Source organism: Carcharodon carcharias, chromosome 19, assembly GCF_017639515.1.
Source record: "Carcharodon carcharias isolate sCarCar2 chromosome 19, sCarCar2.pri, whole genome shotgun sequence".
Taxonomy (NCBI): domain Eukaryota; kingdom Metazoa; phylum Chordata; class Chondrichthyes; order Lamniformes; family Lamnidae; genus Carcharodon; species Carcharodon carcharias.
In genome coordinates, this window is record NC_054485.1 from 72,104,833 (window position 1) to 72,176,921 (window position 72,089).

General features: G+C 45.5%; 2 protein-coding genes and 1 pseudogene across 2 annotated transcripts in view; 2 read left to right on the forward strand and 1 right to left on the reverse strand.

Moving 5' to 3' along the window:
• Positions 1-5,933, forward strand: part of LOC121291645 (zinc finger protein 239-like) — a 15,466-nt gene extending 9,533 nt beyond the window's left edge. Inside the window, exon 2 of the transcript XR_005946044.1 lies at positions 4,037-5,933. The gene's annotated coding sequence lies outside the window, so the exon portion shown is untranslated. The remainder of the gene's footprint in view (positions 1-4,036) is intronic.
• Positions 5,934-15,073: 9,140 nt separating this feature from the next.
• LOC121291225 lies at positions 15,074-58,110 on the reverse strand (annotated as a pseudogene).
• Positions 58,111-64,732: 6,622 nt separating this feature from the next.
• Positions 64,733-66,061, forward strand: LOC121291226 (glutamine-rich protein 2-like). The gene has a single exon (XM_041212306.1). The coding sequence runs from the start codon at positions 64,733-64,735 to the stop codon at positions 66,059-66,061; it is 1,329 nt and encodes a 442-aa protein (XP_041068240.1).
• Positions 66,062-72,089: the final 6,028 nt, after the last annotated feature.

Sequence of the window (72,089 nt, forward strand, 5' to 3'; positions counted from 1 at the left end):
AAGAACATTTTATAAAAAAAAGAGTTGGGAAATCATATACACATAAATAAAATAAACTGAAGTGTGAAAGTGAGAAATGTCTGTTTTCCACAGCATCTCTCTCTCTTTTACCCAGAGCGCCTCCTCCTCCCGCCAATCCCCCTCTCCTTCCTCAGTGTCTCTCTCCTCTCTCTCTCCCCTTCCCTCTCACATTCCTTCATACTCACTCACTCACACTCCTCCCTCTCTCTCCCCCTCCCCCCTCTCACACACTCTCTCTCCTGGTCACATTCCCTCTCTTTCAAGGGAGGTGCTGGCACTGGACCAGCATTCCAGAGACTCAGGTTAATGCTCTGGGGACCTGGATTCAAATCCCACCATGCAAATGATAGAATCTGAATTCAATAAAAACCTGGAATTAATCTGATGATGACCATGAAACCCATTGCCTATTGCTGTAAAAACCCATCTGATTCACTAATGTTCATTCAGGAAATCTGCTGTCCTTACCAGGTCTGGCCTACATGTGACTCCAGACCCACAGCAATGTGGTTGACTCTTAAAATGCTGGGGACTCATAAAATGCTGGCCTAGCCAGCAATGCCCACATCCCATGAATGAATAAAAGAAAAATCACAGTCTTAGCTGGAGCTGCATTGGATCCTCCACCATCTTGTCCTCCTCCAGATGTGCCGATGATGGTATCTCGGTCCCAATTCTATTTTCTATTGAAATAGGAGGGTTGTTGTAACTGGGAGAGGGGTTAGGATGGGAAAGGGAGTGTTTATTTATAAATAATTTTAAAAAGACCCACCTCAGTGCATCCTCGCTGGCTGCTGCCAGAAACAGCCCCCTCCCTCCATCAATAAAAATCACACAACTCAAAAAGGATTTTAAAAAATAAATAATTCCAAAGGGAGGGAAAGAAGTGTCAACTATCCATTGACTCCTGAATATGAAGTTCTGCTCCAAAGAAAATTGTTTACATCTCTTTCTCTTTTCAACCCACGTTTTTTTTTTGTTTAATTCTTACCCCAAACATAAATTCTGTTTCTCCCGTGCTCCAGCTCCTCCAATCACAGATTCTGTCTCTCCTGTGCTCCAGCTCCTCCAATCACAGATTCTTTCTCTCCTGTGCTCCAGCTCCTCCAATCACAGATTCTGTCTCTCCCGTGCTCCAACTCCTCTAATCACAGATTCCATCTCTCCCATGCTCCAGCTCCTCCAATCATAGATTCTCTCTCTCCCGTGCTCCAGCTCCTCCAATCTCAGATTCTGTCTCTCCCATGCTCCAGCTCCTCCAATCTCAGATTCTGTCTCTCCCATGTGCTCCAGCTCCTCCACTCACAGATTCTGTCTCTCCTGTGCTCCAGATCCTCCAATCAAAGATTCCATCTCTCCCGTGCTCCAGCTCCTCCAATCTCAGATTCTGTCTCTCTCGTGCTCCAGCTCCTCCAATCACAGATTCCATCTCTCCCATGCTCCAGCTCCTCCAATCACAGATTCCACCTCTCCCATGCTCCAGCTCCTCCAATCACAGATTCCATTTATCCCGTGCTCCAGCTCCTCCAATCACTGATTCTGTCTTTTCCATGCTTCAGCTCCTCCAATCACAGATATTGCACCCTAACCCTTTACTAAATTCTTTGTTACTGCCTTTGATTCTTTGAAGTTGTGATATTTCAAGGGCAAAAGCACTGCTGCAGTCTTGTGTTTTCAACCCTACTTCCCACTTTAAGCAAAAACCCAAACATCCTCAATCCCACTGATTTAAGTACAACCATCTGAAAATCGCCAGTATTGAGGGAAGGTTGCATTGTCAGAGGAATGGCACTGAGGAAGCGCTGCACTGTCAGAGGGATGGCACTGAGGGAGGGTTGCATTGTCAGAGGGATGTCACTGAGGAAGCGCTGCACTGTCAGATGGGTGGCACTGAGGGAGGGTTGCACTGTCAGAGGAATGGCTACACCATCAGAGGGATGGCACTGAGGAAGCGCTGCACTGTCAGATGGGTGGCACTGAGGGAGGGTTGCACTGTCAGAGGAATGGCTACACCCTCAGAGGGATGGCACTGAGGGAGGGCTGCACTGTCAGAGGGATGGCACTGGAGGAGGAGCTAGAGTGCAGGACACCACCATCTATATCAAATACATTAGATAGTGAGTGATGGAGCAGAATTTTGACAAACTGTGTCCCATAATGACTACACTAATGCTCTGGACTAAATATCCAGTGAGTGAATTGCTGAGTTTATAGAGATTGTATCCCATAATATCAAATTTAATATCTAGTGTGAAGGAATATTCTTGTGATGTAATGTTGCTGGATAATGTACTTTTTATTCTTTCATGTGATGTGGGCGTCATTGGCAAGGCCAGCATTTGTTACACATCCCTAATTGCCCTTGAACTGAGTGCTCTGCTGGGCCATTTCAGAGGGCAATTAAGAATCAACCACATTGCTGTGGGTCTGGAGTCACATATAGGCCAACCCAGGAACGGCAACAGATTTCCTTCCCGAAGGGGAAAGGCATTTGTGAATCCGATTAGTTTTGACAACAATCGATGGCAGTTTCATGGTCACCATTACTGAGACTAGCTTTAACTTAGATTATTAATTGAATTGCAATTCCACCAGCTGCCATAGTGAGATTTGAGCTCATGTCCCCAGAGCATTAGCCTGGACCTCTGGATTACTAGTCCAGTGACAATACACTATTCTACCTTCTCCCACTGGTGGTGGAGGGAGTGAGTTTTGAGTCCAATGGTAGCAGCTCTGATTAGGTGACCGGCTGTGTTCCTGATCCTGTCAGGAGTCTTCAGTGTTGTAGATGCTCCCATCCGTGTGAGTGGTGGATATTCCATCACTCTCCTGACTTGAGCTTTCTCGATAGTGGGGAGGATTTGAGGGGTATGGAGGGGAGTTCTCCCAGCATCTCAGGAGGAGTCCAGGTTTGATCATCCACTCGCTATTTTTAGCTGAAGACTCTTTAACATTGTGTCTTACACTCGTGTGCTGGGCTCCAACGTGGTTGAGAATGGAGGTGTTCATGGAGCCACCATCTCCTGTTACTTGACAGCTTGTCCACAATTCTCGACAAAATGTGGTAGGACTAGAGAGCTTTCCTCTGATCTATTTGTTCTGGGGCTGTTTAGCTGTTTCTTTTCTGCTACTCAGTGTTTAGCCTGCATGTCAGCCTTCTGTAGTACCTTCACTAGGTTTAAACCTGGACTGTAAAAGTATACCCAGTGCTGCTTCTGACACACACTGTAATTCTATGTATGGAACTTTCCATGGTTCGATTTGAGCTCTCAATCACTGGGTTGTTCATCCAGCACCATAACAATTTGGCTGTCATAGCTGGAGGCACATTTATTGAAATGTCTTTTAATGTCTTCTTTAAAGATTTTACCTGAAGGCCTCGGCCTTTCCCAAAAGCCTGGGCTTGGATTTGATGGTTTTGCCCAGTGCTGTGGCTGATAGCTGAATTTGGGATGTGCAGTCTGAGTGAGGGTAGTATATCTAATTTCCCAGGATAAACCAGAATTCTTCAATCAGCTACACTGAAGCTATATTTTCCTTAGCTCCTAGCACTTGCTGCCCAGTGTGTTTGCTTCAAATAAACAAGGGGAGAAATTTTAAAATCTCCATTGAATTAATATTTCTCCCGAGTGTTTTTTAGATTAACCACATACTCTAAGGATAAAACTGGTCATTGCCATCACGACTCAAGCTCATAGTGAATTGATAGCCCATTTCACACTCTGCCCGAATGTCTTTTCGATTGCCCTCACGGTGCCTGGGACGATGGGGGGGCCTGGGCGGAGGAAAGAAAGTAGCCACATTGTCTGCTCCTGGTCACTATCCAGTGTCCCTGCTGGAAACAGAGGGTGTGTGACAGTCAAGTGAAGGAAAAAGGAGTTGCATTAGATTCCCCTCCCAGGGGAACAGCAGACTGGCACTCACAGTGGAACAGTCTCTAACTGAGGAGTCAACCCCTGCAGCAAAGGATGAAAGGGAGTCGAAGAAAACCATGTTTCCTTTTCCTGTTTTACAGAAGGATTGCACCGTACTACACCAGAGAATACAGAGAGGATAGACACCACAGATAGATCCTGACCATCATCCAAAGAACAACTGCACAACCGCGGGAAGATGTCCAGTCCCATCACAGCATTGCTCAACACAGAGAAGGTTGGGCAGTGAAACCATCACCTGGAAATCAATAGGGTCAGGGGAGCTTTGACATATCATCAGACCTGAAACTGGTCAGTGGTGTGGAGCCTTCCATCAGAACCGACATTTCCGAAGGTTCGGCTGTGGGCAATCAGACAGGGTGAGGCTGGGAAGTGGGCTCCATGTGTGGTGAGAACTTCAATCCTTTATCGAGCCTCATGAACCGCTGACTGTACAAGTGAGGCTGTTCAAGTGTGAGGAGGGCTCCACAGGCACGTAAGACCTAACACAGAAGGTGCATCTGTTACAAGCGCTGTTAACACAAGAGCAGCTACATGGATGAGAACCAATTCAAGTGTGAGGTGTGCGACAAATCATTCTCATGTTTATCTCAATTCTGTGTGCACCAACACATTCACACATGGGAGAAACCATTCAAGTGCGACATTTGTGATAAAGCTTACTTGACATCTTCAAGCCTCCTTAGACACCAGAAGAACCACACAGGGGAGAAACCAATCAAGTGTATGGTGGGTGACAGAACCTTCACACGAATTTCAGACAATCCACACAGGACAGAAAGCTTTCAAATGCGATGTTCGTAATAAAGCTTTTGTGGCATCTTCGAATCTCCTTAGACACCGGAGGAATCACACAGGGGAAAAACCCTTCAGTTGTGCAGTTTGTGAGATAGTTTTCACCCAGTTCTCTGACCTCTGATGCACCAGAGGATTCACAAAGAAGAGAAACATTCGCATGCAAGGTGTGCAATAAATCATTCTCATGGTCATCAGCCCTCCTCAGACACCAACTCATTCATACTGGGGAGAAACTGTTCGCTTGCGAGGTATGTGACAAATCATTCTCAGACTCATTGACCCACCACAAACACCAAAGGATTCACACAGGGGAGAAACCGAGGTGTGTGAGTTGTGTGACCGAGAGTTCACACGGTCAGCAAGCCTCCGCATAGACCAGCCTATTGACATTAGGGAATAACCCAATTGTGAGGTTTGTGGTAAAGCTTTCCTGATACCTTTGACCCTCCAGGACACAAGAGGGAACGCTTCAGGTCTGATGATTGTGACGAAGCTTTCACCCAATCCTCCCATCTACTGAAGGACTAGAGGATCCATATTGGTGAGAAACCATTCAGCTGTGAGGTGTTTGACAAGGCTTTCACACAATCAGCATATCTCCTGGTCCACCGACACACTCACACAGGGGAGAAACCCTATCAGTGTGAGTTCTGTAATAAAGTCTTCACACAGTTGTCAAACCTCCAGGAACATTAGTGAACATACACAGGAGACAAACCTTCCAGTGTGACGTGTGCCAGGATTGTTTCACCTACTCCTCCTCTCTCAGCATACATCGACGTCTCCAATGGACTTGGAGCCGGGTCATCTGCTTCCGTTGCACAGAGAGTTGTCTGTGTTGTTTACCCTCCAGTGCTCACACAGGGGAGCTGTCATTCCAAAGCACTGTCTGTCTCAGCAGTGTCTGTCTCGAACCTCTCCAACCATCAGCCCAATTGTTTCAAGAAGGTCAGTTTAACCTTTGACTAGGTCACCAAACATCACTAAAAGACATCAATATGCATAGAAGCTTCTACTTATGCACAGATGCCACTGTGTCTCTGGGAAGATTTCTTCCATCCTAGGAAGTAGGCAATTCAGGACAATGAGAGTCAGGATTGTCCCTGGTCTGGACAAGAGGGAAATACCTCGATAGTTTCCACAGTGTGATTTATCTCCCTTCTGGAAGATAGTTACGATTGTCACATTCCTGAAGTCGGGGAGAGTTCTTTTTCCTCCCAAATCCATAGGATAAGTTAATGGAGTCTTGATGTGAGCAGAAGTCCACCAGCTTTGAAGACCTCAGCTGGAATACCATTGGGGCCACAGGCTTTGTTGTTTTTCATCTGTTTGATTGTTTGTTGCAGCTCTCCCATCGATGGTCACTCACCCATGGATTCTACCATGGGCACTGGGGGATAGACTGGAGGGCATCAACTGTCACTGTGCATTAATAGCTGAGGAGTTGTTCAAAATGTTCTTTCCAGCACTAACAGATGGTATTGTCTTCCTTAAGAAGTGAAACCCCATTCTGTGAATGAAAAGGAATTTTGTCCATTTGACCTCAGTTTGGCTCTGGGGAGTTCAGAAAAGATTCACACATCATGTTGATAGGATCTCTCAGGCTTTCTCTTCCCATCACATCCTTTATCTTCTGGATTTGTCTTTGAGTGTCTGTCTTGAGTGGCTGAAATGCTGCCTTCTTGATGTGACCTTGGGTTGTTCTGCCAAGCAGTGATGGCTGATTGTTTTTGTTCCAGAAGGTCATATATTTGAATGTCATGCTCGTTGAGCCAGTCCTGGTGATGATGATCTTGACCCCAGTCGTTTGGGGCACAGGAGTTTAGTACAGCTGACTTTGTTTGATCCTGCTGAACGAGAACTAACTTTGATGTATTAAAATGTTCAGGATTGATTGTGGAACTCCTCTCTTTGGTCGGACTGTTTTAGGGCTGAGACATTGATCTTCTTCCTCTTGGACTTTTGGACCTTGTGATATCTTGGTGCTGGCTGGATGTTCGTCACTAATCGAACAAGTCAATGATCTGTCCAGCAGATATCAGTCCCCCACATGGATCGAGTGATACAGACATCACTTAGAACTTGGACTTGGCTTTAGACTTTCCAGAGGAACCTCCGACATGGCCTTTGTTACCAGACAAATCTATTTACAATTTACCTGACAGTGACTATTCACCTCATCAAAGATCAACTGCCCTCTGGTGTCAGTATTAAATACCATCTCGATGGGAAACTCATTTACCTCGGTCACCTCTGTGCCAAAACTAAACTGACCACCATAGATACACATGATCTACAGTTTGCAGATGACTGCAGTGTCATTGTCCACTCTGTAACAGATTTGCAAACCACTCTTGATCTCTTCAATTGAATGATGGAAATGAGCTCCATCCTGTGCCACCAAAGTTTGGTGCCATTTCTGACGATTGGAACTGGGAGCCATTCTAAAGCACAGGACTTTTAAAGAAACTTCTGTCTGTGGTATTCTGACTTTTTCCTGATGTGAGCGTGTGTATGTTAGTAAAGTGAGCCAGCTCTCAGGAGTGGGTATGGGGTAGAATCAGACTCTGCTTTAGTTGGTGATGTGAATTATAGACAGATCCTCTTCAGGTGATGGGTGTTTGACTAGTACCATGGGGAATGTTTGTACTCTCCTGTCTGGGAGGACTACTATCCGGAGTATGGTGAGCGAGTGAGGGTGAGTCTCTACAGACCTGAGTTCCCTCAGCCCATCATACCTTGATGTAATAATGCTGTGATATGTTCACCTTATACTCTTCCAAGATCCATTTCATGTTCAAGGAAAGTTCGTGTCATTTTGAAATGATTGTGTCATTTCGGTTGATTCAATGTTTACTATTGGCTGAATATTGTGTTTTTATTTGTCTGATGTTTTACCAATCTTCTGTATTGATTGATAACACAATAAATTCTGTTTTTTAGCTTAACGCAAACTACCTGATTTGTCAGCAAGGTGTGTTCCTATTCACTGAAACACTCAGGAGCCTACAGTAAGAGTCCTGTACACAATATATTGGTCAATATCACTGTGGATTGGTATACTTTCTCCATCAATGGGTTTATATTTTCCGATTCACAGGAAGCATAACATTTCCCAAAGAAAGACCATAAGATGTGGGAACAGGAGTAGGTCATTTGGCCCATCGAGTCTGCTCCACCGTTCAATGAGATTATGACTGATCTGATCATCCTCAACTCCACTTTCCTGCCTTTTTCCCATAACCCTTGATCCCCTTACTGATTAAAACCTGTCCATCTCAGCCTTGAGTATTCTTAACCACCCAGCCTCTACAGCCCTCTGCAATAAAGAATTCCATAGATTCACTATCCTTTTGAGAGAAGAAATTCGTCCTTATCTCTCTAATAAATAGGTGACCCTTTACTCTGAGATTATGCCCTCTGTTCCGAGACTCCCCTACAAGGGGAAACAACCTCTCAGCATCTACCCTCTCAAGCCCGCTAAGAACCTTATATATTTTAATAAAGTCGCCTCTCATTCTTTTAAACGCCAGTGAGTACAGGCCCAACCCACTCAACCTCCCCTCATTAGAAAATCCCTCCATACTTGGGGATCAACCTAGTGAACCTTCTCCGGACTGCTTCCAATGCCAGTATATCTTTCCTTAGATAAGGGGACCAAAATTGTTCATAGTATTCTCGGTGTGGTCTAACCAGTGCCTTAAATAGCTTTAGCAAGACTTCCCTATTTTTATACTCCATTCCCTTTGAAATAAAGGCCAACATTCCATTTGCCTTCCCTATTACCTGCTGAACTTGTATGTTAGCTTTTTGGGCTTCATGCATGAGGACCCCCAAATCCCTCTGTGATGCAGCTTTCTGCAGTATTTCTCCATTTAAATAACATTCAGCTCCTCTATCTTCCTGACAAAATACATGACCTCACATTGTCCCACATCATATTCCATCTGGGGAGGCGGCGGTGTCGTGGTATTGTCACTGGACTAGTATTCCAGAGACCCAGGGTAGTGCTCTGGGGACCTGAGTTCGAAACCCACCACAGCAGATGGTGGAATTTAAGCTCCATAAATATCTGGAATTAAAAGTCTGATGGTTGTTGATTGTCATAAAAACCCATCTGGTTCCTTTAATCTGCAATCCTCACCTGGTCTGGCCTACATGTGACTCCAGACCCACAGCAATTTGGTTGACTCTTAAAAATGCCCTCTGAACAAGGCAATAAATGCTAGCCATCCTTACCACTTGCCTTTCCACCTGTTTGTGTCATCCGCAAACTTAGCAATAGTATATTCACTTAGCTTATCCAAGCCATCATTTTATATATAAATAATTGTGACCCCCAGCACTGATCCCTGTGTCACTGCACTAGTTACAGGTTGCCCCCCTTATCCCAACTCTCTGTCTTCTATTAGTTAGCCGATCTTCTATCCATGCTAATATATTACCCCCAACACCATGGGCTCTTATCTTACTAAGTAGCCTTATGTGCGGTACCTTATCGAATGCTTTTTGGAAATCCAAATATATTACATCTACTGGTTCCCTTTTATCTATCCTGCTTGTTACCTCCTCAAAAATTTCTAATCAATTTGTCAGACATGATTTTCCCTTCCTAAAGCCATGCTGACTCTGCTTGATTATACTATGCATTTCTGAATGCTCTGCTATTACATCCTTTATAATAGATCCCAACATTTTCCCAATGACAGATGTTAAGCTAACTGGCTCATAGTTACCTGTTTTTTGTCTCCCTTTTTGAATAAGGGTGTTACATTGGCAGTTTTCCAATCTTCTGGTACTTTTCCAGAATCTAAAGATTCTTGGAGGATTACTATTAGTGCATCCATTATTTGTATAGCTACTTCCTTTATTATCCTAGGATGCAACCCATCAGGCCTGAGGACTTACTGGCCTTTAGGCCCATTAGTTTCCCTAGTGATAGTTATTGTATTTATTTCCTCCATCCCTTTTTTCCCTTTGATTATTTAGTACTTTTGGAATGCTATTAGTGTCTTCTACCATGAAGACTGAAGCAAAGTATTTATTCAACTCCTCTGCCATTTCCTGGTTCCCCATTATTATTTCCCCAGCCTCATTCTCCAAGGGGCCGAAGTTCACTTTTTATATATTTAAATAAGCTCTTACTATCCGTTTTTATATTACTTGCTAGTTTACCCTCAAAGTTTATTTTCTCCCTCTTTACTTTTTTTGGTCATTTTTGTTGGTGTTTAAAACTTTCCCAATCCTCTGGTTTACCACTAATCTCTGCCACATAGTAGGTTTTTTCTTTCAATTTGATACTATACTTAATTTCCTTGGTTAACCATGGCTAGTTTATCCCCTTCCTAGGATCCTTCTTTCTCACTGAGATATATCTTTGTCGTGAGTGATGAACTATTAAACGTCTGCCATTGTTCATCAGCTGTCTTTTCTGTTAAACTCTTTTCCCTGTCCACTCCAGCCAACTCTGCTCTCATTCCTTTGTAATAACCCTTATTTAAGTTAAGCACAATTGTTTCCGACCCAAGTTTCTCACTGTCAAACTGAATGCTAAATTCTACCATGTTATGGTCATTGTTTCCTATAGGATCTTTTACTCCAAGATCATTTATTAAACCCACCTCATTACACATTTTCAGATCCAAAATAGCCTGATCCCTGGTTGGATGCACAACATATTGTTCTAGGAAAATGTCCCGAATACATTCGTGGTTACAAGGAAATCAAAGCTGGGAACTAATTATTCAGGGGTATTTGAATTTTCGAAAGGACAGGCAGGAAGCAAAGTGTGGTGGGGTAGCCTGGTTAGTCTTGAGATGGCATAAGTACGATAGCAAGAAATTATCTTGGATCGGAAGATGTAGAATCCATATGTGCTGAGGTAAGAAATAACAAGGGGAAGAAGACACTGGTGGGAGTAGTCTATCAGCCCCGTAACAGTAGCTATGCTGTAGGGTAGAGAATAAATCGGGAGAAAATGAAGGCATGTAAAAAAGGCAGTACATTAATCATGAGTTATTTTAATCTTCATGTAGATTGGGAAAATCAAATTGACAGAGGTAGACACAAGCAAGAATTCATAGGAAACTGATCATAACGCGATGCTGTCAACAGTTTACTTATCCTGTCCCTGATCACAGACCAAATTTGAATTACCTAATCTGAGGGGTGTGACCGCCTCCTGGAGCAAAGTGTCCAAGTAACTTTTCCCCTCCCTATGTGGTGCAATGTCTGCAGCTCAGGCTCCAGCTCCTTAACTCGGACCTGAAGTTCCTCAAGCTGCAAACACTTGGTACAGATGTGTTCACTCTGGATCACCTTAGTGTCCAGCAGATTCCACATGCTGCAGCAGCAACGCATAACATTTCCCAAAGAAAGACTTGCACTTATATATCAAGTTTCATGAACAAAAGGCATCTGAAAGCAATTTATAGCTAATGAAATACTTTTTGAAGTGTGGTCAGTGTTGTAAGAAATGTGGCAGCTAATTTGCGCACAGTGTGACAATCCTGTTAGGTATCATTCATGATTGAAGAGAAATCCGATCACCCAGAACTCTGTCATTAGATTTCACATTTTTTAACAAAAACAAACTTTATTATATAAAAAAGAAATAAACAAAGCAAGCACTATGAACTTAACACAATAGTTTATCATTACTGATACTATAGACTTAGTTCTACTTACTTCCACCAAAGATTTCCCTTATATATTACAAGAATCTTGACTCGTCACTTCTTTAGGGGCTAAGGCAAAGGTATGCCACAGCCCTTCAGAATTCACCTTAGTTTTCCTCAGTGATCCAGCTATTCTCCATTCATAGCTTTTTTAGCTGAGCGACCCTCCAACTTTTCTTTAACATCTCATAACTAGGGATACCTCAGAGTCATATGGACTCGAAATGTTAACTCTGTCTTTCTCTCCACAGACACTGTTAGACCTGCTGAGCTTTTTCAGCAATTTTTGTTTTTGTTTTTGTCTCAGATCTTTGTTGGTTTGCTGGCAGATACCCAACTGCCTTCGCACAGCTTCCAAGCTAACTCCACTGACTGCTTTCTGCCACGAGGCTCTGTTAGGACCACTGTAGATTTCTTGGTCTAACTTCAAACTAGGTAAGTCTTCCAGCTGCTTTTCCATCACAACATCCCAACTGAGCCTGACCTCCACCTGCATTCTGCGCAGTAAATGATAAAGTTAGTATTTTCTCTCTTTAAAGTGCAGGCCTGATGAACGATCATCTTCTGTTGGCTCTCTCAATTCAATGAGATTCCATCTAAACCAAAACAAAACTGCAGCTGCGTTCTATGAGCAAACACCCCACTAAATTAAACAAAAGAAACTTCTACCCAACTCTTTGATTCCGTACATCCTATATTACTAATGGATACAAATGCCCTCTCTCCAGACTTCCTGGGTCCATGAACAATCCTCCCATGTTCACTAAGCTGCTTTCAGCTTCCTTTCATCTGGAATCTACAGACACAAGTTACATTTTTTATTGAAATAAGGGTGGATCTTTTGGTTCCATTACAAACTTAAAGCTGACCTATTGTTTATTGTTTTCACGCCCCTACCCCTGACATTGTAAGACAAACATACATTAGCTTTTTACTGTAATAAACTCAAAGTTTGTTTGAATTGCATTTACATCAGAGTTATTAACAGTTTCTTAAACAGATGACCTCATTTATGTACAGTGACTTTAACTTCTAAAGCTAAAAGTTATGTTCTAAACTACATAAATTATAAACTAGATTTTCATGACATCAAATTCCCACAAACAGCAATGTGATAATGGCCAACTAATCTGTTTTTGTGATATTGATTGTGGGATCCATACTGGCCAGAAGATCAGGGGGATAACCCCCCTGTTCTTTGATGACGTAGTGGCATGGGATCTTTTACGACCAATTCTGGAAGGATTATTTCATGAACATGGATTAAAGTTGTTGTCAAGTCCACACTAAAAATTCCTAAGGTTCTGCACTTACTGTACAAATATGCTCCCTACCCCCACCATCACCACTTATTGAAACAGAAATGTGTTATAAAATGAGCTAAGAAATTATCCTCTTTACACACTGCACTGATCATGAAACAAATCAAATCATAGTCCTTACATAAAACTGCTTCAATTGGTTGCACACAATTTTTAAAATACTTACTTTAGTAATATTCTTTGTAATTGAAAGGATCAGGAATTTCAAATGTAAGTTATATCAAAAGTAAATTGAACTTTTGAAATCTTTAACGCTGGTTTATGAAACATCACCCAGGAAACTGGTACCAACCACAGAAATGACCACGGCCCCAGATGGGAATAATGAAAGTGGTGAGTTTATGCCGATTGCGCCTGTTTGAGGTGCCTTTTCAAATTACACTCAGGGTTTTTGGGTTCAAGCACCAACAGTCAGTCATGTTCATGACTTTAGTCTACATGCTGTGGTCAGCAGTTATTTCAGCAAACTACAGGCCCACAGACAATAGTTTATTTCAACTGTGTCATATAAACAGGAGAAATAGTTAAAATAGTTAAAATAGTTTAATGCAGTCATAATTACATTATTACCTCAATAATATTGTCCAGAGTTTCTGCTTTATTTTTCTTTCATTATGCATTTACAGATGTGGGAATCGCTGGCTAGGCCAGTTTTTATTGCCCTTCCTTAACTGCCCTTGAGAAGGTGGTGGTGAGTTGCCTTCCTCAACTGCTGGAGTCCATGTTGTGTAGGTACACCCACAGTGCTGTTGAGGAAAGAGTTCCAGGATTTTGACCCAGCGACAGTGAAGGAACGGCGATATATTTCCAAGTCAGGATGGTGAGTAGCCATATAACTGCTACCCTTGTCCTTCATGATAGTAGCAATTGAGGGTTTGGAAGGTTTTTTTTTATTCATTCATGGGGTGTGGGCTTCACTGACTGGGCCAGCATTTATTGCCCATCCCTCGTTGCCCTTGAGAAGGTAGTAATGAGCTGCCTTCTTGGACCACTGTGGGTATAGGGAGTTCCAGGATTTTGACCCAGTGACAGTGAAGGAATGGCGATATATTTCCAAGCCAGGATGGTGAGTGACTTGGAGGGAACTTCCAGGTGTTGATGTTCCCATCTATCTGCTGCCCTTGTCCTTCTAGATGGTAGTGGTCATGGGTTTGGAAGATGCTTTTGCAGGAGCCTTGGTGAATTCCTGATGTGCATCTTGTAGATGGTACACACTGCTGCTACAGTACGTCAGTGGTGGAGGGAGTGAATGTTTGTGGATGTGGTGCCATTCAAGCAGGCTGCTTTGTCCTAGATGGTGTAAAGCTTCTTGAGTGTTGTGGGAGCTGCACTCATCCAGGCAAGTGGGGAGCATTCCATCACACTCCTGACATGTGCCTTTAGATGGTGGACAGGCTTTGGGGAGTCAGAAGGTGAGTTACTCGCTGCATGATTCCTAGCCTCTGACCTATTCTTTTGGCCACAGTATTTGTATGACTAGTCCAGTTCAGTTTCTGGTCAATGGTAGCCCCCAGGATGTTGATAGTGGGAGATTCAGCAATTGTAATGCCATTGAAAGTCATGGGGCGATGGTTAGATTCTCTCTCTGTTGGAGATGGTCATTGTTTGACACTTGTGGTGTGAATGTTACTTGCCACTTGTCAGTCCAAGCCTGGATAGTGTCCAAGTCTTGCTGCATTTGGAGATGGACTGCTTCAGTATCTGAGGAGTTGCGAATGGTGCTGAATATTTTGCAATCATCAGCAAAAATTCTCACTTCTGACCTTATGATGGAAGGAGGGTCATTGATGAAGCAGCTGAAGATGGTTGGGCCCAGGACACTACCCAGAGGAACTGGTGAACTTTTTTTCTATCCCTCTTATCTTTATAATACTAGAAGAGGGGAGAGAGAGGGAGGGGAATAGAGACAGATAGAAAAGAGGTAAGACGACGAGAATTGGGGCGAGGAGGAGAGAGAGAGGTTACAGAAAAGAGGTGATGAAATGGTGGAGGTGAGATTGGAGAGAGAGAGAAAGAGGTAGGAGGACAATGCAAGAGAAGGAATATGAAGGGATGGGAGAAAGAGACACAGAAATTAGGAGATCAGAGAGGTAGGAAAGAAGACAAGGAGGAAAGAGAGGGATGGTAGGGAGGAAAGGAGAGATAGAAGCTGGAGGAGAGCAGAGAAGAGTAAATTTCTCTCTCCCTCCTGTGCTGCTCTCTCCTGTCCCCCCTCCCTCCTGTGCCTCTCTTTCCTGTGCCTCTTCCTCCAGTGCCACTCTCTCCTGTCCCCCTCCCTCCTGTGCTAATCTCTCCTCTCCCCCTCTCTCCTGTACCGCTCTTTCCTATCTCCCTCCCTCCTGTGCTAATCTCTTCTGTCTCCCTCTCTCCTGTGCAGGTCTCTCCGATCCCCCAACCTCCTGTGCTGCTCTCTCCTGCCTCATCAGGTGGTTGAGTAGCTTCTTCAAGTGCACGTAGATGTCTGCAGTTGTAATGATAGTTCTGGTTGTTCAAGTGAGCTGACTTTTGTTGAGTGTGTTGAATGTTTGCACTCTGAGTGGGTCTCCAATTCTCAGCTCTGGCAACAAATTGGCAGGTTTATCAAAGTGAAATTTGTCTTTCTGTTGTTTCACTTTGACCTTGTCACTCACTCCCTGTTAATACTTCTGGCCTCAGTAGTTTTTTAGCTGTTGGAAAAGTCGTCTGGGTGCAGCGTGACATTAGCCACTGGACTGGGTAACTTTCCATGCCTTCAGTAGGTGTGTTTCTCCACTCTAAGATTGCCTTTTACACAATTTTCACCACTGCCTCAGCCTTTCCATTTGACTGGGGATAGTGTGGAGATGATGTAAGGTGCTGATTTTCCCAATCATTTATCAAGTGTCTGAATTCTTCACTCGTGAATTGAGGGTCATTGCCACTCATCACAATGTCAGGAATGCCATGACGACTGACGTGTGCTTTCAGACGTTGCACAATCTCACTGGTAGTCATTGACGTCAGCTGGTCTAACTCCCAGTAGACTGAATAGTAGTCAACTGTGACGAGATAATCAGTTCCAGTGAGAGTGAAGAGGTCTCCTCCAAACTTCATCCGTGGTCTGTCTGGGATGTCATGAATCATGAGCAGCTCTTTATCTTGCTAAGCTTGATGTTCATTATAAACACTGCACTGGCTGATGTGGTCCTTAACCTCATTGCTCATGTTTGGCCAGTAAAGCACTTCTCTTCCCTCCCACAGACTAGACTCGATTCCTTGATGGTTTGTGTGGATGTGCTTCAGCATCTCTTTTCTCATCTCTTTAGAGATAGTGACCCTAGTCCCTTTGTACAAGATGCCATCTTGGGTGATCACTTCATCTCTGTCTGCCCAATTTTCTCTTACAGCAACAGGTGTGTCCTTGATGGTTTCAGGCTATCCTTTCATCACAACTTCCTGTAACATTTGTATCTCATTGTGTAGTTTTCTTGATCTGAGCAAGACACTTGTCTGTCAGATTCAGCGTCTCTGCTGGGTTGATGACTTCCAGAGCATAAAATGCTGTTGCTCCTTGTTGAAATTGGAAGATTTCACACTCTGTACCAGCATCATCAACTTCATTCAAAGAGACTGCAGCTCTCGACAGCATGTTGGCGATGTACATCTGCTTCCCTTGCTTGTACTTCACTCCAAACGAAGTAATATCCTTTGTAAAGGCTCTGGAGCAGATAGTAGCAGTTTGAGAAAGATGCTTTAAAGTAGCTTGTGGTCAGACTGCACCATCACTTTCTCTCTCCCAAACAGGTACTGGTTGAAATACTCACAAGTAAAGACAATAGCCAGGCTCTCTTTCTCAATCTGTGTATAGCGTCATTCAGTTTGTGTTAATGCTCTGGATACAAACACAACTGGTTGTCCTTGCTGCATGAGGGTTGCTCCAAGTCCTGTTTCACTGGCATCTCACTGCAGGGTGACTTCATCATTGACATCATCGTACCTCAGCACTGGCGTTGTCGTCACTAGTTGTTTGATGTGAATGAAAGCTGCTTCTTGTTCTGTGCCCCAATATCACTGAAAATCCTTTGCAGTGAGTTTATGCAGAGACTCACACTCCGACAACAAATTGGGAAGTAACTTTATTAGGTAGCCCCATGTAGGTTCACAGATATTCCAGAAGGTTAAACAATGTGAAGACTTTATTAAAGAATTCACACCGCTAGGGTTCTCCCTGTGTGAGTGCATTGATGCACCATGAGATATGCTGACTGTGCAAGAGCCTTATCACCCACCTCACACCTGAATGGTTTCTCGCCAGTGTGAATCTGCTGTTGCCTCAGATGATCAGCAGACTGGTTAAAAGCTGTTGCACAAACATTGCACCTGAAGAGTTCTCTCCGTGTGAATCCTCTGGTGTCCCAGGAGGGTTGTCGACTTCATAAAAGCTTTATCGTAAACCGCACACTTCAAGGGTTACTCCCCTGTGTGGATTCTCTGATGGAGCAGGAGGTTTGATGACCTTGAGAATGATTTGTCACACACCTCACACCTGAATGGTTTCTTCCTGGTGTGAATGCTTTGGTGTACACGGAGGTACGATGACCGTGAGAATGATTTGTCACACACCTCACACCTGAACGGTTTCTCCCTGCTGTGAATGCTTTGGTGTACACGGAGGTACGATGACCGCGAGAATGACTTGTCACACACCTCACACCTGAACGGTTTTTCCCCAGTGTGAATGCTTTGGTGTTCACAGAAGTACGATGACCGTGAGAATGATTTGTCACACTCCTCACACCTAAATGGTTTCTCCCCAGTATGAATGCGTTGGTGTGTGCGAAGGTCCGATGACCTTGAGAATGATTTGTTACATACCTCGCACATGAATGGTTTCTCCCCTGTGTGAATCCTCTGATGCTCCAAGAGATGCGATGATGTCGAGAATGATTTGTCACACACCTCACACCTGAATGGTTTCTCCCCAGTATGAATGCGTTGGTGTGTGCGTAATTCTGATAATCTTGAGAAAGCTTTGGCGCATACCTCACATGTGAATGGTTTCTCCCCTGTGTGAATCCTCTGATGCTCCAGGAGATGCGATGACTGAGAGAATGATTTCTCACACATCTCGCACTTGAATGGCTTCTCCCCTGTGTGAGTGCGTTGGTGTTTGCGGAGGTTCCCTGATGCTGAGAAGGATTTCTCACACACCTCACACATAAATGGTTTCTCCCCTGTGTGAATGCGTTGGTGGTTGCGAAGGTTCCCTGATGATAAGAATGATTTCTCACACACCTCACACATGAACGGTTTCTCCCCTGTGTGAGTGCGTTGATGGTTGCGGAGGTTCCCTGATGATGAGAATGATTTGTCACATGCCTCACACGTGAACGGTTTCTCCCCTGAATGAGTGTGTTGGTGTTTACGGAGATCTGATGATGACGAGAATGATTTGTCACACGCCTCACAAGTGAATGGTTTCTCCCCTGTGTGAATGCGCTGGTGTACATGGAGGCTCGAAGACTGTGAGAATGATTTATTGCACACATCACACGTGAATGGTTTCTTCCCAGTGTGAATGAGCCGGTGACTCATCAGACCTGATAACTGTGCAAAGCCCTTGTTACACACCCAACATTCGAATGGCTTCTCCCCAGTATGACTGCGTCGGTGATTCTCGAATTTCGATGGATGCGCAAAAGTTCGGTCACACATCTCACACTTGAATGGTTTCTCTTCCATGTAGCTGTTCTGTGTTACAGATGGCACAACTAATGCACCCAGATCTTATTAGAAGATCTTATGAGCCTGTAAAGACCTCCTCACACACCTCGCACTTGAACAGCCTCTCACCTGTAGGAATGAGTCAGTGGTTCATGAGACTCAATGAATGATTGAAGCTCCCACCACACTTGGAGCCACTCACACTTCTTACAAGCCTCACCCTGATCGATTGCCCACAGCCAAACCTTCGGAAAGGTTGGTTCTGATGGAAGGTTCCACAACACTGACCAGTTTCAGATCTGATGATATGTCAAAGCTCCCCTGACCCGACCGGTTTGCAGATGACGGTTTCACTGCCCAACCTTCTCTGTATTGAGCAATGCTATGAGGGGACGGAATGTCTTCCCACAGTTGTGCAGTTGTTCCTCGGGTGATGGTCAGGATCTATCTGCAGTGTCTATCCTCTTTGTATTCTCTGGTGTAGTACGGTGCAATCCTCCTGTAAAACAGGAAAAGAACATGATTTCCTCCAACTCCCTCTCTTCCTTTGCTAAAGGGGCTGACTCCTCAGTTAGAGACTGTTCCACAGTGAGTGTCAGTCTGCTATTTCCCTGTGGGGGGGGGGATCAGATACAAGTCCTTTCTTTTTCCTCACTAGACTGTCACACAACCTCTGTTTCCAGCAGGGACACTTGATAGTGACCAGAAGCAGACAAAGTGGCTACTTTCTTTCCTCCACTCAGTCCCCCATCTTCCTAGGCACCATGAGGTCAATGGAAAAGACAGTCAGGCAGAGCGTAAGACGGGCTTTCAATTTACTATGAGCTCAAGTCATGTTGGTGAAAACCAGTTTTACCCTTAGAGAATGTGTTTAATACAAAAAACTCAGGAGAAATGTTAATTCAATGGGGATTTTGAATTTCTCCCTTTATTGTGCAAATTATTTGAAGAAAACACACTGGGCAGGAAGTGCTAGGAGCTAAGGAAAATATTTCTTCAGTGTAACTGATTGAAAGGTTCTGGTTTATCCTGGGAAATTAGATACACTGCACTCACTCAGGCTGCACATCCCAAATTCAGCTATCAACCCCAGCACTGGGTAAAACTATCAAATCCAAGCCCAGGCTTTTGGGAAAGGCCGAGGGGTTCAGGTAAAATTTTTAAAGAAGGCATTAAAAGACATTTGAATAATATGTCTCCAGGTACAGCAACTGATTTGCAATTTCCCTCCAAGGCACACACTATTCTGATTTAGAAGTATATCGCCATTCCTCCACCGTTGCTGAGTCAAAATCCTGGAACTCCCTCCCTAACAGCACTGTGGGTGTACCTACACCACATAGACTGCAGTGGTTCAAGAAGCCAGCTCACCAACACCACCTCAAGGGCAATTAGAGATGGGCTATAAAAATTGGCCTAGCCCACATCCCATGAATATGAAAAGAAAGGTGCTGGATTAACAATCCAGAGATTGTAAATTCAAATCCAACCATGGAAACTTACAATTACGGTGTAGTAAGAGACCTATTGGTCCATGCTGGTCTTTATGCTTCTCATGATCCTTCTCTCAGCCCTCTTCATCTCAGCTAATCAGCATATCCTTTTGTTTCTTTCTCCCTCATGTGCTTATCTAATTTCCCCTTAAAGGTATCTTTGCTATTCACTCAACCACTCCATGTTGTGAAACTGAATTTAATAAATTTTGGAATTTGTGGAATAGAATCAAAACAAAAACATGAAAACTTTCAGGTTATCCTAAAAACCCAAATATTGTCCTTCAGGGAAGGGAACCTGCTACAACTGTCTGGTCTGGTCTACATGTGACTCCAGTCCCACACAACATGGTTGACTCTGAACTGCCCCCTGAAGTGGCCTAGCAAACGATGATAAACAATCACTATAAAGTTTAATAATTAAAGGAAAATCAGATCGATCTGGACAATCCTGGCATTGTGTCAGAATAAGATTAGGGTGATCTCAGTGCAATGAAATCTGTAAAGTCTCTCTTACCAAGATCTGGGGACAAGTACCCAAGTGAGGAGAGCTGCCCCACAGACTGGTCAAGTAGCAGTGATACTCGCTGAATCGTATCAACCTGTGAACATCCCAGACTCTCTCCGTCACAATCCCTAGGCAGGTGGGGAAGTCTCAATATTGACTCCATGGAGTCTTATGGCTTCAGGTCAAACAAGTTCAAGAAAAACTAGCTCTCCCCTCCCAACTGATGAATGAGTACTTCACCATGTTGATCATCACTTGGGAAGGAGACTAAGGACAGATCCCAAAACTGGGTATCCATGAGGTGCAGTGAGCCATCAGCAGCAGCAGGATTCCAGCACAATCCCACAGCCCAGCACAGCCCTCATTCCATGATTATCATCAAACCAGTATATCGACATGTCAGGAGCAGCATTGGGTATACTTTAGAGTCCCGGTTTGAACCTAGTGAAGGTCATTATTGAATCTACAACCATCGCCCTATCAGACAGTACATTCCAAATCCTAAGCATACATTCTGTAAAGGGGAGGTGATGGTGTAGTGGTATTGTCGCTGTACTAATAATCCAGAGTAATCCAGGCTAAAAGCCTGGGTTTGAATCCCACCACAGCAGATGGTGGGGTTTGAATTTAACAAAAATCTGGAATTAAAAGTCTAATGATGATCATGAAACCATTGTTAATTGTTGCAAAAACCCATCTGGTTCATGAAATCTGCTGTCCTTATCTGTTCTGGCCTACATGTAACTCCAGACCCACAGCAATATGGTTGACTCTTAAGTGCCCTCTGAACAAGAGCAACCAGGGATGGGCAATAAATGCTGGCCAACCAGTGATGCCCACATCCCATGAATGAATAAAAAAAATGTTTTTTTTGTTCTGCTATTAGAAACAGTTTCTCTTTATTTTCTTTGTTTAAAGCCTTCATGATTTTAAACAATGCCAATAATTCTCCTCTTAGCCTTCTCCACTCTAAGGGAAACAATCCCTTCTTCTCCGGTCTATCCATGTAATTGTAATTCCTCAATCCTGGAACCATTCTCGTAAATCTCTTCTGTACCCTCTCCAAAAGTCAGAGATAGGGGGGTGGGAGGTCTTGGAGGGATTTGAAAAATAAGGAAACACCCGGGTCCCAACACACAGACAAAACTGACCATTCACAATCCACAGGATAATAATCAGCTCCCAACACACACACACAGAACTCAACAATAGGAAATCAGTAAGAATCCTCAGACACTCTGCACCTCCCAGATAATTACACCTCACCTTCTCATATTCAGTAATGACCCAGCAACAAAACTCAGCCTGTAAATCAGTTCCAGTTAAACAGTTCAGCACAAAGCACCCAGTAAACAGCTCTCTCAGCTGGACCTTCTCACACAGCATAAGGGGCATTTCCACACCTGATTCCCCACAGGATAGTCAGACTGCCTGAACATTAGTGTGGATATTATGTGATGTAATTATTATAAATTCTGTTCCTTCACTCACCATCTCTTCACTTGGTTTTCAGTCCCTACAGGAAGTAAACCAGCTGTGGAAGAGGAAGAGGAGAGAATGGGCAGAGTGGGTGGGCTCTCTGATTGACGTCCCTAACAGCCAATCCAAATATTTCTGGAGTAATGTGAGTTTCCTGAAGCTTGGGAAACTGAAGGTGAAACGGAGGCGACTTTGAGCAGCAGATCAGGTGGGGATTTAAACTTGTCATTGTCTCATCTGAATAAAACCTCACTTATTGCAGCTGCTGTCTCAGTTCCCCTGTTAAACGTTTGACAGAAATTTCTAGTGTTGAATTAGCATTCTTCATCCTCGGAGATTTTCAAACTGACATCAGCATGGGATGTGTAACCTCGGATGTGTTTGACAGCAGATCAGAAGAGGAAGACCCACAGCATCCAAGACAGCAATCACGTGCATTGGTGGGATCAGCACATGAAAAATGCAGAGAGAGAGAGACTCAGGACAGAGGAAGCACGAGGGAGGGGCACAGAAGACAGGGACACAGCAGTGACAGACACTGGAGGAAGGGACACTGGACGGAAGGGTACAGGAGAAAGGAGCACAGGAGGTGGGGCATGGGAGAGAGGAATATAGAAGAGAGTGGGAGAGGAGGTTGCACCAGTCCTCGCGGAGTGAGTGACTCTGACTTGGAGATTAAGACTCAGGGAGTGACACTGAGAGTTGGGAAGTAACTTTTGGAGTGATTGTGCTCTGGGATTGACTCTGTGCTCGGAGCATTACACTGTGAATTGGGGTGTCCTTGGGGGGCTGACTGTGACTTGAAAATAGGCTGCAGGGTGACCAACTCTGAGAAAATCGAATAAGGGACACTTAGTCCATGGAACCCGGGAACGGGAGGAGGGACACTGGTATGAGCGGGGGTGGCAGTGAGAATGGTGAGGGCCACTGCTGGTGAGAGCAGGAGGGTGGTGCAGGGCAGCGCAAGAGTAGGGGATGGTGTTGGTGTTAGTGGGGTGGTGCTGCTGAGTGTGGGCAGGGTGATGAGAGTGGGGCAGAGCAGTGAGAGTGTAGGGGCTGGCATTGGTGCCAGTGGTGTGGTTCTGGTGAGAACGGGTGTCGGGGGAGGGTGCGATGCTGGTGAAAGTGGGGTCTTTCTCTGGCAAAATGAAGAGCTGCCCAACATACAATGTAGTTTCTGATGAAAGGTAATCTCAAGCTGAAATGTTAACTCTGTTTCTCTCCACAGATGCTGCCTGACCTGAGTATTCGCAGAACTTTTTGTTTTGATTCCAGTTTTTAAAGCACAGAAACAGACCAATCGGCCCATCTGCTTTCTTCTGTTGCTTATGATTCACGTGAGCTTTCTTCTTCCATATTTTGTTTCACCCGATCAGCAGATTTTTCTGTTCCTTTCTCCCTCATGTACTTATCTAGCTTCCCATCAAATACATCGAAGCTATTTGCATCAACCATTCCCTTGGGAAAGAATGTTCTCCTGGATTCCTCATTGGATTTATTATTGACCATCTTATATTTCTGGGCCCTAGTTTTGGACTCCCCCACATTAGTGGGAACATCTTCTCTTCATTTATCTCCCAAATTCTTAATTTTATAATTCATCATTTTAAAGATTTCTGTCATGTTACCCCTCAGCTTTCTCTTTTGTAGGGATAAGACTGTCAGCATATTCAGTTGTCTCTGATAGTTACAATCACTCAATTCTCAATATTATCCTTAGAAATGTTTCTTGCATCTTATCCAGTTCCTGGATGGGGGGAGGTGAAGGAGGGGGGATGGGGGTTGAAGCGGGGGGGTGAGGGTTGACGGGGGGAGGTGGGGGGGGTGAAGGAGGTGGAATGGGGGCGAAGGGAGTGGTGATGGGGATGAAGGGAGAGGGGATGGGGGCAAAGGAAGGGGGGATGGGGGTGAAAGAGGCGGGATGGGGGGTGAAGGAGGCGGGATGGGGGGGTGAAGGAGGGGGGATGGGGGGTGAAGGAGGGGGGATGGGGGTGAAGGAGGGGGGATGGGATAAAAGAGGGGGCTGGGGGATGAAGGAGGGGGGGAATGGGCTGAAGAGGTTAAACGGCTGCGATCCTGGTTCCTGCCACTTGGGACTGGGATCTACAGGTAGAGAGAGCTGTTTCTAAAGCATACAGTATTCTAGGCTTCATTAATAGGGGCATAGAGTACAAGAGAAGGGAGGTTATGATGAACTTATAGAAGACACCTCAGCTGGAGTATTGTGTATAGTTCTGGGCACCACACTATAGGAAGGATGTGAAGCACTGAAGAGAGTGCAGAAGAGGTTAACGAGAATGGTTCCAGGGATGAGATACTTCAGTTATGAGGAAAGACTGTTTTTCTTGGAAAGGAGAAGGCTAAGAGGAGACTTGATAGAAGTTTTCAAAATAATGAGGAGCCTGGACATAACAGATAGGTAGAAACTGTTCCTGCTTGTAAACGATCAAAAACCAGAGGGTGCTCAGTTTTAAAGTGTTTTGCAAAAGAAGCAAATGTGAGGTGAGAAAAGATTTTTTTCACACAGCGAGTAGTTATGGTTTGGAATGCACTGCGGAATGTGGTGGAGGCAGGTTCAGTTGAGGCATTCAAGAGGGCATTGGATGATTATCCAAATAGAAACAATGTGCAGGGTTACGGAGAAAAGGCAGGAGATTGGCACAAAGTTAAAATGCTCAGAGAGCTGGTGCAGACACGATGGGCCAAATGGCCTCCTAATACACCTTAACAATCCTGTGATTCTGTATTACTATCCCTGGCTCTCACTGTCATTTCCCTATGTTGGTCAGGAATAGGGACACTGTGCATAGGAAGAGGCGCAAGCTCCAGTCACAGGAGAGACCAATGACATCCTACCTCAGCTCATCTGCTGCTGAAACCCTCATCCATACCTTCATAGGCTGTAGCCTCAACTATTCCAGTGCTCTCCTGGCTGCTCTCAAAACTTGCATTGTAAACTTGAGCTCCTCCAAAACTCTGCTGCCCATGTCCTAAAGGACACTAAGACCCACTCACCAATCCTTGTGCTCACTGATCTACATTAGCTGCTGGTTAAGTTGGAGTAATCTCCTACAGCCTCACAACTTTCCGAAATATCTTTGCTCCTCTAATTCTGCACTGGGCTGCTGCTTTGGACTGCATTAAAGTGCTTAAGTTGCAGTTTGGTGAGTGAAAGTTCGCTGAAGAGGGAAGAAGATGATCCTTTCATTTTCTTTCCTCAGCCTCCAGTAGCTGGCTCTTATTTTGCTACAGGGGAAGCCCATAAAATAATGGGAGCCCAAAGACAGAGAGAGCTGGGAATTGAGAGCGAGAGCGGCAGTTCAGAGAGAGAGAGAGAGCCGGGAGTTCAGAGAGAGTGGGATGTTCAGAGAGAGGGCTGGGAATTCAGAGAGAAAGCTGGGAATTCAGAGAGAGAGAGCGCGAGAGAGCTGGGAGTTCAGGGAGAGAGCCGGGAGTTGTCAGACAAAATCTAACGCCACAGGAGTCCCGAACATTGATTGGTTGGTAAGTATAGGTCTAAGCATAAGGCTCGTACATAGTGAGTAAGGAGTCTTCATTTTTTATAATGTCTCCAGCTGTGGCTACTCAAAATCCATGTTTCGGAGCTGGACCTGGAGTCACTGTGGAGCACCCACAAGGATGAGATCTTCGTGGATAGCATGTACAGTGAGGTGATCACACTGCAGGTAAAGAGTGCATAGGCAGAAATGGAATGGGTGACCGCCAGACAGAGTAAAAGCACTAGGCAGATAGTGCAGGAGTCCCCTGAGTCATCTCCCTCTCTATCAGATTTCCCGTTTTGGATACTGCTGAGGGAGATGATTTCTTAGGGGAATACAGCAAGAGCCAACTTTGTGGCACTGCAAGTGTCTCAGCTGCATGGGGTCAGCAGAGAAAAAAAGAGTGGGAGAGCAAACGTGATAGGGGATTCGATCATAAGGGGAACAGATAGATGTTTCTGCAGCCACAGACCTGAAACCAGGATGGTGTGTTGTCTCCCTGGTGCCAGTGTTAAGGATGTGATTAGGTCAGCTGGGCCTGTATTCACTGGAGTTTAGAAGAATGAGAGGGGCTCTCATTGAAATGTATAAAATTCTGACAGGGCCAGACAGACTAGGGGCAGGGATGATGTTTCCTCTGGCTGGAGGATCTAGAACAAGGGGTCACAGTCTCAGGATATGTAGTCGAGGGCTATGGGGAGAGAGCGGGAGTATGGCGTTGAGATAGACGATCAACTGTGATCGTGTTGAATGGCGGAGAAGGCTCTAAGGGCCGAATGACCTATTCCTGCTCCTGTTATCTATGTTTTCAGCCTCTTGAACATCCCCAATTTTAATCACTCCACCATTGGTGGCCGTTCCTTCAGCTGCCTGCTTCCTAAGATCTGGAATTCTCTCCCTAAACCTCTCTGTTTCTCTACTTCTCTTTCCTCCTGTAAGACACCCCTTAAGATCTACCTCTTTAACTACTTTTTTGGTTATCTGTACCAATATTTCCTTCTGTGCCTCAGTGTCAAGTATTGTCAACAATCTTGCAAAGAACCTCGGGACACAGAATTATGTTGAAGGTGCTATGTAAATGTAAGTTGTTGTCTGTTGTTGTTATACATTCATTAGGAGCAGCATGGTTCCCCTCATGGTTCACTATTCTACTGACCCTCGCTGTGAAGCAGTCTCCCAGTGAGGGGGCAGACTTATTATAAAGGGAGATTGGGTTACAGTGTATAACTGGCAGCAGAGCAGGGTAGGAATGGCTGCACACTAGTTCAAACTCAGTTCAATTTCAGACCAGATAGAGAAGAGGCAGTGGGCAGAGAGGCAAGTGGTAGAGAGGAAGCCTATGCTGCTCTTGACATTTCAACCCACTTGTTTGATGATAATCATGGAATGAGGGCTGTGAGATTGTGCTGGAGTGCAATCCTGCTGCTACTGATGGCTCACTGCACCTCATGGATACCCAGTTTTGGAATCTGTCCTTGGTCTACTTCCCTCGTGGTGATTAACATGGTGAAGTACTCATTCATCAGTTGGGAGGGGAGTGATAGTTTTCCTTGAACTTGTTTGGCCTGAAGCCATGAGACTCCATGGAGTCAATATTGAGACTTCCCCACCTGCCAGTGGGATGGGACATACCCAGGGATGGTGACGGAGGAGTTTCCAGATTGATATGATTCAGTGAGTATCACTGCTACTTGACCAGTCTGTGGGGCAGCTCTCCTCACTTGGGTACTTGTCCTCAGACCTTGGTAAGAGAGACTTTATAGATTTCACTGGGCTGAGATCACCTTAATCTTATTCTGACACAATGCCAGGATTGTCTGGATCTATATGATTTCCCTCTTATTATTGGACTTTGTTGTGATTGTTTATCATTGTTTGCTCGGCCACTTCAGAGGACAGCTCAGAGTCAACCATGTTATGTGGCACTGGAGTCACATGTCGACCAGACCAAGTAGTTGTAGCAGGTTCCCTTCCCCGAAGGACAATATTTGGGTTTTTAGGACAACCTGAAAGTTTTCATGTTTTTATTTTGATTCTATTCCCCAAATTTCAAAATGTATTAAATTCAGTTTCACAACATGGGGTGGTTGAAGAGAATATATAGATGCCTTTAAGGGGAAACTAGACAAGCACATGAGGGAGAAAGGAACAGAGGATATACTGGTAGGGTGAGATGAAGAGGGGTGAGAGGAGGCTTGTGTGAAGCATAAATGCCAGCATGGACCAGTTGGGCTGAATGGCCTTATTTTTTGCATTGTAATTCTATGTATGTAACTTTCTGTGGTTGGATTTGAACTCTCAATCTTTGGACTGTTAGTCCAGCACCATAGCAATTCGGCTGTCATAGCTGGAGATACATTTACGGAAACATCTTTTAATGCCTACTTTAAAGATTTTACCTGAAGGTCTCGGCCTTTCCCAAAAGCCTGGGCTTGGATTTGATAGTTTTGCCAAATGCTGTGGCTGGTAGCTGAATTTGGGATGTGCAGTCTGAGTGAGTGCAGTGTATATAATTTCCCAGGATAAACCAGAACCCTTCAATCAGCTACACTGAAGCAATATTTTCCTGAGCTTCTAGCACTTCCTGTCCAGTGTGTTTTCTTCAAATAATTTGGAAAACAAGGGGAGAAATTTCAAAATTTCCATTGAATTAACATTTCTCCTGAGTATTTTTAGATCTCAGGATTCCTCCAAGTGTCACATCCAAGCAAGCATAGGAATAGGAGGATTGAACAATTGAATATGAGGCTAGAAAATTGGTGTAGCAGGGAGGGCATCAGATTTCTAAGGCATTGGGACCAGTTTTGTTGCAGGTGGGACCCATACAAGCCAGACGGATTACACTTCAATCGGACTAATATCCTCACACAGAGATTTGCTTGCGCTGTTGGGGAGAGTTTAAACTGGCTTGTCAGGGGGGTGGGAACCTGATGGGTAACTCAGAGAATAGGCAGAGTCAGAGTAAGGGAGAAGGTAATGAAGTCTAAATCAGGGCTATATGGCATGTATGTGAATGCACATAGTATAGTAAATAAGATTGGTGAGTTCCAGGTACAGATTGCCATGCAGAATTATGATATTATGGTGATAACAGAGACCTGGTTCAAGGAAGGACAGGACTGGGTGTTAAATTTTCCTGGGTACAAGGTGTTCAAAAAAGATAGGAAAGGAGGAGGGGTGTCCTCGCCCCAATCATCTTCAGCTGCTTCATCAATGACCTTCCTTCTATCTTAAAGTCAGAAGTGGTGATGTTCACTGATGATTACACAATGTTCAGCACCATTTGCGACTCCTCAGATACTGAAGCAGTCCATGTCCAAATGCATCAAGACCTGCACAATATCCAGGTTTGGGCTGACAAGGGGCAAGTAACATTCACGCCATACAAGTGTCAGGCAATGACTATTTCCAACGAGAGAGAATCCAACCATTGCCCCTTGACATTCAATGGCATTACCATCACTGAATCCCCCACCACCAACATCCTGGAGGTTACTATTTACCAGAAACTGAACTGGACTAGCTATATAAATACTGTGGCTACAAGAGCAGGTCAGAGGCCAGGAATCCTGCAATGAGTAACCCACCTCCTTAACTCCCCAAAGCCTGTCCGCCATCTACAAGGCACAAGTCATCAGTGTGATGGAATACTCCCCACTTGCTTGGATGAGTGCAGCTCCCACAACACCAAAGAAGCTTTACACCATCCAGGACAAAGCAGCCCACTTGATTGGCACCACATGCACAAACATTCAATCCCTCCACCACCAATGCACAGTAGCAGCAGTGTGTACCATCTACAATATGAACTGCAGAAACTCACCAAGGTTCCTTAAGCAGCACCTTCCAAACCCATGACCATGACCATCTAGAAGGACAAGGCAGCAGATAGATGGGAACACCGCCACCTTCAAGTTCTTCTTCAAGTCACTCACCATCCTGACTCGCTTCTGCCTTCTCAAGGGCAACTAGGGATGGGCAATAAATGCTGGCCCAGCCAGCGAAGCCCACATCCAGTGAATGAATATATAAAAAAAGATTGGTTAAGGAGAGCATTGCAGTGCTGGAGAAAGGATGTCCCAGAGGGTTCAAGGACAGAATCAATTTGGCTAGAGGTAAGGAACAAAAAACCTACAATTACATTACTTGGTGTAGTCTACAGACCGCCAACCAGGGAGAAGGATGTAGAGGAACAAATCTGCAGGGAAATTACAGAGAGACGCAAACATTATAGGGTAGTTATAATGGGGGACTTTAATTACCTGAATAAAGACTGGGATAGAGGTAGTGTAAAAGCAAAGAGGGAGAAGCATTCCGAGATTGTGTTCCAGAGAATTTTCTACAGCAGTATGTGTCCAGTCAAACAAGAAAGGAGGCACTGCTGGACCTGATTCTTGGAAAAGAGGTGGGCCAAGTAGATCGTGTCAGTGGGAGAACATTTAGGAGACAGTGATCATTGCATCATAAGGTTGAGGATGACAATGGGTGAAGGACAATGGGCAATCCAGCGTAAGAAATTTAACTGGGGGAGAGCCAACTTCAATGGGGCAAGAACAAAGCTGGGCTGGATAGACTGGAATCGAAGGTTGGGAGAAACTATAGCTGAACAACGGGCTGCCTTCAAAGAAGAAATAATTCAGGCACAGTCAATGTATATTTCCTCAAAAGGGAAAGGGTAGGACAGAAAAATCCAGAGCTCCCTGGATGACAAAAGAGATAGCAATTAATTTAAAGAAGAAAAAGTGTGCTTATGACAGGTGTCAGGTAGAATATACAATTGAGAACCAAGCTGAATACAGAATATTCAGAGGCGAGGTGAAGAAGCAAAGAAGGGAAGTGAAGAGGAATTATGAGAAAAGACCGGCAGCCAACATAAAGGGGAATCCCAAAGTCTTCCATCGGCACAAAATTAGTAAGAGGGCGATTAAAGGAGGAGTATGGTTGATTAGGGCCCAAAAAGGGGATTATTCATGGAGGCAGGGGGCATGGCTGAGGTGTTAAATGAATACTTTGCATCTGTCTTTACCAAGGAAGCAGATGCTATCCAGGCCAGAGGAGGAAACTAGGAGAATTCTAAATTGATAAGGAGGAGGTGTTGGATTAAGTGTTGGTACTTAAAGTTGACAAGGCACCAGGTCCAGATGAGATGCATCCAAGGATATTTAAAGAAGTAAGAGAGGAAATTGCAGGGGCACTGACCATAATCTTTCAGACTTTCCTAGACTCAGGGGAGGTGCCCGAGGACTGGAGAATTGCCAACATTATGCATTTGTTCAAAAAAGGTTGTCAGGATAAGCCCAGCAATTACAGACCAATCAGTTTAACTTCGATGATGGAAAAGCTTCTAGAAACAATTATTCAGGATAGAATTAATAGTCATATGGAAAAACATGTTTTGATTGGGAAGAGCCAGCATAGATTTCTTAAAGGAAAATCATGTTTAACAAACTCGCTGGAATTTTTTTGAAGAGGTAACAGAGAGGGCAGATAAGGGTAATGCTGTTGATGTGGTGTTCACGGACTTCCAAATAATAGTGCCACACAAGAGACTTGTGAGAAATGTTACAGCTCATAGAATAAAAGGTACAGTAGCAATATGGACACAAAATTGGCTGAGTAATAGGAACAGAGGGTATGGTCAATGGATATTTTTCAGCATTGGGACTCTTGCTTTTCCTGATATATATTAATGATCTAGATCTTGGTGTGCAGGAGACAATTTCAAAGTTTACGAATGATACAACACTTGGAAGTATTGTAAACTGTAAGGTTAGTGTAGCTTTTCAAAAGGACACAGACAAGTTGGTGGAAAGGGCAGATTGGTGGCAGATGAAGTTCAATACGGAGAAGTGTGAGATGATTCATTTTGGTAGGAAGAACGTGGACAGACAATGTAAAATAAGGGAAACAATGCTAAAGGGTTTGCAGGAGCAGAGGGACCTGGGTGTATATGTGCACAAGTCATTAAAGGTGGCAGGACCGGTGGAGAGAGCAGTTAATAAAGTGTACAGTATCCTAGGCTTCATTAATAGTGGCACAGAGTGCAAGAGCAAGGAGGTTATGCTGAACCTGTATAAGACACTGTCTTGACCTCAGCTGGAGGTCTTTTGTGTACAGTTCTGGCTACAGGAAGGATGTGATCGCATTGGAGAGAATGCAGAAGAGGTTTGCAAAAATGGTTCCAGGGATGAGAAACTTCAGTTATGAAAATCTTTGAGATAAAAGCAAAAAACTGCGGCTGCTGGAAATCCAAAACAAAAACAAAAATACCTGGAAAAACTCAGCAGGTCTGGCAGCATCTGTGGAGAGGAACACAGTTAACATTTAGAGTCCGTATGACTCTTCAACAGAACTAAGTAAAAATAGAAAAGAGGTGAAATATAAGCTGGTTTAAGGTGGCGGGGGGGCGGGTGGTGGAAAGGCTAGAGCTGGAAAGAGGGCCAGTGATAGGTGGAGATAGCCAAAAGATGTCATAGACAAAAGGACAAAGAGGTGTTGAAGTTGGTGCTATTATTTAAGGAATGTGCTAATTAAGGTTAGAAAGCAGGACAAGCAAGGTACAGATAGCCCTAGTGGGGGTGGGGTGGAGTGAAGGGAAGGGATCGAAATAGGCTAAAAGGTAGAGATAAAACAATGGATGGAAATACATTTAAAAATAATGGAAATAGATGGGAAAAGAAAAATCTATATAAATTATTGGGAAAAAAAGCGGCGGGGGGGGGGGGGGGTGGCAGGATCGGAAAGGGAGTGGGGATGGAGGAGAGAGATCATGATCTAAAATTGTTGAACTCAATATTCAGTCCGGAAGGCTGTAAACTGCCTAGTCGGAAGATGAGGTGCTGTTCCTCCAGTTTGCATTGAGCTTCACTGGAACAATGCAGCAAGCCAAGGATGGACATGTGGGCATGAGAGCAAGATGGAATGTTGAAATAGCAAGCGACAGGGAGGTCTGGGTCATGCTTGCGGACAGACCGAAGGTGTTCTGCAAAGCGGTCACCCAGTCTGCATTTGGTCTCTCCAATGTAGAGGAAACCGCATTGGGAGCAATGAATGCAGTAGACTAAATTGAGGGAAGTGCAAGTGAAATGCTGCTTCACTTGAAAGGAGTGTTTGGGCCCTTGGACGGTGAGGAGAGGGGAAGTAAAGGGGCAGGTGTTGCACCTTCTGCGGTTGCATGGGAAGGTGCCGTGGGAGGGGGTTGAGGTGTAGGGGGTGATGGAGGAGTGGACCAGGGTGTCCCGGAGGGAATGATCCCTGTGGAATGCCGCCAGGGGGGGTGAAGGGCAGATGTGTTTGGTGGTGGCATCATGCTGGAGTTGGTGGAAATGGCGGAGGATGATCCTTTGAATGCGGAGGCTGGTGGGGTGATAAGTGAGGACAAGGGGGACCCTATCATGGTTCTGGGAGGGAGAGGAAGGTGTGAGAGCGGATGCGCAGGAGATAGGTCAGACACGGTTGAGGGCCCTGTCAACCACCGTAGGTGGAAAAGATAGATGAGATGTTGGGACAGTTTTCCTTGGAGAAGAGAAGGCTAAGATGAGATTTGATAGAGGTTTTCAAAATTATGAGGGGTCTGGACAGAGCAGTTAGGGAGAAACTGTTCCTGCTCATAAAAGGATCAAGAATGAGAAGGCACAGACTTAAAGTGATTTGCAAAAGAAGCAAATGCAATGTGAGAAAGAAAACTTTTTCACACACCAAGTGGTTTGGGTCTGGAATGCACTGCCTGGAAGTGTATTGGAGGCAGGTTCAATCGAGGCATTCAAGAGGGCATAAGATGATTGTTTCTATTCATATAATGTGCAGGGTTACAGGGAAAAGGAAGGAGAATGACACTAAGTCAAAATGCTCATTTGGTGGACCAATGCAGACACGATGGGCCAAATGGCTGGCTTCTGCACTGTAAAATTCTGATTCTGTGAATAGTCTCTAACTGATGGGTCAGCTCCTTCAGCAAAGGAGGAGAGGAGTTAGAGAAAATCATGTTCCCTTTTCCTGTTTTACAGAAGGATTGCACTGTACTACACCAGAGAATACAGAGAGGATGGACACTGCAGATTGATCCTGACCATCACCCAAGGAACAACTGCACAACTGTGGGAAGACATCCAGTCCCTTCACAGCATTGCTCAACACTGAGAAAGTTGGCCAGTGAAACCATCATCTGGAAATCAGTGGTGTCAGGGGAGCTTTGACATATCATCAGATCTGAAACTGGTCAGTGATGTGGAACCTTCCATCAGAACCAATCTTTCTGAAGGTTCGGCTGTGAGCAATCAGTCAGGGTGAGGCTGGGAAGAAGTGTGAGTGGCTCCAAGTGTGCTGAGAGCCTCAGTCATTCATCGAGCCTCATGAACCACTGACCCATTCCTACAGGTGAGAGGTTGTTCAAGTGTGAGGTGTGTGAGAAGGGCTTCACAGGCTCATACAATCTCCTAGCACACAAGGTGCATCGGTTATACAACTGTTAAGACAAGGGCAGCCATATGGAAGAGAAACAGTTCAAGTGTGAGGTGTGTGACCGAGCCTTCCCAAAGCTATTGATACTTGTGCAACATTGACACGTTCACACAGGGGAGAAACCATTCACATGCGAGGTGTGTGACAAATCTTGTGCATGATCATCGAACCTCCGTGCACATAATTGCACTCAGAGAGGTGAGAATCTATTCACTTGCAAGGTGTGCGGCAAATCATTCACACAGTGCTGTACCCTCCATGTGCATCTGCGCATTCACACAGGAGAGAAACCATTCACATGTGAGGTATGTGACAAATCCTTCTCGCAGCCATCATCCATCTGTGAACACCAATGCATTCACACAGGCAAGAAACCATTCAGATGTGAGATGTGTTACAAATCATTCAGGCAGTAATCAGCCTACCATGCACACCAACACATTCACACAGGAGAGAATCCATTCAAGTGCGAGGTGTGTGACAAATCATTCTCCTGGTTAACAAACCTCCATGAACACCAGCTCATTCACACAGGGGTGGAAGAGGTCACGTGTGAGGTTTGTGACAAAGGCTTCACAAACTTAAGCAGCCTCCAGCTACAAAGGAGAGGAGCACTTCAATTGTGAGTTTTGCAAGGTCTTCAACCCTCCTGATACAGCAAAGGATTCACACAGGGGACAGACCTTTCAAGTGTGAATTTTGTAAGATGGCTTTCTCCCAAACCGATCACCTCTTGAGGCACCAGAGAATTCACACAGGGTAGAAGCCCTTCAAGTGTGAATTTTGTGAGAAGGCTTTCTCCCAAACCTATCACCTCTTGAGGCACCAGAGGATTCACACAGGGGAGAAACCATTCAAATGTGAGGTGTGTGATCAAGACTTCACACTGTCGACACTGGTAAAACATCGACGCAGTCACACTGGGGAGAACCTTTTTTTTTTTGCAAAAATATACTTTATTCATAAATCTTCAAAAACATTTTGAACCATTTCAAAATCACCATTACAAAACTACAATCAGGTTCAACTTTTACAACATGAATCACAAGGTATATCAGTACAAACAATGAAAATTACAATCATTGGCAGACATTCATTTTAAGCTGTACAGCCTGAGGGGCTCTAAACAGTTCCTAGTCCCTCAGTGGACTGTGGCAGAAAGTTCTTAGGCAGCGACCCTTCTCCATTGCGCCTTTGTGGCGGCTGCCCCAAGCTTAACTGTCCTTCAGCACGTAGACCTGGACCTTGGAATGTGCCAGTCTGCAACACTCGGTCGGGGACAACTCTTTGCGCTGCAAAATCAACAAGTTTCGGGCAGACCAAAGAGCGTCTTTCACCGAGTTGATGATCCTCCAGCTGCAGTTGATATTTGTCTCGGTGTGTGTCCCTGGAAACAGTCCGTAGAGCACAGAGTCCTGTGTCACAGAACTGCTCGGGATGAACCTCGACAGAATCCACTGCATCTCTCTCCAGACCTTCTTCGCAAAGACACAATCTACAAGGAGGTGAACAACGGTCTCTTCCCCACCACAGCCACCTCGAGGGCAATGTGCAGAGGGGGTGAGACTCCTGGCGTGTAGGAAGGATCTTACAGGGAGGGCCTTTCTCACCACCAGCCAAGCTACATCTTGGTGCTTGTTGGAAAGTTCTGGTGATGAGGCATTCTGCCAAATGACTTTGTCAGTCTGCTCAGGGAACCATCCCACAGGATCCACCTTCTCCTTTTCCCTCAGGGCCTTTAAGACGTTACGTGCCGACCACTGCCTGATGGACTTGTGGTCAAAGGTGTTTCTCTGCATAAATTTCCCATGAGGGACAGGTGGTATGGCACGGTCCAACTACTTGGAGCATTCTGCAGCAGCGTGGCCAGACCCATCCTTTGCAACACCGGTGACAGGTAGAACCTCAGCACGTAGTGACACTTGGTGTTTGCATACTGAGGGTCTAAGCACCGCTTGATGCAGCCGCACACAAAGGTGGCCATCAGTATGAGGGCGATGTTGGGCACGTTTTTTCCCCCTTTATCTAGAGGCTTGCACATCGTGTCCCTGTGGACACGATCCATTTTCGGCCTCCAGACAAAGCAGAAGATGGCTCGGGTGATCGCCATTGCACAGGAGTGTGGAATGGGCCAGACCTGCGCCACGTACAGCAACAGCGAGAGTGCCTCACACCTGATGACCAGGTTCTGACCCGCAATGGAGAGGGAGCATCGCTCCCACATGCCCAGTTTCCTTTTCACCATAGACACTCGCTCCTTCCAGTTTCTAACGCGTGCCCTGGTCCCTCCAAACCATAACCCCAGCACCATCAGGCCGTCAGCCCTGACAGTGAAAGGGACAAAGGATTGGTCAGCCCAGTACCCAAAGAACATGGCCTCGCTCTTCCCACGATTTACCTTGGCTCCCGAGGCCAGTTCGAACTGGTCGCAGATGTGGATAAGTCTGCGCACTGACAGCGGATCCGAGCAGAAAACAGCGACATCGTCCATGTACAGGGAGACTTTGACCTGAGTGCCTCCACTGCCTGGGATCGTCACTCCTCTTATGCCCGGATCCTTCCTGATAGACTCAGCAAAGTGTTCTATGCAACACACGAAAAGAACAGGCGAGAGAGGGCAGCCCTGCCTGACTCCAGATTTAATAGGAAAGCTATCTGATTCCCACGCATTGATTGAGACTGCACTACTGATGTTAGTTGGATCCAATTGCGAATTCCCTACCCAAACCCCATTTTGGAGAGCACATCCACCATGTAGGTGTGCGATATTCTGTCAAAGGCCTTCTCCTGATCCAGGGTAATGAGGCAGGTGTCCACACCCCTGTCCTGCACATAGGCAATCGTATCCCTGAGCAGCACGAGGCTGTCAGAGAAATTCCTGCCCGGCACAGTGCAGGTCTGGTCAGGGTGAATCACCAATTCCAGAGCGGATTTGACCCGTTTGGCGATGATCTTGGACAGAATCTTATAGTCCACATTCAACAGTGAAATGGGGCGCCATTTTCTAATTTCCTCCCTTTCCCCCTTGTGCTTGTAGATGAGGGTGATAATGCCTTTCCTCATGGATTCTGACATACTGCCGGCCAGGAGCATACTCTCGTACACTTCTAGCAGGTCCGGGCTGATCCAGTCCCACAGAGCCAAATACAACTCCGCCGGCAAGCCGTCACTTCCGGGAGTTTTACTCTTCCCGAAGGACTCAAGGGCCTCGGTCAGTTCGTCAGGAGTTAGCGGTTTGTCCAGACTCTCCCGTGTACTGTCGTCTAAGTGCTCCGTGATAGAGGACAGGAAGGACTGGGAGGCCGTGTTGTCTGTGGGCTTCACGTCATACAATCCAGTATAAAAAGATTTGCTGATCCTCAAAATGTCGGACTGTGATGACTTTGCTGAGCCATCTTCTTCCTTCAGGCTGCTGATCACAGAGCTCTCTCTGTGTACCTTTTGGAAGAAGAAACGTGAGCACGTCTCGTCCTGCTCCACGGAGCGGACTCTGGAACGGAAGATGATCTTGGAGGCCTTCGAGGCAAAGAGCGAGGCTTGCTGGCTCTTCACCTCTTGGACTTCCTCCTTGACATCGACCCCCATCGACCGCAGCCGGAGCAGATTCTGCATGGTTTTCTGGAGTCGGGACATTTCCCTCTGTTCCTTTCTAGCTTTCTGGGTGCCTTTGAGAATGAAAAACCTCTTGATGTTTCCCTTGATCGCTTCCCACCAGTGTGTCAGTGACTCAAAGTGGGGTTTCATGGTTCTCCAACCTTTGTAATCCCTCTTGAGCTCCTCAATGTTCTCTGGGGTCAGCAGTTTCACGTTTAGCTTCCATGCCCCCCTGCCAACCCTCTGGTCCTTCTCTAAGTGAGTCAGCCAGTAGGAGGCAGTGGTCAGAGAAGAACACCGGCTTGACGTCGGTGGATTTGACTGTGAATGCACGGGACACAAACAGGAAATCTATCCTGGAACAGACGGACACGCCAGGCAGCGACCAGGTGTATCTACGCTGCGCTCCATCTGCAGGGTTGCTGAAGACGTCATGCAGCTTGGCATCCTTTACTGTTTCCATCAGGGATCTGGACGTAGCGTCCAATCTGCTGTCAGCCCTGCCGAATCGTCCAGCCGCATCGATGATGATGACCGCCCAGAATGACCAGACTGGAGGTTGCCAGCAGCAGTGGGAGCTGCTGAAAAACCTCCAGCCACTCAGCCCCTTGTAACGGGGCATAGAAGTTAATTAACCGGAGTGGAGCATTCTTGTACATTACGTCTGCTACGAGGAGGCGCCCGCCCACCACCTCCTTAACCTGGGAGATGGTGAAGCTGCCTCCCCGCAGCAGAATACCCAGGCTGGAGGAACAAGAGTCGTTTCTTCCCGACCAGATCGATGGCCCGTGGGACCACCATCGTGACCATTGCCTGTAGGAGCTGAGGTGCGGTATCGCACACTGCTGCAGAAACAACAGGTCAGCTTTGACCTTGGCAAGGTAATCCAAGGTCGCAACACATCGCGTAGTAGATTTAATGCTACGCACATTTATGGATACAATCTTTACACCCATTTTAAAGCAGTTAGTCGCTTACCAAACCTGTTGTCTCTGAGAGTTCCAGACCTTTGGTCTGCTCCTTCATGCCTGTAGTGTGCTCAAATTGCTTCACTTTGGATGGGCTGAGGAAAGTGTCCTGAACCTCCCCATTGGCGGTGTTCTGCTCGGTTGGCATCTGGGACTCCGTGCAGAGAGCGGGGTTTGAAATGTCCTCTGTTGGAGAAGCTCCCCCTCTGGGGCGTTGCTGCTCCCAGCTTCCCGGAGCTGGGGTGCGCTGAGCGCCTCACTGTTCCCAGATTCCTGGGGCTGCGGTACACTGGCCTCTCCGGGTTGTGGGCAAAGTTGGGGTGCGCTGGTCTCTTCATTGTCTCCAGTGTTCTGGAGCTCGGGTGTCTCATCCTCCAACTCCCTAGCGCTTTGCTGCTTCTTCTGTTGGCACCGCCCTGGTCCTTCTTCGTCCGAAGAGCCGCTGCTCTTGTTATCCGTGTCGGATAGGAGACGCTTCTTGACTCTTGTCTGGGAAGTGGCTTGGTTTCTTTTTAGCCCCTTCTTCCTTTTGGCTCTCTTCACCAGCTGCCACTCCCCCTGCTGCTTTCCCACTGCTGCCTCCTCCTCCTCCGTTGATTCGCTCTCCTGAGGAGTGGGAGGTTCAGGGGGCAGTGTTGTTGGTTGGCCGTCTGTTGCCCCAATCTTTTCCTCCACCTTGTCTCTCCCTGTGTCCTCCTTTGTCCCGTTGTTCTCCCTGGGGGTCTTGGTGGTTGGAGTGACACGAGGCATTTCTTCTGCTTCCCCCTCGTTGGCTTTGGCTGCCTGTGCATAAGTACAGCAACGTTTGGGGCAGGTCTTGTAGAGGTGACTTGCCTCACCACACAGGTTGCAGCACTTAGCCTGTTTACAGTCTTTTGTCTGGTGCCCTTCCTGTTTGCAGTTCTTGCAGAGGACGGCACTGCAGTTGGCCGCCACATGACCAGACTTGCCGCATGAGCGACAAGTTTGTGTTGCCCAACGTAGACCAGGTAGCCACGGCTTCCCCCGATAGCGAATCTGGAAGGGGGGTGGAAGACGGCTCCCTTACCGTCGGTCTTGAGCGTTACCTTAACCTGGTGTTTACATGTCCAGATCCCCAAATCATCTCTAATCGCGGTGCAGCTCCCAACCTTATCGAAGTACCTGGTAAGGAAGATGAGCACATCAGTGACAGGGACGTAGGGGTTGTACAGATGCACCGTCGCAACCCGTTCTCTTTGCAACGGCAGAGCAAAGAGCGGCTCCGCCATCAGGATCTTCATTTCTGGCAGGTCTTTCTTTTCCTCAAACACCTTCAGGAGTTTGACACAAGCTGCCACTTGCTTGAAAGTCACATCAAAAAATCCAGCGCTGGGGAAATCCTGTAGGCAGTAGATCTCCGCAGCCTCAAAACCACACAGCTTGTATAGGATCCTCTTGGTGAAGAAGGTCCTATCCATTCCTGTTCCTTGCTCGCTGCCCTTCACCATGACTCGGATGGTGTTAGGTACCCCATGGTAAGGAGTTCGACTGGTTATAGCCATTGTTGTTTCCCTGGCAGAAACGTGATGAAGGTCTCTCGCCTGCCAGGTAAGTCACACTGGGGAGAAACCATTCACATGTGAGGTGTGTGACAAATCATTCTCGGCCTCATCGTTCCTCTGTACACACCAAAACATTCACACAGAGCTGCCTTTTCTAGATGAGGTGTGTGACAAATCATGCTTGAGTTCATTGGATCTTCTGTTCCATCAGAGGTTCCACACAGGGCAGTGAGTATTCAACTGAAAGCAGCGCTCTAACTGCAAGAAGCTGAACCAAATTGCACACACACACACTTCATCAGATCAAAGAAGAAATTGTAAATGATGTTCCTGGGGCAACCAATGAGGTTCAAAAGCCGAAATCAGCAGACTGTTTTAAAGTCTGAATTTGAAAATTCACCTTTGAGTAAGAATGAAGAATCTTCTTTTGCGAATGGAACTTTGGACTATAAATATTGTAAGAAGAAAACTTTCAGAAAACATCACAAAAAGTAATATTTTACATTTTAAACTGGACGTGGAATTGAACAGAGCTGATGAAATTGTGAAGTTGATTGGGAAATGGGAGGATGATTATTTTGTGCATTGCATGTGATCAGATAATTGTTAGAATATGTAACATATTGTAAGGTGTAATATTCTACACGGTATAAATAAAAATAAACGTGTCACTTGGTGACACCTTTTCATTTTCTTCTGGTGGGAATGTTGTGAATACTTAGTTCATGGTTTGTGTGTTTTGGAATATAATTTTTAGTTTTGGGAATATAACTTTTTGATTGTAGGTTAAAAAGGTCAGAATAGAGAAAGCAGGTGGGCTTACTTAGCTGGAGACATGATGTCTGCACTCCTTGCAGTAATGACAGTCCAGGTAGATCATTTTGTTTTGGGAGTTAGAGCTAAATTAGTTTAAAAGCATTCAGTGAAAGGCTGTAAAACCTATTTACTTCATCAAGTCCAAGAACAAATTGTAAATAAGGGGGAATTGATTCAAAAGTTAGTTTGAGGACTGTCCAGAACAGGCTCCATCATCATACAAATGGGTGGAGCTTAGGAAGGCTCTCTGATTTCAATTTATCTGGTGTTTTCTGGGAGACATTTTAGTTGCAGTTTGGATCTCGTGTGGTTTGCAGCTCACTAAGAAAAGTTAGCTAAAATAAATGACAGTTAGACAGAGCTGCACTGTGAGCAGAGTAAAACCCTAACATATCATTGACCATGTGGAAGATGAGTGAGTTTTATTCTCAGTTTGAATTTTGTGAGGAACAGAAGCTGGAAGACTAAGGTTAAGGACATCTTCTCAGGAATGGATGGAAACTTGAAGTGGGACAAGAAGGATCCAGTTTTCATGGTACATGTGGGTACCAATGACATAGATAGGACCAGGGAGGAGGTTCTGCTGAGGGAGCAAGAGCAGCTCAGGGCTAAATTAAAAATCAGAAGCACAAAGGTAATTATCTCTGGATTATTACCTGAGACACAAGCAAATTGGAAGAGGAAGACCCACAGTATCCAAGGCAGGGATGGTGGGATCAGCACATGCACAGGAGAGATACGGGGCACAGGGGAGAGAGGGAGACACTTAGGAGAAAGAGGCACATGAGGCAGGGGCACTGGCAATCAAGGGTGCACAGGAGAGAGGGGACACAGATAAGACGTTCATAGGAGTGAGGGGGCACGGGGGAGATGAAGCACAGGAGAGCCGGACATGGGAGAGGGGGCATGAGAGAGGGGGCACAGAAGAGGGTCACAAGGAAGAGGGAGCACAGGAGAGAGGGTTCAGGAGGGAGGGGGCACAGGAAGGAGGGGCACAGGAAAGAGTTGGCAGAGGAGGGCAAGGAGGAGGGGCTACAGGAGGGAAGGAGCTCAGCAGACAAGGGCACAGGAGAGAGGGAGAGAGAGACACAGGAGAGCAGGGCATAGGAGGGAGGGGCACAGTAGAGAGAAGATTGACCCAATGTTTGGAGAGTGACTCTGCGACTGGGGTAGTGACTTGGGAATGATCTTTTTTCTCACCCTAGCCTTCATCTCTTGCTTCATGGCTCACCCCTCACCAGATCTCTCTGTCAGCCTCTCTCCACACATCTGAGGTCACATCCCTTGCCTGACCTCTCACTCTGTCCCCACCCCTCGCATGACCCCATGTCCTTTTCCAAGCCCCTGCCAGAGCCCTCACCAGCTGCATGGAGACCCGCAGGGTCTCAGTCCTCAAGTCGTTGCAGCAGCTTCTCTGTCCAGAAACAGACAGCAGTGAGAGAAAGTGAGTCATAGTCCCAGAGCCCATCGGATCTCCATTCATCATCATACAGCAGGGAGACTCATTGAACACAATACCTGGCACACAGCGCAGGGGGCATCAGGGAGACTTAATGAGCACAGTGCCTAGTACACAGCACAGGGAGCAGCAGGGAGACTCACAGAGCACAATGCCTGGTACACAGCACAGGGGCAGCAGGGAGACTCACTGAGCACAGTGCCTGGTACACAGTGCACAGGGCAGCAGGGAGAAGAGCTGGTCCGGGCATGGGAGCTGAGCGAGGAGTCTGGAGAGAAACGGACACCTCCACTTTCTCCTCCTTGTCCAAGGACAGAGTTGATTTCACATTTTGAATAATTATTTGCTCATTTGCACTTTGCTGACATTGTTTGAATGATTGCACTTTCTTCAAAATGAAACTTTTTACTTCCCAATTAGTGAAACGTCCAGAATAAATATAAGAATGTTTATGAAATATTAATATTGTTAATATGCTGTAATGTGGAAAAACATCATTTATCTCTATTTATGGAACTGGACAATTCTATCTATTTAATTCAATCTATTTAACATTAAAACTTAATAATTGGAGATTGTAGTGAATCATCTCTGTTTAAAGCTCAACATCTTGGTTTTGTCAGACTCTGTGATGTGTAAGGCATGGGGAGCACAGTGGGGCATGAGGTGAGATTCATTGTGTGAGTATCTGTCCCCCTACCCCTACAGCCTGTCCTATCTAGGGGTCGCGTCCTGTGGAGCTTCACCTCCCCTCAGCTCCAATTTCTGGGTCAGCACTCACCTCGTTCCGGTTCCTCTCCCGGGATGTCCTGATCCGTTCACCTCTCCCGGGATGTCCCGGTCCATTCCCCTCTCCCAGGATGTCCCGGTCCATTCACCTCTCATGGTTCCTCCCTTGGACTGTCCCAGTCTAGATCTTGTTTGAGAATTATATTGTTCAGTGTGCAGTACACGAGGATGATTGTGACCATTCTCTCTCTCTCTGGGTGTGATCCACCCACAGGTGTAGCCAGTACCTGAAACAATTCTTCAACATCCCACTAGCTTCTCTCTGTGAGCTGCCTCAGTGAGACACAGGTGCCAATAAACAACACCATCTCCTCAGTGTGTCGTGCATGAGATGGTGGCATCAGCCCCGGAAGGGATGGACCTTGTCCCTAATCAGCTGACCATCAGGTCACTCCCCTTCCCTGAATATGGATCTGATGTCCAAGTTCCTGACACTGAAAGCATTGTGGGATGATCCAGTGTGAGTGACATTCACATGGAGTATTCTCAGACGGACATTACACACTAGATGAAGGAGGGGAATTGCTTTCTGTTCAGGTAGCTCTGTGAGTCTCCTCGGGTGACCTTCAATGTCACGTGAGTGTTATCAATCACTCCCAGCACCTTGGGGAAGCAGCTATTCCATCAAACTCCAGTCACTGCTGCTGCTGTTATCTGAGTGTTGTATTAAATTTAGTGAAGTCAATTACTCTGCGGAGTCATTTACTCTGCTATCTCTCCTCTTCCTCATTCCTTCTTCTCTCTCACCTCTATCTTTCCAATTGCATTCTCAACATTTCTCCTCTTACCTCCCTTGCCTCTGTACAATCTCTCTCTCCTCCCCTCTCACTCCTCCTCCAGCATTTTAAAGATGAGAGGGATAGAGAGAAAGTTCACCATTTTAAACTATCATAGATGAAAAAATTAAGCAGCAACTCCATACAATATTATTGAGGTAAGGTAATTATTACTATATTAAACGATTTCAACAATTTCTCCTGTTTATGTGACACAACTGAAATAAACTATTATCTGTGGGCCTGTAGTTTGCTGAAATAATTGCTGATCACAACATGTAGACTGGAATCATGCATATGACTGACTGTTGGTGCCTGAACGCCCAAAAACCCTGAGTGTAATTTGAAGAGCCGCCTCAAACAGACACTCGGCAGAATCTCGCCACTCTCATTATTCCCATCTGGGGCCGTGGTCATTTCTGTGGTAGGTACCAGCTTCCTGGGTGATGTTTAATAAACCAGCATTAAAGATCCTGAATTTTTGATGTAACTTAGAAATAAAATTCCTAAATTGTGGGTTCAATTTCCATTCCAGGATCCATTCCAAAAAATCATGGCTGACACTCCAGTGCAGTACTGAGGGGTGGAAGAGATTACAGAGATAAGGAAGGGGGAGGTCATGGAGGGATTTGAAAACAAGCTCAAAAACCTCACTAAATCTAACACTGAGCTTTCCTGGGAAGAGTGGGTTATTCCTCGAGTTTTATTCCTGACAGACTGTGAGAACTGTGCCTAAACAATAGATCTTTCATGAGTGAATGAAAGCATAATGGTTAATCAGCAGTACTGATTGAAGACAATCCCTTAAGATGTCCATTCCAACTGACACCAGGGACTTCACCACCTTTCACAGCTTCATACACCTAAAGCTGTCCAGAATGCTTCCAGCCTGGTTCGGGAAGTTGTTGAAACTCCATTGTGATAGATAATTCAGAGTCCACCTTGGGAACCCTGTTTAACACATACACAAATGGCCTGCCAGACACCATGTCCCACAAGTTCAGCTGTGCTGATGACACCTGTTCAGCCACCCAGGCTCCATCCTCCTGCATTTGACCACATCCTGAATGAAGATGTTACAAAGTTGATGGACAACTGCAGCACATGGCGTCTCACTTTGAATCCTTCTAAATCCATATCCAGTGTATTCCAGCTCCACAATGTGAGTGCCAAAAAAAAAATTGCTCATCTACATGGATGGCCAGAGACTAAAGCATGATCTCAGCCCAACATACTTGGGAGTGACTCCAGGTAGGACTCCGTCCTTCCCGGAACATCTGAAGAAAACTGCAGCAAATTTCAAAACCAGAAACAATTTCATGACCAAACTTGCTACGTGGGGAGCTGCTGCCACAACACTCTGGACCTCAGCACTCGCCCTATCAGACTCTGCAGCAGAGTACTGTGCACCTCTGGCAAAGGTCGTCACACACACATCTTGCACAGACACATTTGAACTCAACAATGTGCATCGTAACTGGAACCCTCCACTCAACTCCTCTCCCTTGGCTTCCTGTCCTCAAACATCACTCCCTCACATATCCACGGGCTGACGATAACCTGGTTGAAACACTTTGCGCTGGATCTCACTTACCACTCCATGATAAGCTGTTCATCCCATCTGCTGCCTGCTGTCAATCTCAGTCCCCAAATGGAGCAACTTTCCTGAGCAAGATTGACCAGCAGACATCCTTTGGATCAAGGAATGGAAAACACGGGAAGTCACTAAAAAATTCCTTGTGACAAATCCCATCTGTCGAATGGCTTTGAACTACCAGGGCAAGAATCATCCTTGTCAAACAGGTTCAGGGCAGACCAAGGCCCCTGTGCAGACAACCTCCATTGTTGGGCCTCAGTACAAACCCCTTATGCACTTGTGGAGAGACACAAACAATGCTGGTCATTACCGAGGACTGTCCCCTCTACAGGCTAATCACCTTAAACTCGGCAAATGAGGAGGCGATCGCTTGGCTTCGGGGATTTGCATTCACGAAATAAAACATGAAACTGGAACCCAGACACAAAGACAACACTGACACCTGCAGCTCTAACTAGTTACCACTTTAAATCAAATCAGTCTTTCAGGCTGCCAGTTTACAGGGGAAAAAGCATTCTGTACACAGCCTTGGGACTTAACCCTTTTGAAACTGAATCTGACACGACAGAAATATTATTAGTTGTTGTCAGTCGTGGCTCAGTTAGCACTCTTATCTCTGAGTCAGAAAGTTGTGGATTCAATTCTCACTCCTGAGGTTGACACTCCAGTGCAGTACTGAGGGAGTGCTGCACTGTCAGAGGTACCATCTTTCAGATGAGTTAAACCAAGGCCGCTCTCAGGTAAATGTGAGAGATCCCTTGACACTATGTTGTACTCTGCAATGGAGTTATCCCTAATGTCCTGGTCAATATGGATCCTGCAATCAACATCACAAAAAACAAATTATCTGATCATTATCACATTGCTGTTTATGGGAGCTGGTTGTGCACAAATTGGCTCTCATGCTTCCTATCTTACAAGTGACTACACTTCAAAAAGCACCTCATTGGTTGTAAGGTATTTGCAGATGCTGAGTTTCTGAAAGTTGATATATAAATGTGTTTTTTTCTTGCAGAAATTTTCTGCTTCCTGTAAACTGGAAATTATAAACCCATTGATGGAGAAAGTATACTAGCCCACAGTGACATTGACCAATATATTGTGTATAAGGCTCATACTATAGGCTCCTGAGTGTTTCAGTGAATAGGAACACACCATGCTGACAAATCAGGTAGTTTGCGTTGTTATAAAAGTGAATTTATTGTGAGTTATAAATCTACACAGAAGATTAATAAAACATCAAACAACATCACAGTAATTAGCTTACACCAAACTCTGAATCAATCACAATAACAAACTATTTGAAAATCACCAACTAAAGCAGGATCCGATTCTACCCCACACCCACTTCTGAGAGCTGGATCACTTTACCAGCACAGGGGGCATAGCATGAAAACTCAAGCTACGATTTTAGGGGAAGATGTCAGGAAGTGACAGGAAGGCAGGTAATGCAGGAGTCTGAGTGTATCTCACTCTCCAACCGCTATTCAGTCCTGAGTACTGATGAAAGTGATAGTTAATCTGGGCAATGCAGCCAGAGCCACGTCCATGGCACCACAGCTGGATCAGCTGTACAGGAGGCAGAAAGACTGAAAGAGTGATAGGAAGCTAACATAAAAGGGAATCCAAAAGTCTTCAATAGGCATTTAAAAGGGTGGTAAAAGGAGGAGTGGGGCTGATTTAAGACCAGAAAGGGGTTTTTTGCATAGAGACAGCGGGTATGACTGAGATATTAAATTAATACTTTGCACCTGCCTTTTCCAAGGAAGATGCTGCACAGGTTATGGTGTAAGAGGAAGTAGTTCAGCGCTTGCAACAGATGAACCTTGGGTGTTATGAGATCTTTATAATTCCCTCCTTAAACTTTGCTGCATCTTTATCTCACTCCCCTCCTTTAGGACTCTCCTTAAATCCCACCTCTTTGGCCATATTTTTGGTCATCCCCTCCTAATATCTCCTTCTTTCTCTCGGTGTTAATTTTTCTCTGATGACGTCTCTATGACACAATTTGGGATGTTTGACTATATTAAAGTGCTCTATAAATACAAGCTGTTGTCCTCTCACATTCCCTCCAGTCCTCAAGGTACTGACCTGGGGTACAGACTGTGGAAATTGATTGGCCTCTAGTGCTCTGTTTGAGTGGCCAATCAGCATGTGTAGACCCAGACAGTGAATGTTGTGAGACAATGGAGACTGTCACAGAGAGACACATCCTGCCCTCCCCCTGACTTCCCAGCTGGGGTCACTGATGAGGAATGGGATTCCTGGCTGATTCTCCCCCTCCATAGACCAGGGATGTTGAGGCTAATTAAAGTACCGCCATTTTCACCCCAGGATTGGCTCCTCCCCCGGATGCTTGTGCTGGTAGATCAGAAGCTGAAGCCTTTCTAACCACTGAGTATCTGATTGCCTTCTTGGTCAGAGTGAGAGTCAGTGAGTGACTTGTACCTGACACTACACTGAAAGGATACTGAGTTTATGCAGGAGCTTCTATGCATATTGATGTCTTGGTAATGTTTGGTGATCTGGCTAAAGGTTTAATTAGCCTTCTTGAAATAATTGGACTGTTTAAGGCAGACACTGCTGAAACCGACAGTGCTTTGGAACGACAGCTCCCCTGTGTGAGCACTGGAGGGTAAACAACACAGACAACTCTCAGTGCAACAGAAGTAGGTGACCTGGCTCCAAGTCCATGTGGAGACGTTGGTGTATGGTGAGAGGAGGAGTAGGTGAAACAATCCTGTCACACGTCACACTGGAAGGGTTTGTCTCCCATGTGGGTTCACTGATGGTCCAGGAGGTCTGATAACTGTGTGAAGGCTTTATTACAGAACTCACATCGATAGGGTTTCTCCCCTGTGTGTGTGTTGATGAACCAGGCAATACACTGACTTGTGTCAAAACCTTGTCACACACACCTCACACCTGAACAGTTTCTCGCCAGTGTGGATCCACTGGTGCTTTAGGAATCGGAGTGGGTGAAAGCCTTGTCACAGACATGGAACCTGAAGATTTGTTCCCCTGTGTGAATCCTCTGGTGTCCCAGGAAAGCCAAAGACATCACAAATGCTCTATCGTAAACCTCATATTTGAAGGGTTACTCCCTTTTGTGAATGTTCCATTGAAGCAGGATGTTCGATGACTCTCTGAGTCGCACACCTCATACTTGAATGGCTTCTCTCCTGTATGAATGTGTTGGTGTTTCAAGGGTCATTGGCTGTTTGAAGGCTTGGTCGCAAACCTCATGCCTGAAAGGTTTCTCCGCTGTGTGGATCTTCTGGTGCTTCAGGAGAGCAGAGGAATGGGTGAAAGCCTTCTCACAAACCTCACACCTGAATGGTTTCTCCCCTGTGTGGATCCTCTGGTGCTTCATGAGATCAGATGATTGGGTGAAAGCCTTCTCACAAATCTCACACCTGAAGGGTTTCTCCCCTGTGTGGATCCTCTGATGTATCAGGAGAGTTGAGGATGTCACATAAGCTTTATTGCAAACCTCACATTTGAAGAGTTTCTCCCCAGTGTGCACATGCTGGTGCATGTGGAGGCTCCATGATTTTGAGAATGATTTGTTGCACACCTCACATGGGAACAGCTTCTTCCCCGTGTGAGTACGTTGGTGTGCACGGAGGTTCGAAGACTGCGAGAATGATTTGTCACACATCTTACAATTGAATGGTTTCTCTCCTGTGTGACTGCGCTGGTGATTAACCAGGTCTGATAATCGAGCAAAATCTTTGTTACAAATCTCACACGTGAATGGTTTCTCCCCTGTGTGAATGCGCCTGTGATGCACCAAGATTGATAATCGCGCAAAGTTCTTGTCACACACCTCACACTGGAATGGCTTCTCCCCTGTGTGAATGCGCTGGTGTGCATGGAGGTGAGATGAGTGTGAGAAAGATTTGTCACACACCTCACAGTTAAATGGCTTCTCCCCTGTGTGAACACGTCGGTGATACACCAGGTGTGATAATCGTGCAAAGTTTTTGTTACACATCTCACATTTGAATGGTTTCTCCCCGGTGTGAATACGTTGGTGTATGCTGAAGTGAGATAAGTGTGAGAATGATTTGCTGCACACCTCACACTTGAATGGCTTCTCCCCTGTGTGACTGTTCCTGTGATTAACCAGGTTCGATAACTGCGCGAAGCCCTTGTTACACACATCACACTTGAAAGGCTTCTCCCCGGTGTGAACGTGTTGGTGATTCAGAAGTGTCCATGAGTCTGTGAAGGCTTTGTCACACAGCTCACACTTGAACGGTTTCTCCCCAGTGTGGATGCGTTGATGCCTTCGGAAGGGAGACGAATGTGAGAATGATTTGTCACAGACATGGCACGTGAATGGTTTCTCCCCTGTGTGAATGCGCCGGTGATTCACCAGGCCTGATGACTGTGTAAAGCTTTTGTTACACACTTCACACTTAAATGGCTTCTCCCCAGTGTGAATGCGTCGGTGATTCACGAGTGTTGATGACTGTGCAAAAACTTGGTCACACAAATCACACCTGAAGGGTTTCTCCCCTGTGTGAATCCTCTGGTGTATCAGGAAGGATGTCGAATTTGTGAAGGCTTTGTCACAAACCTCACATTTGAATAGTTTCTCAGACATGTGGGCTTCCTTGTGTTACAAGTGGAACAACGGATGCACCTTGTGTGTTAGGAGATCTTATGAGTCTGTGGAACCCTCCTCACACGTTAACAGTGTCTCACCTGTAGCAATGAGTTAGTAGTTCATGAGACTTGATGAATGATTGAAGCTCTGACCACACTTGGACCCCACTCACAATTCTTTCCAGCCTCACCCTGACCGACTGACCACAGCCAAACCTTCGGAAAGGTTGGTTCTGATGGAAGGTTCCACACCACTGACCAGTTTCAGATCTGATGATATGTCAAAGCTCCCCTGACCCCACTGATTTCCAGATGATGGTTTCACTGCCCAACCTTCTCTGTGTTGAGCAATGCTGTTAAGGGACTGGATGTCTTCCCACGGTTGTGCAGTTGTTCACTGGGTGATGATCAGGAGCTATCTGCGGTGTCTACCCTCTCTGTATTCTCTGGTGTAGTATGATGCAAACCTGTAAAAGAGGAAAAGGAAACATGATTTTCTTCAACTGCCTCTCCACCTTTGTTAAAGGTGCTGACTCATCAGCTAGAGACTGGTCCATAGTGAGTGCCAGTCTGCTATTCCTCTGGCAGGGAAATCTGATGCAACTCCTTTTTTTTCCTCCACTTGACTGTCACACACCCTCTGTTCCCAGCAGGGACACTGGATAGTGACTAGGAGCAGACAACGTGGCTACTTTCTTTCCTCTGCCCAGCCCCCTGATCTTCCCAGGCACCGTGAGGGCAATGGAAAAGACAGTCGGGCAGAGTGTAAAACGGGCTATCAATTCACTTTGAGCTCGAGTCATGCTGGTGAAGACTAGTTTTACCCTTACAGTATGTGTTTAATATAAAAAATACTCGGGTGAAATGTTAATTCAATGGAGATTTTGAAATTTCTCCCCTTGTTTTCCAAAATTATTTGAAGAAAACACACTGGGCAGGAAGTGCTAGAAGCTAAGGAAAATATTGCTTCAGTGTAGCTGATTGAAGGGTTCTGGTTTATCCTGGGAAATTAGATACACTGCACTCACTCAGACTGCACATCCCAAATTCAGCTATCAGCCACAGCACTGGCAAAACTATTAAATCCAAGCCCACGCTTTTGGGAAAGGCCTAGGCCTTCAGGTAAAATCTTTATAGAAGGCATTAAAAGAGATTTCAATAAATGTGTCTCTACATATAACAGCCAAATTGCTATGGAGATTACAGAGATAGGGAGGGGCAAGGCCATGGAGAGATTTGAAAACAAGGATGTGAATTTTAAAATCAAGGTGTTGCTTGACCAGGAGCCAATGTCGATCAGTGAGCACAGGTGTGATTGGGGAATTGGTCTTGGTGTCAGTTAGGACATGGGCAGCAGAGTTTTGGAGGAGCTCAAGTTTACAGTGCAAGATGTGAGAGCAGCCAGGAGAGCAGTGGAATAGTTGTGTCTAGAGCTTACAAACGTCTGGATGAGGATTTCAGCAGAGATGAACTGAGGCAGGGCGTCAGTCGTCTCTCCTGTGAGTGGGGCTTGCACCTCTTCCTATGCACGGTGTCCCTATTCCTGGCCAACATAGGTAAATGAAAGTGAGAGCCAGTGATGGTAACGAAGAACCCTTCATAGAATCATACAGAATCACAGAATAGTATGGCACAAAAGGAGTGTGGCAGCGCAGCACTGTCAGAGGGCCCGTCTTTCAGCTGAGACCTCAAACAAGGCCCCTTCTGCTCTCTCTAAGGTGGGTGTCAAAGATCCCATGGCACTAGTTTGAAGAGGAACAGGGGAGTTATCCCTCGTGTCCTGACCAACGTTAATCCCTCAGTCAACACCACTAAAAAAGTTTATTTGGACGTTATTAAATTGCTATTTGTGGGAGCTTGCTGTGAGCACATTGGCTGTCACGTTTCTTACATTACAACAGTGGCCACAGTTATGGCACAGCGGATGGCAGATGCTGAGATGCTCAAATCTCAGAAGGAAATTTGAAACAGCTGCCACAACTGTTTTGCAATTTGTATTTTTATCTCAAGATGCATGCCTTGAATTCAGTAGTAATAAGTTCACCGAGTCTTACAGGCTTTTTACAAAACTAAATTAAACATGTATTAATAAAACTAAATGATTTTAAGCACATAGACAGGTCTACAAATTACTACTATGATAACTCCTAGCTTCCCTAACTAATCTAGCTCCTCGTTACACCTCCTTTAAGGCAACAGTAAAATAACATAGATTTCAAAAGACCCAAGCAAAGCACACAATACCCTGGCCAGTGATACTTAAAATTAATTCTCTTGGTTTTGGTTCCGGGAGAGAGCAGCTTTGTGCAGAGGTTTTCACACTTGTTAGATCTTAGAATACCTTCTTCTTATACATAACCCCATTTCCTTTGTACAGGTTTCTCCCTTTTTAATGTAAATCCCATTGTTCCAATATGTCTTTACAACTTTCCTTTTCCATAATATAAATATTTCATAATAGTCATATTATCAGTAATCTTTGGGAAAAATAAACACACTGTTTGGCTTAGCCTCTTTTGGCTCAGTGTAACATCTTACCATCTCTTTGAAATTCAAACTAATCTAATTTATCTAAAAATGCAAATGTTCTTCACACCTCCCATTCTAAAACTTCAACCATGTTTATGAATTTAGCATTTCAAACCTAGCTTCTCTTTCTGATACATCAAAGCACCAAGGCTAGCTGTCTTCAATTCAATTAAATTCCCCAAACACAACCTCACAAAGAAGCTTGTTCAAACCCCACCATTAACCTACCTTTACAATAAATCACAATAATATGATGAAAATTATTATATTTTCATGACACCATGCTTCACATGCACTTCATTGGTTGTAAAGAGCTTTGGGACATCTGGTGGTCATGGAAGGCTCTATATAAATGCAAGTTTTTCTTTTTTTTCTAAGGAGGTTACAGGGATAGGTGGTTAGAGGTCTTGGAGGGATTTGAAAAGACAGGAAACATCCAGATCCCAACACACGGAAAGAACTGATCATTCACAGAACTGATAATACCCAGCTCCCAACACACACACACACACACACACACACACACACACAGAGAACTCTTGCCATTTACAGCGACAGATTGAGAGAAACTGTAGTAATTTACAGTGAGACAGTGCGAGAGAAACAGCGGGGTCATTTAAGGTGAGTGTAAGAGAAACAGCAGGGCCATTTACAGCGTGAAAATGAGAAACAGCGTGGTCATTTACAGTGAGAGCGTGTGAGAGAAACAGAATGGCCATTTACAGCAAGAGAAGGTGAGAGAAGCAGGGTCATTTACGGCGAGAGAGTGAGACACAAACAGCATGGTCATTTCCAGGGAGCGAATGTGAGAGTGAGAGAAGAGTGCGAAACCATTAAAGAGCATGAGAGGGAAAAGAGCAGAGAGCAGCTGATTGGTGAGTAGGATTGGTGAGTATTTCTCGTCTTTAAAGTAAAAGGTCTTTAGTTTTGTGTTTAGATCTCTAGTCTTTTTTTCTCATTTGCTTAAAGATAGCTTGTTAAGTATAAGATCTTTACTGATGTGTATAAAAATAATTATAATAAAGTGTAAAGAGTGGGGATACTAAATTAATAATAAATTGAATAAAATATGATAGCGATGGCAGGACATGTGATGTGTTGCTGCTGCAGCATGTGGGAGCTGCTGGATGCCAAGGTAATCCAGATTGAATAGATCTGTACCAAGTGTTTGCAGCTCGAGGAACGTCGGATCCAAGTTAAGCAGCTGGAATTCAAGGTGACGACATTGCGCCACACCAGGGAGGGGGAAAGTTACCTGGACACTTTGCTCCAGGAGGCAGTCACACCCCTTAGATTAGGTAATTCAAATTTGATCTGTGATCAGGGACAGGAGGGTGTGACTACAGGTGAAGCAGGTATGGGGACTCAGGGGGTAGCGTTCCAGGAGCCTCAGCCCCTGCAACTATCCAACAGTTACAAGGTTCTTGCAAGCTGTGTGGACAAGAGTGGGGAATGTAGGGAGGATGAGCGAACTGACCTTAGCACCGTGGTACAGGTGGTCATTCAAGTGGGGGAAGGAAAAGAGAATGTAGTAGTGGCAAGGGACAGTATAATTAGGGGGATAGATACTGTTTTCTGCACCCATGAATGTGAGTCCTGAAGGCTGTGTTGCCTGCTCAGTGCCAGGGTTAAAGACATCTCCTCAGGGCTGGAGGGGAACTTGGAGTGGGAGGGGAGGGATCCAGTTGTCATTTTCCATGTTGGTACCAACGACATTGATAGGACTAGAAAGGAGGTTCTGCTGAAAGAATTTGAACAATTAGGAGCTAAATTAAGAGGCAGAACCTCCAAGGTAATAATCCTGGGATTACTACCTGAGCCACGGGCGAACTGGCAAAGGGTAATTAAAGTCAAGGAGTTAAATGCATGGCTTAAAGATTGTGGGAGGAATGGGTTTCAGTTCATGGGACACTGACACCAGTACTGGGGTAGAAGGGAGCGGTTCCGATGGGACAGGCTTCACCTGAACCATGCTGGGAGCAGCGTCCTGGCGAACTGAATAACTCAGGCTGTACAGAGGGCTTTAAACTCAATAGAGGGGGTGAGGGAGAGGTAGGGTTCTGGAAATGTGATACATAGGCTTACAAAGCAAAAGGACATGGCAGCCTTGCAGGGCAGCTATTTAAGTAATGATACCCAGAGAGTGACAGGAAGGGACAGAGTGTACAAACATAAAAAAACTGCAGCAAATAGGGTCAAAAGGGGAAAAAATGGCTAAAAGGCAAAATTAATGATCCTTTACTTAAATGCACATAGGTTTTGGAACAAAATATATTAATTAATGGCACAAATAGAGGTTATTGGGTATGATCTTTTAGCCATTATGGAGATATAGTTACAAGGAGATCAAAGCTGGGAACTAAATATTCAGGGGTATGTGAATTTTCGAAAGGACAGGTTGGAAGGAAGGGGTGGTGGGGTAGCTTTGTTACAGCGAGATGGAATAATCACGATAGCAAGAAACGATCTTGGATCAGAAGATGTAGAATCCATATGGATGGAGGTAAGAAATAACAAGGGGGAGAAGACGCTCGTGGGAGTAGTCTATATGTCCACTGACAGTAGCTATACTGTAGGACAGAGAATAAATCAGGAGATAATGAGGGCATATAAAAAAGGCAGGACATTAATGGTGGGTGACTTTAATCTTCATGTAGATTGGGAAAATCAAATTGGCAGAGGTAGACACAAGCAAGAATTCATAGAGTATATTCAAGAGAGTTTCTTAGGACAACATGTTGTGAATCTAACCAGGGATTAGGCTATTTTGGATCTGGTAATATGTATTGAGACAGGATTAATAAATGACCTGAGTAAACGATCCCCTAGGAAACAGTGTCCAAAATAGAGTAGAATTTAGCATTCAGTTTGAGAGTGAGAAACATGGGTTGGAAACAACTATGCTAAACTTAAAATAAGGGTAAGTACAATGGAATGAGGGCACAGTTGGCTGGAGTGGACTGGGAAAGCAGTTTAGCAGAAAAGACAGTTAATGAACAATAGAAGATGTTTAAGAAAATAGTCATGACTCTCAAGAAAGATATATCCCAGTGAGGAAGAAGGATTCAAGGAAGGGGATGAACCAACCATGGTTAACCAAGGATGTTAAGGACAGTATCAAATTAAAAGAAAAAACATACAATGTGGCAAAGATTAGTGGTAAGCCAGAAGATTGAGAAAGTTTTAAAAACCAACAAAAGATGACCAAAAAAATAAAGAGGGAGAAAATAAACTTTGAGGGTAAACTAGCAAGTAATATAAAAACGGATAGTAAGAGCTTATTTAAAAAATTATACATAAGGAAGAGAGGGGCCAAAGTGAATATAAGCCCATGAGAGAATGAGGCTGGAGAAATAATAATGGGGAACCAGGAAATGGCAGAGGAGTTGAATAAATACTTTGCTTCAGTCTTCAAGGTAGAAGACACTAATAGCATTCCAAAAATACTAAATAATCAAGGGGCAAAAGGAGGGAAGAGGAAATAAACACAATAACTATCACTAGAGAAAAAGTACGCTGGAAACTAATGGGCCTAAAGGCCAGTATGTCCCCTGGACTGATGGGGTGCATCCTAGGATATTAAAGGAAGTAGCTACAGTGATAGTGGATGCACTGGTAGTAATCTTCCAAGAACCCTTAGATTCTGGAAAAATCCCAGAGGATTGAAGAACGGCCAATGCAACACCCTTATTCAAATAGGGAGAGAGACAAAAAACAGCTAACTATAGACCAGTTAGCTTAACATCTGCCATTGGGAAAATGTTGGAATCTATTACAAAGGATGTAATAGCAGAGCATTTATAAATACATAATATTACCAAGCAGAGTCAGCAAGGTTTCGTGAAGGGGAAATCATGCCTAACCAATTTATTAGAATTCTTTGAGGAGGTAACAAGCAGGATAGATAAAGGGGAACCAGTAGATGTAATATATTTGGATTTCCAAAAGGTGTTTGATAAGGTACCGCACATAAGGTTACTTAATAAGATAGAGCCCATGGTGTTAGGGTTAGTATATTAGCATGGATAGAGGATTGGCTAACTAATAGAAGACAGAGAGTTGGGATAAGGGGGGCATTTTCAGGATGGCAACCTGTAACTAGTGAAGTGCCACAGGGATCAGTGCTGGGGCCTCAATTATTTACAATATATATTAATGACTTAGATGAGGGAAGTGAATGTACTATCGCCAAGTTTGCGGATGACCAAAAATAGGTGGGAAGGCAAGTGGTGGGGATGTCACAAGGAGTCTACAGAGGGATAGGGAAAGGTTAAGTGAGAGGGCAAAAATTTGGCAGATGGAATATTTGGGAAAACGTGAGGTTATGCACTTTTGCAGGAAGAATAAAGGAACTGAATATTGTTTAAATGGAGAAAGACTGCAGAAGGCTGCAGCACAGAGGGATTTGGGAGTCCTTGTGCATGAATCCCAAAAAGCTACCACACAAGTTCAACAAGTAAAAGGGAAAGCAAATGGAATGTTGGCCTTTATTTCAAAGGGAATGGAATATAAAAATAGGGACGTCTTGCTAAAACTATACAAGGCATCAGTTAGACCACATCTATAATACTGTGAACAATTTTGGTCCCCTTATCTAAGGAAAGATACACTGGCATTGGAGGCAGTCCACAGAAGGTTCACTAGGTTGATCCCAGGTATGGAGGAATTTTCTTAGAGAGGTTGAGTGGGTTGGGCCTATACTCACTGAAGTTTAGAAGAATGAGAGGCGACCTTATTGAAACATATAACACTCTTAGGGAGCTAGACAGGGTAGATGCTGAGAGGTTGTTTCCCCTTGTGGGAGAGTTTAGGGCCAGATGGCATAATCTCAGAGTAAGGAGGTGCCCATTTAAAACAGATATGAGGAGGAATTTCTTTTCTCAGAGGGTAGTCAATCTGTGGAATTCTTTACCACAGAGGGTTGTAGAGGCTGGGTCGTCAATTATATTCAAGGCTGAGATAGACAGGTTTTTAATCAGTAAGGGAATCTAGTGTTATGGGGAAAAGGCAAGAAAGTGGAGTTGAGGATTATCAGATCAGCCATGATCTCACTGAATGGCGGAGCAGATTTGATGGACTGAATGGCCTACTTCTGCTCCTACGTCTTTTGGACTTATGGTCCAACTCAACAATAGGAAATCAGTAAGAATCCTCAGACACTCTGCACCTCCCAGATAATTACACCTCACCTTCTCATATTCAGTAATGACCCATCAACAAAATTCAGTCTGTAAATCAGAAAGGAAATGCTTCCAATAAACACACTCAATATCCAACACACAGCTCCAGTCAAACAGTTCAGCACAAAGCACCGAGTAAACAGCTCTCTCAGCTGGATCTTCTCACACAGCATAAGGGGCATTTCCACACCTGATTCCCCACAGGATAGACAGACTGCCTGAACATTAGTGTGGATAATATGTGATGTAATTATTAAAAATTCTCTTCCTTCACTCACCATCTCCTCACTTGGTTTTCAGTCCCTACAGGAAGTGAAGCAGCTGTGGAAGAGGAAGAGGAGAAAAGGGCAGAGTGGGTGGGCTCTCTGATTGACATCTCTCACAACCAATCCAAATATTTCTGGAGCAACAGGAGTTTCCTGAAGCTTGGGAAACTGACCAGTGAAACGGAGGCGACTTTAAGTAGCAGATCAGGTGGGGATTTAAACTTGTCATTGTCCCATCTGAATAAAACCTCACTAAGTGCAGCTGCTGTCCCAGTTTCCCCTGCTAAAGAAATGACAGAAATTTGGCATTCTTCATCCTCGGAGGCTTTCAAACAGAGAACATCAGCGTGGGATGTGTAGCCTTGGATGTGTTTTACAGCAAATCAGAAGAAGAGGAGCCACAGCATCCAAGACAGCAATGATGTACAGTGGTGGGTCAGCACATGCACTGGAGACAGGGAAACAGAAGAAAGGACAAGGATCCTGTGTTTGGGCATTGACTCGGGGTGTGAGTATATGCCCTATAAATTGATATTTGACAGCCACACCTAGTCCATGGGTCCCCTCCTATGGAGGTTCAATCCCCTCAGCTCCAAATTTGGAGGCTCAACATGCAGCTTGTCCAGTTCCTCTCCCGGGGTGTCCCAGTCCATTCACCACTCCTGGGATATCCTCATTCTCAATATCACCCTTATGAACCTTGTCCAGTTCCTTTATGTCGTTTTTCAATCTGGGGATCAGAACTGTGCACAGATCTCCAAGTGTGGTCTAACCAAGGTTCTATACAAGTTCAACATAACTTCTCTGTTTTTCAATTCTATTCCCCAAAAAATGGACCCCAATGCATTTGTGCGATTTTTAAAAAAATGGTGTTGTTAACCTGATGTCAGATTCACAGAGGGTCTCTTACAATCTGTCCCATTTTACCTCGAGTCAGAAAGTAATGCCACTCACCACCAGACAAAACAGAAAACTAGTAGTAAAGGAACGGCAAGCAGACAGCTTCAGGAGGGAGAGAAATGATTTCAGGACCGGGCCATGGAGCGGAGCACCTTAGATCTACAATCTTAACAAAGTGAGTGTTGGTCCTATAGAAAGTGAGTCTGGAGAATTGATAATGGAAAACAAGGAAATGGCAGATGAATTGAACAGGTATTTTGCATCAGTCTTCACCATAAAGGATACAAGTAACATCCCAGAAGCAGCTATAAAACAGGAAGTGGAAGGGAGGGAGGAACTCACGAAAATTACAATCACCAGAAATGCGGTACTGAGTTAATTGTTGGAGCTGCAGACTGACAAGAGCCTGGGTACTGATGGACTTCATCCTGTGATCTTAAAAGAAGTGGCTAGTGAGATAGTTGATGCATTATTTTTAATTGTTCGAAACTCCTGAGATTCCAGAAAGGTTTGATTAGATTGGAAGATAGCAAATTTAACTCCATTATTCAAAAAGGGAGGGAGACAGAAAGTGGGAAACTACAGGCCAGATAGCTTAACATCTGTCACAGGGAAAATGTTAAGAGCTATTATTTAAAAAGCTATAGCAGGGCACTTGGATAAATTCAAGGTAATCAGGCAGAATCAACATGGTTTTGTGGAATGGAAGCCATGTTTAACCAACTTATTGGAGTTCTTTGAGGAAGTAACATGTGCTGTGGATAAAGGGGAACTGATGGATATACTGTACTTAGATTTCCAGAAGGCATTTGATAAAGTGCCACATCAAAGGTTATCGTGGAAAATGAAAGCTCATGGTATGAGGTGGGGAACATATTGACATGGATAGAAAATTGACTGGCTTACAGGAAAGAGAGTAGGCATAAATGGGTCTTTCTCAGGTCGGCAAGTTATAATGTGTGGTGTGCCACAGGGATCAGTGCTGGGACCTAACTGTTTAATTTAATAAATGACTTGGATGAAGGGATGCGTGGAATGGTTGCCAAGTTTGCTGATGACACAAAGATAGGAAAGTAATTTCTGAAGAGAACATAAGGAGATGACAAAGTGGCATAGATAGGTTAAGTGAGAAAGATCTGGCAAATGGAGTATAATGTGGGAAAATGTGAAATTGTCCATTTTGGCAAGAATAATAAGAAGCATATTATCTAAATGGTGAGAGATTGCAGAGCTCCGAAATGCAGAGAGATCTGGTTGCCTCATGAATTGCAAAAGGCTTGTATGCAGGTACAGCAAGTTTTTAGGAAAGCTAATAGAATGTTAGCATTTATTGCAAGAGGAATTGAATACAAAAGTAAGGAAATTATGCTTCGGTTATACAGAACACAAGTCAGACCTCATCTTGAGTACTCACCTTATTTAAGGCTGTAAATGTGTTGGAAGCAGTTCAGAGGTTTACCAGACTAATAACTGGAATGGGTGAGTTATCTTATGAAGAAAGGTTGGACAGGCTAGGCTTGTATCTGCTGGAGTTTAGAAGAGGAAGAGGCGACTTGATATATACATATAAGACCCTGAGGGGACTTCACAGGGTGTACGTGGAGAAGATGTTTCCTCTTGTGGGAGAGTCTAGAACTAGGGGTCACTGTTTAAAAATAAGGGTTTGACCATTTAAAACGGAGATGAGGTGAAATTCTTTCTCTCAGGGGGTCGTTAGTCTTTGGAATTCTCTTCCTGAAAAGGAAGGAGATTCTTTGAATATGTTTAAGGCAGAGGTGGATAGATTGTTGGTAAGCAAAGGGGTGATAGGTTATCAGTGGTAGGTGGGATGCAGATGTCTGGTGACTATCAGATCAGCCACAATCTTATTAAATGGCGGAGCAGGCTCAAGGGGCTGAATGGCCTATTCCTGCTCCTTGTTTGTATATAACTGGAGCAGGGGCTGAATGGAGGACAGGCCCTTCACCAACAGTAAGGAAGATGGATTCAAAACCGGAGGGGGGGGGGGGAGACAGAGAGGCGAGGTGGGATGGGGTCGGAGGAGGAGGAGAGGACGTGGGGTAGAGGGGGTTAAACGGCTGGGATCCTGGTTCCCGTTGCCCGGGGCTGGGATTTACAGGTGCCGCACCAATTCCAGCTCCGCCCAACGCTCGGGCTCGCGCTTTCTCAGATGCGCGCGTCAGAACTACAACTCCCATCAGGCACCGCGGACTGGGTGTGTTTGTCTGCGTCTCTCTCTCTCTCTTTCTCTGTCCCTCCGTCTCTTGTTCAGTGGTGTCGCTGATTTCTGAGCAGGCGCCTATGCGAATGCAGCATGGGTAATGTAGTTCTGATTCGGTGAGTGTCTCCCTCACTCATGGTCGGAGTGCTCGTCACTTCCTAGGCTCTGCCTCCACCCCCTGAAATCACGTGCTCCGAACTTCCGAGCACGGCTGCCCTCGGTGTCCGCGTTATCTCCTGTTGGGGTCCATGGATTTGTGTTTTATTCGATTCCCTTTCTCTTTACGCCTCCGCCCCATTCTTCACCCCCTACTCCCATCCACCTAGGTCACTCCCTCGGGTGTGGGGGAGAAAACTAATTTTCCGCGGCTATTCTGTTCCTCAGCGCTTACCTTGCCCCTGGAGTCTAGCACGGAAACGCAGTGCTAGCCTTCCTGCTGTGATCTACATATTTAAAGACACACGTGATTTAAAAGGACAGTGACACTGTGAGAGAGACTGATTTCAACACTGGAGGGAGAGCGGGTATTGAAGGAACAAAAAATACGTAAAGCTGGAAAACTGTCAATCCTGAATTTCTTCTTTTTTTCTGAAAATTTATGCAGAGAAACACCTTTGACCACAAGTCCATCGGGCAGTGGTTGGCACGTAACGTCTTAGAGGCCTTGAGGGAAAAGGAGAGGGTGGATCCTGTGGGATGGTTCCCCGAGCAGACTGTCAAAGTCATTTGGCAGAATGCCTCATCGCCAGAACTTGCCAACAAGCACCAAGACGTAGCTTGGCTGGTGGTGAGAAAGGACCTCCCCATCAGATCCTTCCTACACGCCAGGAGTATCACCCCCTCTGCACGTTGCCCTCGAGGTGGCTGTGGTGGGGAAGAGACCGTTGTTCACCTCCTTGTAGATTGTGCCTTTGCAAAAAAGGTCTGGAGAGAGAAGCAGTGGTTTCTGTCGAGGTTCGTCCCAATCAGTTCTGTGACACAGGACTCTGTGCTCTATGGGCTGTTCCCAGGGACACACACCGAGACAAGCATCAACAGCAGCTGGAGGATCATCAGCTCGGTGAAAGACGCTCTTTGGTCTGCCCGTAACTTGTTGGTCTTCCAGCGCAAAGAGTTGACCCTGACCGAGTGTTGCAGACTGGCACATTCCAAGGTCCAGGACTACATGCTGAGGGACGCACTAAAGCTTGGGGCAGCTGCAGCAAAGGTGCAATGGGGAAGGGTCGCTGCCTAAGACCTTTCTGCCATAGTGCACCGAGGGGCTGGGAACTATAAAGAGCCCCTCTGGATGTACAGCTCAAAATGAATGTCTGCCAATGATTGTAATATTCATTGTTTGTACTGATACACCTTGTGATTCATGTTGTAAAAGTTGAACCTGATTGTATTTTTGTGATGGTGATTTTGAAATGGTTTGAAATGTTGTTGAAGATTTATGAATAAAATATATTTTTGCAAAAAAAAAATTTCTCCTTTTTTTCTGGTAATTGTAAACTTGTTTACAGGGAGAGGGTTTGCAGACGGGAAGCTCAGACCTGATATTATGTCAGTCTGTCTGAATCACTCGATTCCTCAGGACCTGAATATCATCAACAATTTGTATGGGGAAAGCAGCACTTGCAGCTCGGACAGACCGTACACGTGTTCCGTGTTGTGTGCAGACACAGATTCGACTGACTGACCAATCTGGGGAGGTTCAACTCAAACAAAACTGGGAGAGTCCATGTGGACAATGTGGGGACGGTTGGAAGGGGTTCAGTTATCGCTCTAATCTGGAAACTTATTGATACGGTCACATTCGGGGAAAAGCTGTTCACCTGTCCCGTTGTGAAAAGGGATTCAGTCGATTTTCAAACATGTTGAGACACGAGTGAATTCACAGCCGGGAAAAACCCTTCACCTGCTCTCACGTGGGAAGGGATTTAATAAGTCATCCCACCTGCTGACACACCAGCGAGTTCACACTGGGGAGAGGCCATTTACCTGCTCTCTCTGTGGAAAGGGATTTTCTGAATCATCAGCCCTGCTGAGACACAAGCGAGTTCACAGCGGGGAGAGACCGTTCATCTGCTCTCAATGCAGGAAGAGATTTAATCAGTCATCCCACGTGCTGACACACCAGCGGGTTCACACTGGGGAGAGACCGTTCACCTGCTCCATGTGTGAAAAGAGATTCGCCAAGTCATCGACCCTACTGAGACACCAGCGTGTTCACACTGGGGAGAGGCCCTTCACCTGCTCCGTGTGTGGGAAGGGATTTGCTGAATCATCAATCCTGCTGAGACACCAACGAGTTCACACCAGGGAGAGACCGTTCACCTGCTCCGTGTGTGGGAAGGGATTCAGTCAGTTGTCCATCATGGTGAGGCATCAGCTTATTCACGCTGAGGAGACACCGTTCACCTGCTCCGTGTGTGGGAAGGGATTCACACAATCATCCCACCTGCAGAGACATCATTTAGCCCACACTGGAGCAAGACGATTCAGGTGCTCCACGTGTGGGAGAGGCTTCAAACAGAAATCTGACCTGCTGAGACACCAGCGAGTTCACAGCGGGGAGAGGCTGTTCACCTGCTCTCACTGTGGGAAGAGGTTTAACCAGTTATCCCACCTGTGGAGACTATGTGCTACATAGTGATAACTAGTTTACAGACCGTTCCGACTTTACATTGTTATGAAATACATCACTGTTACTGGTTAGGCAGATAGAAGTGCTTTAGGAGACATAAACGACAGCACAGCAGTGAGAGAGCTTTTCAATGCTGTGACTGGGAGAAGAACTTCCAAAGCACTAAGGAATTGAAACAGCACCTTCACACTGAGGAGAGACCGTTCACCTGCTCTGTGTGTGGGAAGAGATTTACTGAGTCATCACATCTGCTGAGACACCAGCTAGTTCACAATGGGGAGAGGCCGTTCACCTGTTCCATGTGTGGGAAGAGTTTTAATCGATCATCCAACCTGCTGAGCCACCAGCAAGTTCACACCGGGGAAAGGCCATTCACCTGTCCCACATGTGGCAAGGCATTCACTCGATCAGGGAACTTGGTGAGACACCAGCGACTTCACACTGGAGAGAGGTCATTTACCTGCTCCGTGTGTGGGAAGGGATTCACACAATCATCTCACTTGCTGAGCCACCAGCGAGTTCACACGTGACTGCACTGCTCCGATTCTGCAGTTATCGCTGATGTTAATCAGATTCAGGGCTGAAGCTTGTTAATTATGGCAATGGAGAAGAAGATGCTGTTCCTGCTAACCACAGTAACTGGGCTGCAGCTGACAGAATTTGCATTTACATAGCGCCTTTCACGACCTCAGGATCTCTCTGTGTGCAGTCAGTCTCCACAACCAGCAATGTGATAATGATCAGAGATGATCTGTTTTCAGTGAGATTGGCTGAGAGTGAAATATTGGCCAGGACACTGGGGAGAGTTCCCCTGCTCTCCTTCAAAATAGAGTCTGTGGGATCTTTTACATCGTCCTGAGAGGGGCCTTGGTTTAACATCCTCATATCTTCTTGTCTGGCTCAGGGTCATCGCTTCTGTGAAGCACCTTGGGATGTTTTACACTATGTGAAAGGAACATTATAAATGTGGGATGAATGTGATATTCAGATGCAGACATGCCAGGTGAAGCTGAGCCGAGTCCGGATGTGCTGGATGAAGCCGAGCCGGGTGCGGATGTGCCGGGTGAAGCCGAGCCGGGCGCAGATGTGCCGGATGAAGCTGAGCCGGGTGCAGATGTGCCGGATGAAGCCGAGCCAGGTGCGGATGTGCCGGATGAAGCCGAGCCGGGTGCCGATGTGCCGCATGAAGCCGAGCCGGGTGCCGATGTGCCGGGTGAAGCCGAGCCGGGCTCAGATGTGCCGGATGAAGCTGAGCCGGGTGCAGATGTGCCGGATGAAGCCGAGCCAGGTGCGGATGTGCCGGATGAAGCCGAGCCGGGTGCCGATGTGCCGCATGAAGCCGAGCCGGGTGCCGATGTGCCGGATGAAGCCGAGCCGGGTGCTGATGTGCCGCATGAAGCCGAGCCAGGCGCAGATGTGCCGGATGAAGCCGAGCTGGGTGTGGATGTGCCGGGTGAAGCCGAGCCGGGTGCAGATGTGCCGGATGAAGCCGAGCCGGGTGCGGATGTGCTGGGTGAAGCCGAGCCAGGCGCAGATGTGCCGGATGAATCCAAGCCGGGTGTGGATGTGCCGGGCACAGATATGCCCGATGAAGCCGAGCCGGGTGCCGATATGCCAGATGAATCCGAGCCGGGTGCGGATGTGCCGGATGAAGCCGAGCCGGGCGCAGATGTGCCAGATGAAGCCGAGCCGGGTGCGGATATGCCGGGTGCGGATGTGCCGGATGAAGCTGAGCCGGGTGTGGATGTGCCAGGTGAAGCCGAGCCAGGCGCAGATGTGCTGGATGAAGCCGAGCCAGGCGCAGATGTGCCAGATGAAGCCAAGCCGGGCGCAGATGTGCCGGGTGAAGCCGAGCCGGGCGCAGATGTGCCAGGTGAAGCCGAGCCAGGCGCAGATGTGCCGGATGAAGCCGAGCCGGGCGCAGATGTGCCAGATGAAGCCGAGCCGGGTGCGGATGTGCCGGGTGAAGCCGAGCCAGGCGCAGATGTGCCAGATGAAGCCGAGCCAGGCGCAGATGTGCCAGATGAAGCCGAGCCAGGCGCAGATGTGCCAGATGAAGCCAAGCTGGGCGCAGATGTGCCGGGTGAAGCCGAGCCGGGCGCAGATGTGCCGGGTGAAGCCGAGCCAGGCGCAGATGTGCCGGGTGAAGCCGAGCCGGGTGCTGATGTGCCGGGTGAAGCCGAGCCGGGTGTGGATGTGCTGGATAGGGCCGAGCCGGGTGCAGATGTGCTGGATGAAGCAGAGCCAGGTGTGGACGTGCCGGGTGAAGCCGAGCCGGGCGCAGATGTGCCGGGTGAAGCCGAGCCGAGTGGTACCTGCAGCTGAGAGTCGAACACAAGGGAATTGTCACAGACCCGGAGGAAACAGCAAGACCCCCAAAAAAAAACCCAGGATGATTGAATCTGATTGTAAAGTGCCTCATGGCCCATGTGGGAATCTGTGCAGCTTCTGTAAAATAATAAGAGAGTGGGGAGGGAGCAGTGTCAGGCTGACCTTAACATTGGGTGATATGTCGTGTATCATTCCCAGCTTCAGGTGTCATTAAAACTGCATTTCAATGTAACAACTATTGGAAAGTCAACTTGAATAAAGGGAAATGTTTCTTTCAGTGATCCTGGTGGAAGGAGCAATAATTTACCCATCGCCCTGTCAAATTAATTTGAACCGTCCCCCATAACACCAGCTAACCTACTCGCGAGCTTCTTGGTCCGAGCTCTGTTGAGGTGCAACTCATTCATTTGAACAGGTCCCTCCTGATTCAGGAACCTGACATCCTCCTTCCTGCAGCAATTCTTCAGCTCCGTGTGAATCTGCCGTGTACTCATCTTCCTCTCCCCGCTATTGCCCGGCATGGGAAGTAATCCTGAGATTATTCCCTCATCTTTAATTTCTTGCAAATTCCTAAAGTTTTTGACGTTAGGACATCAGACCTTTTCCTTCCCCTGTTGCCGGATCCCATGGCGTTTGAGTGTTCACCTTACTGCCCCTTTAAAATGTCCTGCCCCTCAGGAACACAAAAGTAGGAGGAGTAGGCCATTCAGCCCATTGAACTTGTCCCACCATTTCTTACAATCATGGCTGACCTTGAGTTTCAACTCCACTTTTCCACACCCTCCCCATGTTCCTGATCCCCTGGGAGACCTGAAATCTGCCTATCCCAGCTTTAATCCCAGTCTGGGGGATTGACTTTGGATTTGTGGGGGAAATTGACTGTGGATTTGGGGGATTGACTGAATTTCAGGGGAATTACTCTGGATTTGTGGAGGGGAATTGACTCTGGATTTGTAGGGGGATTGACCCTGGATTTGGGGGGAATTGACTCTGGATTTGGGGGGGATTGACTCCGGATGTATATGTGGGGTTGACTCTGGATATGTGGGGGTTAACTCTGGATTTGTGGGGGATAGACTATGGATTTGTGGGGGTTGACTCTGGGCTGTGGAGGGGGTTGACGTTGGATTTGTGGGGGGGGGGGGTGGTGGGGTTGACTTTGGATTTGTGGAGGGTTGACTGGATTTGGGGGGATTGACTCTGGATTTTTGGGGTGATTGACTATTAATTTGTCGGGGATTGGCTCTGGATTTGTGGGGCAGTTGACTCTGGACTGTCAGCGGGGCTGGAGGGTGTTGACTCTTGATTTGTGGGGGGTTGACTCTAGATTGTATGGGGGTTTGACTGGATTTGGGAGATTATAATGTAGATCATTACTTAGCCAAATTAAAGTTCAATGTTGAAAGGTAAAAAATTGAGAGTTCACTGCTTATGAGCCCTTGTCTGCAGCAAAAGCTTTGCCAGGTTCATTTAGATTCCAGGAGTTGAGTTGAAACCCATGTAACTGCAGTTGCCATAGATAATTTATTTTTAAAACCTATCCACCTTTTCCAAAAAGTCAATGATTTTTGTACTTGAGGTTCTTTTCAATGAAAATTCACTATCTCTGTGTTGGATTTTTAAACTAACAGAGATAGGGCCTTAATTTGGGAGATGAGAGAAGAGAGAGAGTATTACTGCCCCTTTGGCAGATTCTTCAGACTGCTCAATAGTTCCCACTTTACCAGCTTGAGTGTTATCTTAATGCAATTTCAAAGTGGTTACTTCAGTCACAATGACCTCTCCCCAGAATGATTTCAGAAGGGGTTTGTTTATCTGATGTCTGAACGAACTTTGCTTCATGACTGGGGTGATTAGATTCTGTAATGTCCCAGCCATTAACCCCCTGAATGAGTCATCATCCATCTTGATGAGATCATGTAATTATTGTTCTAGCAGACTCTCTGTTTCCGCTGGAGTGATAATCTTATGGAAATGCAAGTATTATATCCATCCATTTCAGGAAATTGTTTTGAAGTGGTTCTTGACCTACTCAGGTGTGAAATTCCAGAGAAGGAAATGTTGTGGCGTGTCTGAATTGTATTTCACATTGGAACTTTCCAGAAACTGGTCACTGGCAATACCAGACATCAGGTGACTTGTGGCAGTCATCTTTAGTTGATGTTATTTCTTGCTTTTAAAAAGAGTCCTTTTTGAACAGTTCAGTATCTGTTTGGTCAGCTGATGAAATTACAGATTGATATCACTCATGCACAAGTCACATCATCATGAAACCTTCATCTCAAGAGGAATGAATTCCAATGAGCATTTCATTACAGACACCTAACTATTAAGAGAATTAAAACAACAAATGCACAGTCATTCACACTCTTCATCTAATTCCATCTGTTCTGTGCTACTGTGGTCTTCTTACCCAGATTACCGTAAACTGTGTTAGACTCTGGATAACACGCTCTTACTATGCTTTTCCTTTTCAGGTGGTTGGTTACAAACAAAACCTGTCTACATTTGAAAAGATTCAGCTTGCACTAGGGCTCTGAAATTGTTTTATTCCTTTGGCATGGTGGATAATTTTATCAGCAGGATTCTGGATTAGTGCCCAGCACTTCACTTTCAGTGAATTTTCCATCAGTGCTGTCCCAGTTGATGTTTAAAACTTGTTCTGTTTCATTTTGCTCACTAGTGGTTAACCCTGCATGGGTTTCACTGCTATTCCCCTTGTGATCTCCACAAGCATTTGGGGTGCTTTGGGGTAGTTTCTCAAAAGAAGTTTTGGGAATGGCCATTCCCCTAACCTTTTCCACGAACCCAGGAACACTGCTCCCCCAAGTAGATGCTCAGTTCCTTCTGTACTCCCCTGAGGCTCTTCAACTGAGTGGGGCATCACCCTAACTTATTTTGGTATATTTGGAGAAATTCCCTGGTCCCTATTTAAATCTGCAATGAAGGTGTCTACTAAAATAGATCAGCGAATTAGTTCCCACTTCTAATTATTCTCCTTGTCTGTGGATTCAAATTGCTCTGGTCGTCTGTGGATTCAAATTCCAAATGATAGCACCCAGATTTCTGTTATGGCCACATGAAGAGGGGTAAAAATTGACTCCCTGATGATATCACTCCGAAGTCTCACTGTAACCGTTTTTTTTTGTGAATTTAGAAGGATAACTCATGGCCTGTGCTTAACCATTTACATGCTGATTGCAAAGGAGCCAGTCTGGGAGGCTTTCTTGAGTTTAATACAAAAAAGGGGTTCATTTTTAATTGAGTTAAAAATCCACCCAGGTATAGATATATAAATATTTAAAAAGGTAAACCCGTGTCTCAACCTTTGCATTCCACATTCGCAAACACAAACATACCTGTGTGCAAAATTTACAAGTTAAACTCAGGTTCTTACATTCTTGGCCAAATTAAAGATCAATGTTGAAAGGTTAAAAAAAAACGAGAGCCCTTTGCTGGTATCTGTGGCTGTGGCAGAAATTTTTCATAGTGATCTTGAAGCTCCAGGAGTGGAAGCCCATATATAACTATAATTTCCAGAGACAATTTGTCTTTTTAAAACATAATCTGTCTTTTCCAGAAGTCAATCATTTTTGCACATGAAGTTCCTTTTGATGGAAATTCACTACCTCTGTGCTGGACTTTTTAAACTTTAAGATATAGGGTCTTAACTTGGGAGAGAAGAGGAGGGAGCTTTTACTCTTCATTGGCAGCTTTTCCAGACTACCCCTGTTTTAGCAGCTTCTGTGCTGTATTAAAGAGATTTCAAAAAATGTTATACTTCAGTCTCATGACCTCTCTCTCTCCTCATAATGATTTCAGAGGTGTTTACTTAGCTGATGTCTGACCAAACTGTGGTTTTTGTTTTGATTCTATAAAGTCCCAGCTATTAACCCCTGAATATCCATTAGCCATCTTGACAAGATAGGAAAAACATCTTACCATGTAACTATTGTCCTAGTAGGCTTTCTGTTTCTGATGGAGAAGTAGCCTTAGAGAAATGCAAATATGAAGTCCAAAACCGTTTTCAGTAAATCATTATGAAGTAGTTCTTGACATCAGCAGGTGTGAAATTGCATGATGATATCTGGGCATGTCTGAATTGTAATTCACATTGGAACTTTCCAGAAAACTTGCCAACTTGCAACACCAGATGTCAGTCGATTTGTGTAGGCCACCTTAATTCAATATCTAACCTTGCTTTTAGAAGTCCTTTTTAAACGATTCAATATGTTTGATCAGCTGATGCAATTATAGATTGATATAATTCATGCACAAGTCACATCATTGTGTCAGTGCATATGTGTGTTTTTGCTTGATTATGGGAATGATTGTTGGGATTTTGCTGTGTGTGTCTATGTTTGTTGATTGAGCAGCAATTGGAATTTTCTGGTCTTTGGAGGTTTCAGAATAGAGTTGAGGCTGTAGTTCTGTTAAGTGTGTTTGTTTGGTGGAGTGTGTCATTGAGAAACTGGGATAATGTTACATGTGTGACCTAATTTCAGTTAGATGGGAGTTGGGATCTTGTTACGTGTATTTGTGTGGTTTCAAATGGGGGCAGAAACTACAATTACATAATAATTTGAAGGAAGTTTTAGTAAGGTTTATCTTGTCTATTTTTGGATGTGGATAAAAACCTATTTCATTCATTAGGTAACAGATACTTATTACAAAATATTAATTTTTCTAAGTTTCCATATTGTTATTCAATATTTCTTTTGCAAAAATATACTTTATTCATAAATCTTCAACAACATTTCGAACCATTTCAAAATCACCATTACAAAAATACAATCAGGTTCAACTTTTACAACATGAATCACAAGGTGTATCAGTACAAACAATGAATATTACAGTCATTGGCAGACATTCATTTTGAGCTGTACAGCCTGAGGGGCTCTTTAAAATTCCCAGCCCTTCTGTGCACTATGGTAGAAAGGTCTTAGGCAGCGACCCTTCTCTATTGCGCCTTTGTGGCGGCTGCCCCAAGCTTTAGTGTGTCCCTCACACGTAGTCCTGGACTTTGGACTGTACCAGTCTGCAACACTCGGTAGGGGACAACTCTTTATGCTGGAAGACCAACAAGTTACGGGCAGACCAAAGAGCGTCTTTTACCGAGTTGACGATCCTCCAGCTGCAGTTGATGTTTGTCTCGGTGTGTGTCCCTGGGAAAAGCCCATAGAGCACAGAGTCCTGTGTCACAGAACTGCTCGGGACGAACCTCGACAGAAACCACTGCTTCTCTCTATAGACTTTCTTTGCAAAGGCACAATCTACAAGGAGGTGAACAACGGTCTCTTCGCCACCACAGCCACCTCGAGGGCAACATGCAGAGGGGGTGAGACTCCTGGCGTGTAGGAAGGATCTGACAGGGAGGGCCTTTCTCACCACCAGCCAAGCTACGTCTTGGTGCTTGTTGGAAAGTTCTGGCACTGAGGCATTCTGCCAAATGACTTTGTCAGTCTGCTCAGGGAACCATCCCACAGGATCCACCCTCTCCTTTTCCCTCAGGGCCTTTAAGACGTTATGTGCCGACCACTGCCTGATGGACTTGTGGTCAACGGTGTTTCTCTGCATAAATTTTCCCATGAGGGACAGGTGGTATGGCACGGTCCAACTACTTGGAGCATTCTGCAGCAGCGTGGCCAGACCCATCCTTCGTAACACTGGAGACAGGTAGAACCTCAGCATGTAGACACTTAGCGTTTGCATACCGAGGGTCTACGCACCGCTTGATGCAGCCACATACAAAGGTGGCCATCAGTATGAGGGCGATGTTGGGCACGTTTTTTCCCCCTTTATCTAGAGGCTTGTACATCGTGTCCCTGCGGACACGATCCATTTTCGACCTCCAGATAAAGCGGAAGATGGCTCGGGTCATCGCCACCACACAGGAGTGTGGAATGGGCCAGACCTGCGCCACGTACAGCAACAGCGAGAGTGCCTCACACCTGATGACCAGGTTCTTACCCGCAATGGAGAGGGAGCGTCGCTCCCACATGCCCAGTTTCCTTTTCACCAT

Excerpts from the sequence above, each read along its gene's own strand:
- LOC121291226 (XM_041212306.1), top strand. The coding sequence starts at position 64,733 with ATGCCAGGTGAAGCTGAGCCGAGTCCGGATGTGCTGGATGAAGCCGAG.